At 53.4% G+C, this 69,994-nt stretch overlaps 1 protein-coding gene across 5 annotated transcripts; it reads right to left on the bottom strand.

The window, feature by feature from the left end:
- Window positions 1-10,443: 10,443 nt before the first annotated feature.
- On the bottom strand, window positions 10,444-63,867 carry KBTBD12 (kelch repeat and BTB domain containing 12). Of its 5 annotated transcripts, none has more exons than XM_052638977.1 (6): window positions 63,797-63,829; window positions 58,261-58,541; window positions 51,485-52,664; window positions 47,446-47,716; window positions 44,152-44,302; window positions 10,444-11,709 (listed from the first exon to the last, which is right to left on the bottom strand). In XM_052638977.1, exons 3-6 carry the CDS (start codon window positions 52,552-52,554, stop codon window positions 11,528-11,530), a joined length of 1,674 nt encoding a protein of 557 aa, XP_052494937.1. In that variant the 5' UTR covers window positions 52,555-52,664; window positions 58,261-58,541; window positions 63,797-63,829; the 3' UTR covers window positions 10,444-11,527. The 5 variants fall into 5 exon arrangements, with proteins under 5 accessions (XP_052494937.1, XP_052494857.1, XP_052494781.1 ...); XM_052638897.1 differs by lacking the exon at window positions 58,261-58,541 and adding an exon at window positions 24,962-25,159 and having other exon boundaries at window positions 10,445-11,709; window positions 63,797-63,867; XM_052638821.1 differs by lacking the exon at window positions 63,797-63,829 and adding an exon at window positions 24,962-25,159 and having other exon boundaries at window positions 10,445-11,709; window positions 58,261-58,532.
- Window positions 63,868-69,994: the final 6,127 nt, after the last annotated feature.

Raw genomic sequence — 69,994 nt, 5'->3', positions numbered from 1 at the left:
GGGCGTTAAAGGTGTTAGAGGACGCACAAACGAGTGGCGGGAGGTCTCCGCCACCTGCCCGTCGGGAAGGAAGGTCTGTCTGTTGTCTCTGCTCCGCACCTATCTGCAATGTGATCGCGGCCACATGTCTTCTTCTGTATTGTTTTATATCTTAAATCATTTTTGACTTTCGAGGTTTAATATTTAGATAAGTATTCTCAGTGTTACTGTGCACTATTTTCCTCGTATCAGTAACATTTTTTTCCCGTAAACTACATTTGAATATTCTACTCATGGGAGGTGCTTCCAGGAATATATAGCGGTGTTGTATCCACGGTGTTTCACATGCATATATATGGTAGGTAGGCAGAACAGGGGAAAGGAGTCCAAAATGGCAGTGGCTACAAGGCAAGGAAGGGAAAAGCCCGCGAAAATGAAACAAAAGATGGTCCGAGGACCGGAGTGAGGACCTCAGGGAAAACAAACAGCACTCCTGGCTGGCCCAGTTTACACAGGACAGGCCCGGGGAGAGAGGAGCATACACACGGAGGAGCCGGAGCCGGCTCGCTCGCTCCCCGCGCGCTGGGGCGCTCTTCTTCTCGTGTGTTTAGGTCGACGTGCCCTCACGCCTGGAAGATGGATTTTCCTGCTATCTTCTAAATGAAATAGAGCTGTAACACCGAGCTGTCTAAGAGCTGTAACGCGGTCTACCCAAGACCTGAGAGCTGTGACGCGCCGAGGGGGCTTGATGCCCGTCACTCCAAAGCTTCGCTGTGACGAGACGAAGAGCCGAGGAGCACAGGCTCGCGTGACAGCTGTGCAGCGACCGCCCTGGAGTTGGGGGTTTAGAGTCTGCACTGTTCGAACCACACTGGATGACTCCGCGTGACCGAGCTGTTGCCTCCGCGCCCTCTTGTCTCGGGAGCTCCTGGGCGGCTCGGCGGCAGCACGCTGTTTTCAAGGCCTTGGCGTGTGTTGCCATGTTTCTTGACGTTGAGCCGCACCTAGTCTGACTCTGAAGCAGGTGATAATAATTTTAAACACGAAAGGCCCGTGTTCTCAGCTGGAATGGAAGAGGGCTGTGTGCGGGCCTCTCGGGATCTGGCTGACGTGGCCTGCAGGACGGGCCATACCTTCTAGAATATTCCCACCGTCCCCTAGGCCTCCCCCCCACCCCCCGCCCCGTGCCTGGCGCCTGTGGTTTTCTGCAGGTGGTTGCCCTCACCTGGACGACGTTGCTCCCAACAGGTTCCAGCCCACCGAAGCCCATCCGCGTTCCCGACCCTTTCGCGCTGGCCCCGGGCCAGGGTCCTCCTGCCCGGGGTGGTTGGAGCCCGCAGAGCGCGCGCGAGTCAGCTCAGAAGCAGAGGAAGCCTCTGCCGTCAGAAGGGAGGGGTGTGGGCTCACGCCCCGGAGCGCGCGCTCCCTGCCTGCCTTTCTGGCGAGAGGGGTCGGCGCCCGCGTCTCTCGAGGCCCGAGGCGGCGCGGGGGCCGCGCAGGCCTTACACCGGGACCTCTGAGGTGACGGGCGCGCGGGCCCTGCATGCGGCTTCCTGCGGGCAGGTGGGCCTGGGCTAAGCACAAGGGAGTAAAGCTGGAGCCTTTAAATGACCAGATCCTACTGGTATTTGCTGGGAGCTGGGCGGCGGCAGCGGGCTGCGGCCCGGGGAGTCCCTGGCCCTCCGCGGACGCCCGAGCGCACGGCCTGCTCCCAGCACCTTCTGTGGGGACACTGGGCCGGCGTCTCAAGGGGTGGGGGCCGTCGGGGCTCCGCCGGCCTCCCGAGGGGAGAGGCGCCCCGAGGTGCGGGCTGGCTGAGCCTCCGGTCCGGGCGCTGCCCTGCCCCTGGGCTCCGAGCAGGGCGGCCCTGGCCCTTCTGCACTGGCTTCAAGCAACGGGCACCGGGGGCTTCGGGGCGCGTCTGCCGAGGGAGTCGGGCCCCCGGGAGCTGGAGGGCTGGGGCAGTCCAGCGTCCCGCGTGACCGGGCTCCGGGGGTCGGGTCGGGGGCCGTGGCAGCTGCTCTGCCTTGCCGTGTTTTCCCCAGCCCAGTTTCCTCCCGGGAGGAGGTGGGGCCACCGAGGGAAGTGGCTGAAGACCAGAGGGGGCGTCTGTTCTCCGGCGCAGGGGGGACTTGGACAGAAGGGGGCCTGACGCCAGGCGCCCCGCGGCGGGAAAGGGTTGCCAAGTGCCAGCGGCTCCCAGTGGGTAGATCCAGGCCCGTGGGGCGGGGGATCACCTTCCATCTTCGAGACCCGCCGGGTTCTCGGTGCTCAACCCAGCATGTGGGAAGAGCGCCGTCGTTGGGATTCCGAGCTCAGACTTCGGAGTCAGAAGGCGCGGCCTCAAGCTCAGGTCTCTGATGGGCCCCGGAACCAAGGGCGGTAGCCTAGCCCGAGCCGAGCTCGCCTGAGCTGTGTCTGGCACTGAGCACTCAAGGAGGGGAGGGGTGAAGTGCTCAGCACGCCGGCTGCTTCCTCAGGCGCCCGTCGGTCAGTCACTGCTGGCTCAGGAGTCGATGAAGGGGAATCAGGGTCACTGTCTTGCTTCACAAACCTTCTCCGCGTCTTGCTTCCTGCCGTGTTTGTACAGAGCCCTCACTTTCCTAATTCCTGGAAATCTGAACCCACCTCACCGCCCTGTTGTGGTCTTCATGTCCGCATCCACCGCGACCTCCGCAGTGCCTTCCAGCCCAGTGTCCACTGCCAGGACGCATCGCCAAGTAACTGCCCTCCTGCACTCCCAGGCAGCCCCATCCAGCCCACCTGCCACAGGCTTCTAGAGCTCACGTGTCCTTCCCCGTGTCTGTATCACTTAGGAGTAGGTCTGGCTGCTTGTTACAGAAAACCCTGAATAACAGCAGCTCGGACACTTGGTTTCTCTTGTCAGTTTCCAGGAGTCTGGAGGTAGTTGTCTTAGCGCGGCCGCCAGGCTCCGTGGTCTCAGAGGCCCAGGCTCCTTCTGTTACTGCCCCATCCCTGCGACACCTCATTGTCCAGCATAGCTGCTCAAGCTCCAGTCTTGCATCTACGTGCCAGCCAGCCAGCAGGACAGAGGAAGGGAGAGTTGCTTTCCTCCTTTTAAAGACCCTCTCCAGAAACTGCACACACAGGCCTTCCAGGCAGCTCTCGTAGGCTGGACTCCAGTCCCTCGTCACACAAGGGCGGCTGGGGCCTGCGTCGCTGAGCCTAAGTAAGATGCACGGCAGGAAAGCACTCACACGCATCGATACTGGGGTCACCATGTCCAGGGCCGAGGCGGGGACCGCGGTGCCTCCACAGGCTCCTTGTGTGGTCCCAGTTTCGAGACCTGCCCCAGGTACGCACTGTTCCGGCCTCTGCTGTCGCCGCTGACTGCTGCACATTCTGGAGCTCTGCGTGCACGGAAGCACTCAGCCTGGCCCCTCGTGCGTCTGGCTCCTTTCACTCAAGCACGACTGTGAGAGTCCGCGTTGCTTTGCGTGCGGTGATTTGCTCTTTTTAAACGTTTCGTTTATTTTTGGCCGTGCTGGGTCTCCGTTGCTGCGCGCCTCCTCTCGCTGCGGCAGGCGGGGGGTTACTGTGGTCGCTGCGCGGGCCTCTCGTTGCGGTGGCTGTGCTTGTCTCGGGTCCTGGGCCCTCGGGCACGGGCTCAACAGTTGTGGCCCACGGGCTCGGCTGCTCCGCCGCCTGTGGGATCGTCCCGGACCAGGGGTTGCACTCGTGCCCGCTGCACTGGCGGGTGGATTCTTTTACCGCTGAGCCACCAGGGGAGCCCCCAAAGTTCACCTTTCTTCCTGGACAGCTGTGCAACGAGTGACAAAAGCATGCCGTCCCTCAGCCACCACTGCAGCCAAGACGCAGAGGAGCTGGGTCCACGGTGCCTCTGTGGTCCGCGCCCCCCGCCCCCAGTCTCAGCTCCTGCCGACCACGGACGGGTCTTCTGTCCCCACGGTTTTACCTTCACGCCTCCATATGAACACAGCCGTGCAGTGTGTCGGCTCTGCGACTGGGTCCTCCGGCTCGGCTGGCACCCGACTCACCGAGTTGTCGGAGCCCTTCTGCAGAGCTTGCCTCTTCACAGCCTTGCAGACCCCCAGCCGCGTCCGAGGGTTCCAGCTGCTCTGCAGGCTGACCAGCAGTGGCTGGTGTCAGGCGGCTAAAGAACCGTCCGTCTCTCTCGTGTGGCGTCTTACTGTGTGTCTTACAAGGGGGATATCGCTGCACGCTGCCGTGCTAGCTTCTGCTTAGGACAACGGGAACCGGCTGTACGTATCCACAGGCCCCTGCCTCGTGGGCCTCCCTGCCCGCCCAGCCCAGGTCATCGCAGCACCGCAGTGAGGGCCCTGCGCTGCCCGGAGGCCTCCCACCGGCTGTCTGTCCCACGCACGACAGCGTGCACACATCACTGCTCCTCTCAGCTCGCCCCCCTTCCCTGCCCGTGTCCGCAGGTCCACTCCCCACGTCTGTGTGTCTGTCCCTGCCCTGCAGACGGTGCGTCGGCGCCGTTTCTCCAGATCCCGCGTAGATGTGTTACTATGTGGTACTTGCTTTTCTCTCTCTGACGTACTTCACTCTGTGTGTGTGTGTTAGGTGCCTAGTCATGTCCAACTCTTTATGACCCCACCAGGCTCCTCTGCCCACGGGATTCTCCAGGCAAGAGTACTGGAGTGGGTTGCCAGTTGCTTCTCCAGGGGATCTTCCCGACCCAGGGATCAAACCCGGGTCTTGCACACTGCAGGCAGATTCTTCACCATCTGAGCCGCCAGGGAAGCCCCTCACTGTGTGTAACAGGCTCTGAGTTCTTACTGTGCTTCTAAATTGTATTTTCCCACTGACTCGTTCTGTGGAGCCTCTTCTCATGCGCACACTTGCCATCTGTAGATTTTTTTTTTTTGGGGGGGGCGGTTATCCGGGAGTTGGTGATGGACAAGGAGGCCTGGCATGCTGCGATTCATGGGGTCGCAAAGAGTCAGACGTGACTGAGTGACTAAACTGACTGACTGACCATCTTTTCAGGCTTTTTGCCCATTAACAAGATGGATTGTTTGGGTTTTCTTATTATTGAGTTTTGACAATTCTTTGTAAGTTCTGGCTAAACATCCTTTATTAGAAAAAGCAAGAGAGTTCAGAAAATTATCTACTTTTGCTTTATTGACTACACCAAAGCCTTTGACGGTTTGGATCACAACAAACTGGAAAATTCTTCAAGAAATGGGAATACAAGACCACCTGACTTGTCTCCTGAGAAACCTGTATGCAGGTCAGGAAGCAACAGTTAGAACTGGACATGGAACAACAGACTGGTTCCAAATAGGAAAAGGAGAACGTCAAGGCTGTATATTGTCACCCTGCTTATTTAACTTCTATGCAGAGTACATCATGAGAAACGCTGGACTGGAAGAAACACAAGCTGGAATCAAGATTGCCGGGAGAAATATCAATAACCTCAGATATGCAGATGACACCACCCTTAAGGCAGAAAGTGAAGAGGAGCTAAAAAGCCTCTTGATGAAAGTGAAAGAGGAGAGCGAAAAGTTGCTCTAAAACAACATTCCGAAAACGAAGATCATGGCATCTGGGCCCATCACTTCATGGCAAATAGATGGGGAAACAGTGGAATCAGTGGCAGACTATTTTGGGGGCTCCAAAGTCACTGCAGACAGTGGCTGTAGCCATGGAATTAAACGACGCTTGCTCCTTGGCAGGAGAGCTGTGACCAACCTACCCAGTGCCCTGTCCAGGCCTCCTGGTCATTTCCCCAGGTGTAGGGCTGCCTACAGGCACACTCCTGGTTGAAACTTAAGACACTGTCAACACTTTGGAAAACACGTCCGGCTGTTCCTCAGTGACTAGATGACTAACGGTTAAATGTCAGAATTAAAGGAATGGCTTATGGCTTAACCGTTGAATGTTCTCCATGTGAGTTGTCCTGCACGCTTAATCACTCAGTCAAGTCCGACTCTCTGCAACCCTATGGACTGTATCCCGCCAGGCTCCTCTGTCCACGGGATTCTCCAGACAGGAATACTGGGGTGGGTTCCGTGCCCTCCTCCAGGGGAACCTTCTGACCCAGGGACTGAACCCACATCCCCTGTGTCTTCTGCATTGCAGGCCCGTTCTTTATCCGCTGACCCAGGAATTCCATGCTTAAGTATAAGCCCTGAAGAATTAAAAACAGATGTTCAAACAAAAGCTTGCACAGGAGTGTTCACAGCAGCATGATTCACAATAGTCCAAAAGTGGCGGCCGCCCAGCGAGTGAGGCGAGATAAATGAAAACAGGCACATAGGAAGCTCCCTGTGGTCCGGTGGTCCAGGTTCTGGGCTTCCACTCCAGAGGGCTCGGGCTTGATCTCTGGGCAGGGAACTTCCACATGCGCTGGTGTGACTGGAAAACACAAAGATAAAGGTGGTCCATTCTTTAGGCTGTAGCAGGAAGAAGTGAAGTGCCGACTCTTCCTCAGCGTAGCTGAGCCCTGGACGCGTGGTGCTCGGCGAAAGGAGCCAGTGCCCGGGGCCACGTGCTGTGCGAAGCGTCCAGAACAGGTGGCCAGTAGAGGCAGAGGTCAAGTCAGTGTTTGCCAGGGGCGGGGTGGGGATGGAGGAAGTGAAGGGGCGCCTGGAAAGTGTGGGGGGTCTCTTTTTTCTAACGAGCCTGAGTAGGCTGGTTTCAGCTGCTGTCTGTGTCAGAGCGCACAGGCGGAGCAGAGAGCTGTGGTCAGCAGTGAGGTCTGTCCACCCCAATGTCGCAGTCCCAAGTGTCTTCTCTCCGTTATGCCCTTCCCTCCGCGGGATTTCGTTTCAGGGTGATAAAAAATGTCCTACGCTTGGTTGTTGTGATGTTTGCACAGCCCTGAATACTCTGAATCACTGTGCATTGTCAGTGGGTGAGCGACGCGATGTGTGAATTTCATCTCAATAAAACCGCTGCAGAGCTGTGCTGGCCTGTTTCTCTCTTCTGCCGACGATCGCTCGACTCCTTAGCAGAGGCTTGCTTTTTTTCTTTGCTGGAAATTCCTCCTTTATGCCCACCGGCCTGGGCTCAGCGGAAGGTGCTTCTGGAAGCCAGGCGTACAGTTTTCCAGCTGCCGCAGCCTAGCGGTGTCTTCCGTCTCTGGACCCTGAACTCCGACTCCTCCACCCTGCCCCTACTCAGCTGTGCCCCCTGCTGGCCATCCCCGGAGCCGTTTGCGTGTCCCTGCGGCCTCCCTCCCCGAGCTGAGGGGTGATGGAAAGACACGGAGCAGACCGATCGGGGTCTTGGCCCTCTGCTTGCGTGGCTGAGATGTAGGAACAGAATAAAGCCTGCAGCATGAGGGTGGAAGAAGGAAAGGGAACCGCAGGCGGGTGATGGAGAGCCGAGCGGGGAGGCCAGCTGCCTGTACCGGGCAGGGCTGGGCTTTGTCCAGCAGAGCCACGGCCACACATCCCGTCCGGCTGCTGGCTGTAGGCCAGGCTGGCCAGGCCAGGGGCGCAGGGACCAGGTCTGCAGGGGACGCCAGGCCTGCATCTGGGTGCCTCGGGCCTGGTGGGCCTTCCTGGGGTCCTAGGGGATGGATGGGAGGGGCCAGGGGGACCCCCTCTCCCACAGGAGGGTCTGGGTAGGGGTGGGGTGAGCTGGAGGGAAGGGGCTGGGGTAGAGGGAGGCGGCTGCCCTGGAAAACGCGGTCTCGGGCCTTCTCCCGGACTTCCCAACACAGAGCATCTGGGCTGGGGCCTAGGTCCCTAGGGTGCACACCCCAAGTGATCTCTGTAAACTTACAGGCCTCGGTGCAAGAATTGCACTTTTAAAGGATGTGGAAAACACCTCCCCCCTCTAACAGAAACCAGCAAAGACTGGACTCAGACCATCTAGCCATTCGGCTCTTCACGCACAAAGTTTGCTTATTGCTGCTGTAAACCCTGAAGTGTGGGGACCACCGTGCCCACTGAGTGCTCCCTTAGGTTCCAGCCTCCTCTGTCTGATTGTCCGAGAAGGGCTGGCCTTTCAGGTGTAAAGGGAGGTGAGCTCAGGTTGGAGAAAAGGAAAGATGCATGTGCCCTGTGGGGACCTGTCCTGGACACAGACAGGAGGTTGTGTTTGCTGAAAAGGAGCCTCTGTGTCAGGGCGCACCTGTAGCTGCTGGCTGTCCTGGGAGGGGACCCATGTGGCGGGGGCATGGGTCAGCTGCCCCACTCGCCCCCCTGCCCCCAGCCTCGAAGCCCCTGTGTCCACCTTGCCCCCTGCCTGGCTCATCGCAGGCCCTGGATGACTCCCTGGAGGACTGACTCCCTCCCTTCTCTCAACAGGGTCGGTCGGAGCGTCTCCCCGACACCAGCATGAACAAGCGCAGCCAGCTGAATGACCGAGGCCACACGCTGGCCAGTGGGCGCCAGGCCAGGTTAGTCCAGGGAGCTCCTGCCGTGTGGGTCTCACTCCAAACGAGGTTGGAGAAATGCTGTAACCAACCGATTACAGAATGCGTCGTAAAAGTAAAGGAAAGAATAGAGACCAGGGTAAGAGATGCCGAGGACCCTGATGCTGGGAAAGACTGACGGCGGGAGGAGGAGGGACGACAGAGGGTGAGACGGCTGGATGGCATCACCGACGCGGCGGACAGGAGTTTGAGTGAACTCTGGGAGCTGGTGATGGACAGGGAGGCCTGGCGGGCTGCAGTCCATGGGTCTCAAAGAGTCAGACACAACTGAGCGACTGAACTGAACTGAAACACCCAGGACAGACAGACACTACCCCGCGTCGTGCGTGGCGTGGTTCAGAGCCACTGAGGCCCGGGAACGCTCGGAGGGCCCTGAGCCCGCCGAGCCGCCCCCTGCGTGGTGTACCCCTCCCTCCAGGCCGCCAGCCAGGTCCCAGAGTCCCCCACAGACTGTCACTCTTGTGCTTCACGCGGCCTCTGAGTCAATGCAGGGCGCTCCTGTGTGTTTCCAGCCCGACCGCGTGGTGCCGCGCCGTTTCTGGCTCGCGGCCTGTCTGCCCTCGGCGCTGTATTTCCGAGGTTCCCCCCGCGCAGACGCGTGCCTGCCCGGATCCGCTTCGCTTCTGTGGGGTTTGCAGGCAGGACCGTGCCTGGACTTTCGTGCCTTGTCCTGTGATGGGCGCTGGGCGCTGGGTCACCTCCTGACCCCACATCGCAGAAACCCTGCTGTCAGCGCGAGCTCAGGCCACGGGGGCTGCCCGGGCCCGCCTGCACGTCCACCACGAGGGGCCAGCCCGGCGCCCCCGGCGGCTGCCTCGCTCCGGCCCGCACGGGCGTGAAGCGGCCCCTCTTGCCGGGCGGACTCGCTGCTCCCCGAATCCAAGCGGATGAGCTCCTTTCCCCTCCAGGCCCCCTTTCTGTGAAGCCTGCGCATCCCTTTCCCTGTTCTCCCATCTCGATTTTATTTTTCTGCTCATCCCCGGTGCGGGCTGCCTCCCCGGGCGCCCGAGCTGCTCCTGAGCGCGGCCGTCCAGGCTGCGGCCGCGGCCTCGCCGTGGGAACGCGGCCCGGTGCCGCCGCCAGGGGGCGCAGCTGCTCCACTGACCGCGCGTCCTCGCCGCGCGCGGCTCCAGGACCCGCCAGCCCGGCCCGGGAGGGCGCGGGGCCGCCCGGAGAGCACGCGGAGCCGGCCCGTCCGGCCCGGCCAGGGTGGCCCCCTGCCCTCGCCCTGCCCGCCACGCCCTTCCCGAGCGGGGCCTGGGCACAGGCTGCCCCCTCTGTCCCCCTGTCCATGGGAGGAGCCCCCCAGGAGCCCCTACCGTTGGCTGCACCTCCCCACCCCCCACCCTGGGCTGCACACCCCACTGCCCCCGCAGTTAGGGTCACTTTGCTCCGGGAAGCGAGTCACTCACACAATGCCTCGGGGGGTAGTGCCAACCTCCTTCTTTGAGTCCTGGGGCCCTTGATAGAGCCAACTGGAGGTCGTCCCGCAGGCGAGGGGGCCTGTCCGTCACTGTCCCCACGACCTCATCCCCAGACTCCGAGGGTCCAGGCTGCACCCCCGCCCCCTCTGGGCACTGGCCGCAGCAGCTGCTCATCCCAGGGACGCACAGTCTCTGTAGCTCCTGTCTCTCTCTCTGCTCCTTGGGCGTCTTCTGTGACTGGTTCCACGTCCTCTGGGGCTTCGGCTGCCCTGGGGACGGGACCACACCCTGTCCTTGGCCACCCACCCATGTCCCAGCCTCTGGGCCTGTCTCCTGATGTCCCTGAAGACGGTCCTTCCTCCCTGACTCTGATTCCCGCCCGGGAAGTGCTGAGCACCCCGTCCTCAAATGAAAGCTACCCTAGATCGCAGTAGGAGAGACAAAATGAGCCCAACGTTTTATCAGTGAGGTCTTATTCAATGACTCATTTTACAGCACTTGCCCACTATAAAGCCAGTCAGGGAGAACGATGATGCTTCAGCGCCCGGTTCACTACCCCCAGCCCCACCCTGTGCCCCCTGCTCAGCCCCAAACCATCCTGTCTCACATGGAAGAGAACCAGCAACGGTCCCGGTTTTATGAGTCCCCCCCCCCCCCCAATACGCACTGGGACAGCCTTCAGCTCGGGCGAGAGCGGGGCAGACAGGGAAGCACTTGAGGCTGGGTCACTAACTCTATCAGCAAGAGGAGGCTGTCGCTGCTGTTCAGCCTCTAAGTCGGGTCGTCCCCCTCTCTGCGACCCCAGGCACTGCAGCGCGCCAGGCTCCTCCGCCCTCCACTGTCTCCCAGAGTTCAAAGTCACGTCTAGATCCCACCAGTCCATCCTAAAGGAAATCGACTGAATATTCAGTGGGAGGACTGATGCTGAAGCTGAAGCTCCAATCCTTTGGCCACCTGATGTGAAGAACCGACTCCTTGGAAAAGACCCTAGTGCTGGGAAAGAGTGCAGGCGGGAGAAGGGGATGACAGAGGATGAGATGGTTGGATGGCATCACCGACTCCATGGACATGAGCCTGAGCAAAGCCTGGGAGTTGGTGATGGACAGGGAGGCCTGGCGTGCTGCAGGCCACGGGCTCGCAAAGAGACACGACTGAGCGATTGAACACCGACAACACAGTCGCACGGCTCTGCTCCAAAGCTGTCTCTGTCTACTCCGGTCTCCCCTGGGGAAGTCAGAGGGGGTCCACTTAAGTAAGGGGTTCCTGCTTAAGAAGAGTCTTGTGCATGTGGAACCCTTGGGAAACCGGACAGCGACCGGACAGCGACCGGACAGCGATCGGACAGCGACCGGACAGCGACCGGAATGCGCTCTGCATGCAGCGGGCTTCCAGAAGCAGAGATGACGAGTGAAATAGACGGGTGTCCAAGGGCGGTTCGAACAACATTCCTAAATTGTATTTTGAGAGAAGGCTGTTTCCCGGTACTGCTCAACTGTGACTGAAGCGGGCAGCTCCGTCCTTACCCTCCGACCGTGGGGAAGACACTGCAAAGGCTGGGTCCCCTCTGTCTGCATAACCCACATCCCCTGCGGCGCCCAGCACGCGCTGCTCTGCTTGGGGGCCACTACTCATGCGAACCCACGTGTCCTGGGTGACGGATGTACGTGTGCACCCCCACGCCCAGTCCTCCGCCGCAGACACCACGGGAGGCCCCTGGGCGACGCTGACCTCAGCGCCCCCCGCCCTCCTCCACCAGATCCGATGGCGGGGGGATGAGGTCGCGGGGGTTCATCCTGGCCACCAGGCAGACGTCGTAGCTGTCGTGCATGAGGACGTCGACGGCCACAACGTTCCACTGGTTCTCCCAGGGGTCCAGCTCCAGGATCTCCTTGCAGATAACCTCGTGTCGATCTGAAAAGCAACAGAGAAGGGCGGCACTGAAGCCAGAGGCCGTCGTCGCCACTGCACAGCTTCCGCTAGAAGGCGCTGCGCTCCAAAAGTCAGCTAACAGCATGAACATCACACCTGACATTTCAGGAACGGAGAAAGGCTGCGTGGGACCTCACATTCAGGTGTTACTCAGGCGATGACTGAGTTGCACACGCGCTGTGGAGTGGTCTGCACAGTGAAGCTTTTCACACACCCTCCCCCACATGGTCCCTCTGTGTGCTGAGCACACTTGGCAGATCTCAGGGACACGATTCAGTGTTGTTTTCTGGGTTTGTTTGGTTTTTTTTTCGGCCAAACGGCTTCTAGGATCTTAGTCTCCTGACCAGAGATTGAACCTGGGCCGCAGCTGGGATATCCCAAGTCCTGACCACTGGACGGCCAGGGGGCTCCCAGTACCGTCAGCTGCAGTCCCCAGCCAGGCCTTAGATCCCAGAACGCCCTCAGCGTGGAGCTGGAGGTCTGGACCTTCTGACCAGCATCTCCCCATCTGCCCTGCCCCATCCCAAGTCCCCGGCACTCCCGTCTCCACTGCCTGCTGCTGTGAGTTTGGTTATTCTGGAGTCTGCGTCTCCCTGAGACCACACGGGGATGGCTTTCCGGTCTGGACTGTCCCGCTTAGCACCACGTCCCCCAGGTCACCCTTGTGTGGCTCTTTGTGACCCAGCGACTGTGGCCACCAGGCTGCTCTGGCCACGGGATTCTCCAGGCAAGAGTACCGGCTGCTGTTTCCTCCTCCGGGGGATCGTTCCAAGCCACTGAACTCATATTTCTACTCTGCTCTGTCTCCCCTTCTTATTTTTGGATTATTTGAATTTCTCTCTCTTTTTTGCTTCCCTGGGTTTCTCCTGTGGTGCGCAGGCTTGCCTCTTCTGGAGCACAGACTCCAGACCAGCAGGCTGAGCAGTTGCAGCTCCCGGGCTTAGCTGCTCTGAGGCATGTGGGATCTCAGTTCCCCAATCAGGGATCAAACCCACGTCCCCTGCACTGGAAGGCGGATTCTCAGCCACTGGACCGCCAGGGAAGTCCCTGGATTGCTTGAATATTTTAAATATCCCATTTTAATTTACCTTGAGATTTTAAGCCTCCTTTTTTTTTCTTTGTTAAAAAAATTTTTTTTTATTAAGCATGTTCTTTCTACAGCTATTTTTTAGTAGTTGTTCTAAGGATTGCAGTACCTTTGAACAGACTGTTTGCATTTATACCTCATCATGTAAGTGGAGGCGGGAGCTCCCCTCACCACATCTAGACTCTCAGCCTCCACCCTTTTCCACTTAATTGTCACCACAGGGAGACGGCCCTCTCTGCACAACAGTAACCACACTGAGAACAGGATCAGACAATGCTAATTTTTTCCCCTGTCAGCTGCCATTCTCGAGCGCAAGAACTGACAAGGAGGACGCGCTGCCCACTGCGTTTAGCCCGGCTCCACCGGGTTCCTCTGCGTCTCTCTCTCCTCCAGGACGTCTTCTCAGCGATCCGCTTGCCCTTCATTCAGAGGATTCTCCTTCTCTCTCTCTCTCTCTTTGAAGCAGGCTTGTTGGCAATGCATTCTCTTCGCTTTCCTCCGCCTGAGACAGTTTGATCGTCATTTTGCCCTCAATTCTGGGGGACGTTTGTGCTGGATTTGTGATTCCAGAGCTGGCAGTGTGTGCGTGCGTGCATGTGTGTGCGCGTGTGTGTGTGCGTGTGTGCGTGTGTGTCTGTGTGTGTGTGTGTCTGTGTGTGTCTCTGCGTGTGTGTGTGTGACTGTGTATGTCTCTGTGTGTGTCTCTGCATGTGTGTGTGTCTGTGGGTGTGTGTCTGTGTGTCTCTGCATGTGTGTGTCTGTGTGTCTCTGTGTGTGTGTGTCTGTGTGTGTGAGTCTGTGTGTGTGTCTGTCTGTGTCTCTGCGTGTATGTGTGTGTCTGTGTGTGTGTCTCTGTGTATCTCTGCGTGTGTGTCTGTGTCTGTGTGTATGTCTGTGTGTGTCTGTGTGTGTGTGTGTGTCTCTGTGTGTGTCTGTTTGTGTGTATCTCTGCGTGTGTGTCTGTGTCTGTGTGTATGTCTGCGTGTGTGTGTCTGTGTGTGTGTGTGTGTCTGTGTCTGTGTCTCTGTGTGTGTTCTGTGATTAGATTCTGCTCCACTGGCTTCTGGTCACTTTGGTTGGAGACACCTACAGTCATTCTAATAATTTTTCCTTATATGTTCTCTTATTTTTCTCTGGGTCTTAAGCATTCAGTTCAGTTCAGTCACTCAGTCGTCTCTAACTCCTTACGATCCCATGGACTGCAGCACGCCAGGCCTGCCTGTCCATCACCAACTCCCGGAGTTCACTCAAACTCACGTCCATCAAGTCAGTGAAGCCATCCAGCCATCTCATCCTCTGTCGTCCCCTTCTCCTCCCACCTTCAATCTTTCCCAGCATCAGGGTCTTTCAAATGAGTCAGTTCTTCACATCAGGTGGCCAAAGTATTGGAGTTTCAGCTTCAGCACCAGTCCTTCCAGTGAATATTCAGGACTGATTTCCTTTAGGATGGACTGGTTGGATCTGCTTGCAGTCCAAGGGACTCTCAGGAGTCTCCTCCAGCACCACAGTTCAAAAGCATCAATTCCTTGGCGCTCAGCCTTCCTCATGGTCCAGCTCTCACACTGTTGTCTCTTTTAAGGGAGTAATTCAGTGGTTTTAGTGTATTCACTGAACTGTCTCAGCCGTCACCACCATCTGGTTGGAGAGCATTTTCATCACCCTCAGAAAGCAACCCTGTCCCCATTAGCAGTAAGTTCCTGTTCACGCCTCCCCCAGCCCCTGACATCTGATCTCCACACACTTGCCTTTTCTGGACATTTTGTATGAATGGACTCATTTGGGGGGTTCTGTGACTGCCGTCTTTCCCCAAGCACAACGTTTTCAAGGTTGATTTACGCTGTAACCTCTGTCAGCCTTCATGCCTTTATCGCCAAGGAACCCTGTGTGGCTGGCCCGTGCTTGTTTATCCATCGTTGGCTGATAGACACTCCGGTTGGCCGCGTTTTGCCTGCTGCAAACCCTGCCGCTCTGAACACTTGTGCCTGTTTCGTGTGGACAGATGCCCTCATTTCTCTGGTGTATGTGCTTTGGAGGGGAATTGCTGCTGTCCATGGTGTTACAGAGAGTAACACACACACACACACACACACACACACACACACACACACACACACACACACACACACACGATGTGACTCCAAAACCTCAGGTTTCAAATTCCACAGAAGCTGCTCCATTTTACATTCCCACCAGCCAGGTATGAGGCTCCAATCTCTCCAATCCTTGTCAACACTTGTTATTATCTGTTTCTTTTCTTTACAATCACTCTAGTGGGTGTAAAGGATGACCTCACTGTGGTTTTGATTTGCATTTCCCTAGTGGCTGGTCGGAGAAGGCGGTGGCACCCACTCCAGTGTTCTTGCCTGGAGAATCCCAGGGACGGGGGAGCCTGGTGGGCTGCAGTCCATGGGGTCGCCAAGAGTCGGACACGACTGAATGACTTCACTTTCACTTTTCACTTTCCTGCATTGGAGAAGGAAATGGCAGCCCACTCCAGTGTTCTTGCCTGGAGAATCCCAGGGATGGGGGAGCCTGGTGGGCTGCCGTCTATGGGGTTGCAGAGAGTCGGACACGACTGAAGTGACTTAGGAACAGCAGCAGCAGTGGCTGGTCATGTGACTCCTTGCCACTTCTTATTTTCACTGGGTACGTATCTATTCAGGTCCTTCGCCAGTTTTTTAGAGTGTTACTAATCGTTTTCTTTGTGTTATTAAGTTGTAAGACTTTTAACAGATTCCAGATACAAGTTTCTCATTAGATGTGTGATGTTTTCTCCCATCCTGTGAGTGATACTTTCACTCTCTTGACATTGCCGTTTGGAGCACCGAAGTTAAAATTTGATGTACAATGCATCTATTTTTTTCTCAGTTGTGCTTTACGTTTATATAAGAAGGGAAGTGAATTCACTCAGTCGTGTCCGACTCTGTGCGACCCCGTGGACTGTAGCCTACCAGGCTCCTCCATCCATGGGATGCTCTAGGCAAGAATAGCTAGATTGGGTTGCCATTTCCTTCTCCAGAAGATCTTCCCAACCCAGGGGTCAAACCCGGGTCTCCTGCATTGCAGGCAGACGCTTTACCATCTGAGCCACCAGGGAAGCTCTTATATAAGAAACCATTGCCTAATTCAGGATCAAAAAGATTTACACCCATGTTTTCTTCTGAAAGTGTATAGTTTTTCCTCTTGGGATTAGGTTGTTGATCCATTTTGAGTTCATTTTTGTGCCTGTGTGAGGGCCAAACATCCTTCATTTGCACGTGAATGAATATCCAATTATTGCACGTGGATATCCAATTATTCCTGCATCATTTGCTGAAAAGGGGATCGTCTCCCCATTGACTTGTCTAGCACTGTTATTGAAAATAAATTGACCGTTAAAATAAGGGATCCTTTCTGGACTCTCACATACATTCCACTGATCTCCATGTCTACTGTGGGGCCCCTACCACACAGTCACTGATTGTTGTATGTGTGAAGGAAGTTTTGAGATTAGGAAATACGAATCTTCGTTGTTCTTTTACAAGATTGTTTTGAGTATTCTGCATCTCTTGCATTTCCATGTAAATTTTAGGATCAGTTTGTTAATTTGTGTGTGTGATGTCTTACCATTTATTTGGGTTTTCAATGTCTTTAATGACGTGCTGATCCCTAGAATGTCGACGTTCACCCTTGCCATCTCTTGTTTGACCACTTCCAATTTGCCTTGATTCATGGACCTGACATTCCAGGTTCCTATGCAATATTGCTCTTTACAGCATCGAATCTTGCTTCTGTCACCAGTCACATCCACAACTGGGTGAAAACGTTGGCTTAAAGCTCAACATTCAGAAAACGAAGATCATGGCATCTGGTCCCATCACTTCATGGCAAATAGATGGGGAAACAGTGGAAACAGTGTCAGACTTTATTTTTGGGGGCTCCCAAATCACTACAGATGGTGACTGCAGCCATGAAATTAAAAGACGCTTACTCCTTGGAAGGAAAGTTATGACCAACCTAGACAGCATATTCAAAAGCAGGGACATTACTTTGCCGACTAAGGTCCGTCTAGTCAAGGCTATGGTTTTTCCAGTGGTCATGTATGGATGTGAGAGTTGGACTATGAAGAAGGCTGAGGGCTGAAGAATTGATGCTTTTGAACTGTGGTGTTGGAGAAGACTCTTGAGAGTCCCTTGGACTGCAAGGAGATTCAACCAGTCCATCCTAAAGGAGATCAGCCCTGGGATTTCTTTGGAAGGAATGATGCTAAAGCTGAAACTCCAGTACTTTGGCCACCTCATGCGAAGAGTCGACTCATTGGAAAAGACTCTGATGCTGGGAGGGATTGGGGGCAGGAGGAGAAGGGGACGACCCAGGATGAGATGGCTGGATGGCATCACAGACTCGATGGATGTGAGTCTGAGTGAACTCTGGGATTTGGTGATGGACAGGGAGGCCTGGCGTGCTGCGATTCATGGGGTCGCAAAGAGTCGGACACGACTGAGCGGCTGAACTGAGCTGAGCTAACGACGTGCAGCTTTCATCGTACAAGTGCTGAGGTTTTTGGACTCACATTGTGTGCGTCTGTGTGTTGCTGTTTGCAACCCCAGGGACTGAGGCCCACCAGGCTCATCTGTCCACGGGGTTTTCCAGGCAAGAATACTGGAGGGGGTTGCCCTTCACTTCTCCAGGGTATCATCCCAACCCAGGGATCAGATCCTCGTCTCCTACGCTGCAGGCAGACTCGCTACTGTCTGAGCCACTAGAGAAGCCCCTTATTATTTCTGAAACTATTATAAATGGTTATAAATGGAATTTTTTCTTTTTAAAAGTCTATTCATTTAGTAATTATTTGGCTGTGCTTAGTTACAGCACTCAGGACCTTTAGCTGTGGTGCGTAGGATCGAGTTCCCTGACCGGAGATCGAACCCAGGCCTCCTGCGCTGGGAGCAGGGTCTGAGCCACCGGACCACCGGGGCCGTCCTGGAGTCGCTCTCTTGACGTTATTTCTGGAGGAGTCGTGAGCGTAGGGAGACACAGCTGATTCATGCACACTGGTCTCGTGTCCTACAGCCTTGGTGAACTCGTGTGAGCTCCGGTGGCTTTTTTCTTTTGTGAACATTTATCTGCTTTCCTGCCTCTGTTCTCAGCTGCAGCACAGGGGCCCTCTCTGCAGCAGGCTGGCCCCTCTGTGGTTGTGGCACGTGGCCGTCGTTGCCCCATTGCTTGTGGGATCTTGGTTCCCCGATGATCAGGTATCGAACCCGCGTCTCCTGCACCACAAGGTGAGTTCCCAAGCGATGGGGCACCGGCCAAGTCCCTCTCGGAGCTTTTCCGGTGGGTCCCTTCAGGTTTTCCAAAGAAAATACCATGTCCTGGGCAGTTACCTATCCTGTCCAATCTGGATGCCTTTTATTTTTTTTCTTTCCTAACTGCCCTGATTAGCACAATGTTGACTAGAAGTGATGGGGAGCGGGGGTGGTGGGCGTCTTTGTCTTGTTACTGATCTTGGGGGAGCACGTTTAGTCTGGCCATACATCTGATGCTACCTGTGGAGTTTCATAGACGCCCTTTGTTGGGTTCTATCCCCATGTTTAGGAGAAGGCAGTGGCACCCCACTCCAGTACTCTCGCCTGGAAAATCCCATGGACGGAGGAGCCTGGTGGGCTGCAGTCCATGGGGTCGCTGAGGGTTGGACACGACTGAGCGACTTCACTTTCACTTTTCACTTTCATGCATTGGAGAAGGAAATGGCAACCCACTCCAGTGTTCTTGCCTGGAGAATCCCAGGGACGGGGGTGCCTGATGGGCTGCCGTCTATGGGGTCGCACAGAGTCGGACACGACTGAAGTGACTTAGTAGTAGCATCCCCGTGTTTTGGGTGTCTATACCATGGACGGTGTTGGATTTTGTCAAATTCTTTTTCTGCATCTCTGGAGATGATCAACCTGGCTCTGTCCTTTCTTCTACAAATACACTGATGGCAGGTCGCGCTGGTTGCTCTTTGAGAGCCGACTTTTCGGGCCTGGGGCAGCTCCTGCTTGGTCGTGGCGCGTAGCTCTCTCTCCACACTGCTGCGTTCAGTTTGCCAGTCTTTTACGGAGAGCTTTGGCATCCGTGTTCATTCAGGGGTCGTGGCCTGTAGTCTTGCAATGTCTGGGCAGTTTTGGTGTCAGGGAAATACTGGCCCCATCAGAAGAGCTGGAAACGTTCCCTCGTCTCCTGTGCCTGGTGAGTGTGACGCACTGGTGCCATGAGCACTGATCTTTCTGAGATGTCGCCGTGGCCTCCTCAGCCTGTGCTGGCGGTGGGCAACAGAGGCTGTGAGTCTGTCTATTACCCGGGTGCGTCCCAGGGCTCTGGGCAAGCACTGTGAAGAGTCTGAGACTCTTCTAGCGAGCTTGCTGCAGGCCCACGGATACCGGCAGATGGCCTGAAACTCCCGGGTCTGGAGGAAGGACCGAGTGCACCTGCAGTTTTAAAGCTGCCAGTAGCTTGAGCCCCAAGCCCCACAGCAGCACGGAGAGTGCCAGGTGGCACCCGAACAGTCAGTGGGCTGCGCTGTAGGAGGGGAGCCCCAAGCGCAGCAACTGGGAGCTTTAACAAAGGCCAGTGAGCGTGACTGACTGCCCTTGCCGTGTTTAACTGTCTCCTGGCCCCCAGCTACGCTCTTTTTAAAGTATCTTGTTTCTGTGTGTTTGCTTGCCTGCGCTGGGCCTTGGCTGGGTGTGGCACGGAGCATCATCAGTCCCCATTGCAGCCTGCAGATTCTAGTTCCCTGACAAGGGGTCGAGCCTGGGCCCCCTGCGCTGAGCGCTCGGAGTCTTAGCCACCCAGGGAAGCCCCCACTTCCTACTCTTACTTGGCTCGGATGCTTGTTTTTGATGAAGGAAAACCTCATGAAAGGGAATGGGGGAGACAGATTTCGGGAGACACAGCGTGTCTCACGTCTGAAAACACGGCCCCCACTTGGCGGTTCGGCAGGCACGGTGGTGCGGGGAGAAGGTGGCTTTCCCGAAGGCGTTTGAAGGCACGGGCCTCTGCTTCTTCTGGCTGCCGGCATCCTGCTTCCTGAGGGTGGCCCCTCTGATTCCCGACCCTTTCCACGAGACGAGCCCTTTCTCTCCCGGACTCTCGGGGCCCTCCCGTGTCCCCGGGGTCCTGCGCTTCACTTCACGTCCGTTTCCTCCCGCTCCGCTGCGGTGGCTGGTACCTTTCATCGGGGACTTCAGTTCCAGGAAGCTTTCCTCATTTACCGCAGGGGTGTTTCATCCAACCATCGTCTCTCTTTCTTTCTTTTCTTTCTTTTTTACTAAACGCCTATTATTCAAATATTGGACATTGCAGACATACTCGCTTTCCCTCGTTTCCTCTCCAGTTGCTGAGATGTCCCTTCCACCCTGCAGCCTGGGTTCCCTGCTGTAGATTTCTTTCCCATCGTGCGCGTAACCTCCAGGAGCCCTCTGGCACCGACGCACGTTCTCTCTCTTCTCTCCAAGGACGCGTCTCCTCCTGGCATAGCCCGTTTCCTCTGGCCTGTTTCTTCATTTCTGTGTTTTCATTTCTCTCTGTTACATACACGCTTTCTGCAGAGGTCTGATGACTCCCAGCTGTTTGCTGTCTGTAACAGAGGGACACCACGGAAGCCTTTTCCGTGAGGTTCTTTAGGGGGTGAGTTTGCTTTCCCTTTCCGGGGAGGGGGGTTGCTGGTCGATCCCCAGGGTAGCGTCGTCCAGTCTCCTGACTAGAGGGTATAGCCTGGGAGCCAGAGAAGGAAGAAAGCTGATGCTCTCGGGGTCTGGGATGCAGCTGTTCTCTCCAGTTCCCTGTTTTTGTCACTGATGACCTCTCCCGCTCCGCCCCGTCCTCAGCATCTGTCTTTGTTGGGGTGCAGGAAGGGCTTTAGCTCTGTGTGGGAGGGCATGATGGAGTCTCCTTCCTGCCTCTGTCCCCACGTGATCAGCATCAGCCCACTCCCCTCCCGCAGTCGCGTGTCCGCTCCCGGGGGTCCATGGTTTCTGCTTCCTTTTCCTGTTACCAGGTGAGCGCTGAACTGCGTCTGGGCACTTACTCAGCCACCCACTTATGTGCTTCCAACACTGTGATGCCGTTGCCCCCGTCCCCTTCTGTCTGACTGTGTTCATTCCACGTACTGTCCTTTTCAGGGAGTGTGGGAGAAAACAGAGGTGTCCCCCCGCATTTCAGCCAAAACCCTACCACTGTGTTTACTGACTGCTCCGGTATCCATCGAGCTGAGCTTGGCTGCTCACTCATGTTCGAGCCTTGCGACCCCGCGGACTGCAGCCGCCACACTCCTCTGCCCGTGCCGCCCACAGTGGCAGGCGGGTTGTGCGCCACGGAGGCACCGAAGAAGCCAGAGGAATTTCTCGACTGGTTTTCTGAGTAAATAAGCGGGACGCGCGGGCTCGTGCTGCGTGAGAAGAGAAAAGTCAGCGCTTGCGTTCGGGTCCGACCCTGAGGTCCCTGGCTCATCACGAGCGTGCGATTGCGTTAATACCCTTGTTCTGCTTTCCATAAACCCTGTGACAACTCACTCATCCAGTCCCGGACAGTTACTGTCTTCGAAGCAAATAATTAAAATGGACTTTGAGAGCTTGCCTGGTAAACCCATTTCCCTCTGGCTGGAAGCATTATTAGTCCATTATTGTTCCAGGAGAAGAGGTTGGCTCAGTCTTGAAACACAGGATATAAATTCTCTAACTCAATATGATACAACGGGAGATAAGACGAGGAACGGGATGAAGCAGTGTGTCTTCTGGATCCTTAGACACTGATCACCGGCCACTGTCCCGGAGGTCCCGAGGCTGCCCTGCGTCTTGCCTTCTGCTCCAGAGAAAGCCAAGCCCGCAGCCAGAGGGCAGAGGGCAGAGGGCAGGGCCGCCACCAGCAGGGGTTCTGTGCTTCTTCTTCCTTTTCCTGTTGCCCGGGCAGCGCTGAGCTCCATCCCTGCTGGAGGGGAGCGCCAGGGGCGGGGGCGGGAGGCTGAGCTCCGTCCCTGCTGGAGGGGAGCGCCAGGGGCGGGGGCGGGAGGAGGTCAGGCGCCCGGGCTCCCTCCTGCCCCTCCCAGGCCCCGCTACACTTGGGGCTCCAACGAGGATCCTGACAAGATCTCCTTGTCCTGCCAGGGTTCTCGCTACTGTGACAGGAACCACCTTTACGTGAGCGTCTGATGGTTAATATAACAAAATATTTTGCTGTTCAGCCAGTAAGTCGTGTCTGACTCTGCGACCCCACGGACTGCGGCATGCCAGGCCTCTCTGTCCATCACCATCACCCAGAGCTTGCTCAAACTCCTGTCTGTTGAGGCAGTGATGCCATCCAGCCATCTCGTCCTCTGTCGACCCCTTCTCCTCTTGCCCTCAATCTTTCCCAGCATCAGGGTCTTTTCCAATGAGTCAGCTCTTCGCCGGGTGGCCAAAGTATAACAATGAAAGCTATTAGAACCATTAAAAGATACATTTTGGAAAATTCTGTGAAGAACAAATAGAGAGAGGAAAATTGAAGCTTCTTGTTACCGGGACTTTCGAGCATACAGAAGCGAGTAGACATGGGCTTTGGGCAGTCCCGCGGTTAGAGCAGGGGCCCAGGTTTGATCCCTGGTTGGGGAACTAAGATCCCACAGCCCGCGTGGCCAGAACGAAAGCAAAAAAGCAGTGAGTTAAGCCCTGCAGCCACTACCCAGCTGCAGAGTGGCCCGCACTCTGCCGGTGCTGCGGAGTCTGTCCTCGCCGTCCCCAGCGCCCAGTCCCCATCCAGTTAAAAAAGAAAATTGCTAGTGGAGAAGGCAATGGCACCCCACCCCAGCACTCTTGCCTGGAGAATCCCAGGGACGGGGGAGCCTGGTGGGCTGCAGTCCATGGGGTCGCACAGAGTCGGACACGACTGTGACTTCACTTTCACTTTTCACTTTCCTGCATTGGAGAAGGAAATGGCACCCCACTCCAGCGTTCTTGCCTGGAGAATCCCAGGGACGGGGGAGCCTGGTGGGCTGCCGTCCATGGGGTCGCACAGAGTCGGACACGACTGAAGCGACTCAGCAGCAGCAGCAGGGTAGATTAACACAAATTTCAGAGAGCGAGTCGTTCTCATCTATAAAAACTTCTACAGTCTCTACCCATCCATGACCTTTTCCCTTTCTCCTCCTCTCTTACGTAAAGCCACAGTGAAAAAAGGGAAAGCGTTAGGCCCGTGGTTGTGTCCAACTCTTGGCGAACTCCTGGACTGTATTCCACCAGGCTTCTCTGTTCATGGGATTTCCCAGGCCAGAACACTGGAGTGGGTTGCCATGCCTTCCTCCTGGGGCCCAAACTTGGGTCTCCTGCATTGCGGGCAGATTCTTTACTGTCTGAACCACCAGGGAAGTGCCTACAACAGCCTTATCATCATAACCTAACAAAATTACCAGTTCCTTAACACCATGTAGTATTAGATGGTATTAATACTCCGGTCTATTTAACACTCTAGCCCACGTTCAGATTCCCCAGATTATCTGAAAAAAATATCTTTCTGCAGATTTGTTTGAATCAAGAGCCTAATAAGGCACACTTGTTGTGTCAGGCTCACAGATCTCCAAAGCCTCTTAGTTGCTAATGGAAACTTTAGTCTTTAACTTAAACATATTTATGTGCTTCAACACAAGGGCAGGCGTGCCGCGGGCTCGGCTTTCTTCAGGGGCTGTGCCATTTTTATCTGGCGTGCGTCCAAAGTTGTGAGTGCTCCGGAGGCATGTTTTTCCTAGACCTGTCCTGGCCTCGAGGTCCATTAGGGAGGTTCGAGTGAGACTCCTCGTCGTTTTCAGTGTGAGTGCTTTCCACCTTAGTTACCAGGGCAACTAATCAAACTCTGGAGACAGCTGTTTATTAGGTTTATGCCTATTTAAGATTCTCCCTGTTGCATTAAAAATTATAAATCCATACCGCAGATTGCAACAACGGAAGCAATTAGATTTCTGGAGACAGGCTGGTGATGAATGCGTGGATTAGGTATTATCTTAGAAGCGCTTCCCAGCGACCTGTCGCGAGTGGCCACAGTGCAGGAGTGAGAGTTTTCTTCGGAGGACAGGTCACTCCTGTTCTGTGGGCTCCTCGTGTGTTTAAGCTCTACAATCGGGCATCAGCCTTCCCTCCCCCATTCCTCGTCCCCTCGTGTTCAACTCCTTCTGATTTCGAGGCCACCGTGTGCCAGGCACGTTACAGACCCGACCCCACCCACCGAGGAGGGGGCAGCCCCCGCCTCCGAGGGTGTGAAGGCCCAAGGTCAGAGGTCACCGACTTTGAGTCAGTCTCCTGAGAGGGTGACAGGCAGGAAGGCTGGGGGTCTCCAAACAGAGGAAACAGGCTGCGAGCGTCAGACGCTTTTTCTCTTTTTCTCTCTCTGAGGCGGCAGGAGGAAATGAAGGACAAGGGTCAAGATTTTTCCCTTCTCGAGATTTTTCCCTTCTCGAGATTTTTCCCTTCTCGAGATTTTTCCCTTCTCGACACAAATTTAGAAAGAGGCTTCTCTTAAAGTTCTGTGTCTCCACCTGAACTTAACTGTTCTCAAACCTTGAGCTGACCAATGCGTTTTCCTTATGGAAATGTTTGTCTTAAACTATGTCAGGGGACTATACTTTTACCCTAGACTGCAAGTCGGTTCCGCCCAAGACTCAGAACCGACTGGACAAACCAGGATGTTTCACTCACACATTGTTCTCCTAATCTGTGCTAATAAAACTGTGTCTGCTTGGAAATCTGCCTTAAAGATCTCACGTCAATCGTTCGATGGCCGGGGAAGACTCACCTGGTGCCAAGGTTATCTCAATGCATCATGTGTGGGTGAGTGGCCCGGTGCCAGCCCCTGAGTTTTGAGACATTCCCTTCCTCTAATTAGCAGTCTGCTAGTAGCTGTATAACATCCAGCTAAAGACTAGCAGGGGGCCACGCTTTCTGCCCTTTTCTGATGTCTGTGTCAGAGCGTTCTCTATCTCTTTTATACTGTAATAAAACTAATACACAAAAGCTCTGGGCGATCGAGCCGCGTCACTGGCCCCGGATTGAATTCCTGTCCTCCGGGGCCAGGAACCCCGGCGTCTTTCACTGCTCAGCAGCACCTTTCAGCCCACACCCCTCTCGGGACTGTCGGTCGAGGCATCTCCGGCCCCGTGGGTACCTGCTCCGTGGAAGCCCCCGCAGACGTAGAGCTTCCCATCCACGGCGCCCGCGCTGGTGGAGTTGGAGCGCAGCCCAAGCAGGGGCGTGGGCATCGGGGGCCCCTCTCTCCAGAAGTCCCCGTCCGGGTTGTAGATCTCCACCACGTCCAGGCACTTCCGGACCTGGCCCCTGTCCCGGCCGACGCAGCCGATCCCACCTGCGGAGGCACACAGGACAGAGTGACCGGGGCGGCGCGTCCCCGTAGGCACGCCCCCACCCGGCCCACACCCCAGGCTCGCGGCCTGGGCGGTCTCCTGCACCTGGCGCCTTTCCCGGGATGCTTTCTTTCTTTTTTAATTAACTATTTTAATGGAAGGATCATTGCTTTGCAGACATTTGCTGTTTTCTGTCAAACCTCAACCTGAGTCAGCCATAGGTCTACACACGTCCCCTCCCTGTTGAGCCTCCCGCCTCCCTCCCACCCCACCCCTCCAGGTTGATGGAGCCCCTGTTGGGGTCCCGGAGACACACAGCAAATCCCGGTTGGCTACCTACTTTTACACGTGGTGATGGAAGTCTCCACGTTACTCCCTCCACACATCTGTCCCGAGATGCTTGCTAAGCAGTGGTGAGGCCTGCTGCGCACCCAGCCAAGCTCGACCCCGTTGACCCCCAGCGCCGTCGGTCTGTGCTCACATGCGGGGCAGACGCACACTGGCTGTCTCAGGGGCCCTCCCTTGAGAGGAGGATTTTGTGATCTGAGTGTGAGGGCGGCCCAGTTCCGACATCCGCCGTCCTGCAGTCGGTAGGGTCCCAGGGACCTGGCTATCGAGCGAGCGTCCTTTCCCCTCCCCAGGGTCACCAGCCCATTTCTCCGTCTCCTCCTGTTTTTATTTTATTTCTGGCAGCACCGACTCCTAGCTTACGGGATCTTACCTCCCTGATGAGGGATCGAACCTGTCCCCGGTGCAATGCTAGGGCAGAGTCCGAACCACTGGGTCCCCTCTCCCTCTCTTCTCAAGGGGCAGGAATCTTCCCTCCTCAGGGCAGGGCCAGCCTTTGGTAAATTTTAGCTTTAGGTTCAAAGGGAGGCCCCAAACCCGAACGCCCGCTGCGTCTTCCATTTTCGGCGACACGGTGCGTTCAACAGGTGCTCTCGGCCGCGCTCGGGACGAGCTGGGAAAGGACTGGGGCGTGTTTCCTGCCGTTAGGAAGCTAATGGGGTGGAAAGCCACACGGACGAATAAACAGAGAGCAGACTCAGAGGTTAAAGCATCTGCCTGCGATGCGGGAGGCCCGGGTTCGATCCCAGGGTCGGGAAGATCCCCTGGAGAAGGAAATGGTAACCCACTCCAGTATTCTTGCCTGGGAAGTCCCATGGATGGAGAAGCCTGGTAGGCTACAGTCCACAGGGTCGCAAAGAGTCGGACTCGACTGAGCGACTTCACTTTCACTTTTCACTTTCAGGCATCATGACAGGCACCTCATAGGAGACACGGGTTATGCTCGGAAGTCCAGAGACTGCAACAAGTTAGCAGAAACACCACGTACATAATTATGACTCTAAGTCCCACCCTCCGCTGGGGCAGTGATGGCATAAGGATTTCCAGTCCACTGTAATAAGGAACAGGAGCTTGCCCCACAAGGAAAGGCTGCGAACGTCGGGCTGTCTCTCCTTGTCTGAAGCGTGGCTCCTGGGAAGCAGGCGAGGCTCCTGGAGGGGAAGGCAGCCCTCTCATTGGTGACCTCACTGTGCGCAGACCCCGTCAGACCACCTGCTCTGCACGGCCCATCAGAGTCGGGACAGTGCCGGCCTCGGCTACCCGGGAGGGTCCCGGAAGGGTCGCGGCAGCGGGGGGACTTGGCTCTGGAGTTCACAGTAACACCAAGACCAGCGTTGAGAGCTCTGGGCTCGCGCAGCCTCTGCCCAGCGTGTCGTGCCAGTTAGAGACTAATGCCAGGACGCCCGGGGGCGTTTCTTCCATCGTTTAACCCCGTGCCCGCCCACGTGCGGCCGGCGGCCCTCCCCGCCGCCCTCCTCCCATGTACGGCCCCTCCTCCCGTGTGCGGCTGGCGGGCCTCCTGCCTCCCGTCCGTCGAGCTGGTGATGCCATCCAACCATCTCATCCTCTGTCGTCCCCTTCTCCTCCCGCCTTCAATCTTGCCCAGCATCGGGGTCTTTTCCAATGAGTCAGTTCTTTGCATCAGGTGGCCAAAGGACTGGAGCTTCCGTATCAGTCCTTCCAATGACTCTTCAGGGTTGATTTCCTTTAGGATGGCCTGGCTGGATCTCCTTGCAGTCCAAGGGGCTCTCAAGAGTCTTCTCCAGCACCACAGTGTGAAAGCACCAATTCTTCGGCGCTCAGCCTTCCTCATGGTCCAGCTCTCACATCCGTACTCGTGTTACAGTGCGTGACGCTCGGCCCTGAGTGACCGCAAGAGGACAGAGGGGATGGCTTGTTCTCACCCAGGTCGGGCCCACCCAGAGGAGAGGCGATGGAGAGCGTGCGGGAGGAAGCTTTTTCTCCCCCCCTTTTGCTGATGGAGCCCGGCCCGTTTCCTGTCTCAGGACACATCCAGGGGTGAAGGCTGTAAGCACAGGAAGCTCTTAGCGCCTTCTCTCTTCTCCGCCTGGATAAATAATTTAGCCCATTACTGTGCCAAGTCTGAGTGGCTGCGCTTCCAAGGAGGGGCCATGTGGGCCTCAGTCAACTGCGCTCTCTGATGCTCACAGACCCACTTCCCTGCTGGCGCTGGGGTGGCCAGAGGCTGCTTCGTCCAACAGATCGGGGAGTCTCTGTCCGAGGGGCAGGACGGCCTTAAGAAAGAGGCTTTGTCCGTAGCCGTTGACCCTGGCAACCACCCATCAGGTAAGAATGAGATCACTTAGCTCCATGCTCCCTGAGATGGGGAGGGCGGTTACCGGGCTGGTTTCTGTTGTTAATACGAGCACTTGGGACGACCAGTCAGTGGAGGCGAGCAGAGGGCGTGTGGGGCGCTCGTCATCAGGCTGGCACAGCCAGCAGCCAGCGCCCTGGGTGTGATCAGAAGTTCACATAAAGCCCATCAGGGAAGCTCTCCCAGCGTAATGTACAAGAAGCGCGGCTTGTGCTGGAGGCTGCTGGGATAATTAGAGGGCCTGTCACTTCCGTCTGCCGCTAAGTGCCTTTAATGGTGCCGTGCTGCTGCCTGGCTGGCGGAGTTCACGGGCTCCACCCGCGCCACCCGGGCTCTGCCTTTGCTTCTGACCGCCGCCCCCGAATGCACCCCGTCTCCCCTGGGTGTAGTTCCAGCACCAAGCACGCTCCAGGGGCCCTCTAGTCCCAGCAGCTTAGTGAGCCTAACCTGAAAGTGGGGGCTGATTAGACAAACCTTCCCACGAAAGCGCGGTCTGTATTAATAAGTCAGCACCGGCACCATGAGAGAAGGCTTTTGATTCTGCAATGGGACAGAGCAGCTTTAGAATTTCAGTGCGCCGCCCCGGATCTCTCACTTCTGTGCCACCAGAGCCTGACTTGCCCATATTCAGAAGCAGGCGCGCAGAGTTCCTCTTTGCAAGTCCTGTGTCAGCAGACCTCTGGGACAATATACAAACTTTAGTTCTTTTGGGGTGGGGTGGGGTGGGAGGGGGTGATTACAGAAGAGGGTGCCTCTCTCTCCTCTTTTATTTCTGCCAAGATGAAGAGCTGCTCTTCGTGTGTTTGGTCGTCGTGGTCTTTCCCTGTTCAGAGATGATTGTGTCCCCACACAGAGCCTCAGCCAGGTGCTGGAGACGGCAGGGCGTGGTCCTTCCCTGACTTCCGCCAGGACCTGCTGTCCACGGGGCCTTGACCGCAGCGCGGGGGTTGCTCCTGTGTCCCTCCCCCCAAGGCTGCCATCAGGAGCTTATTCTGCCCTGCTCTGGGCTGGACCCCAAAGGAGGGGTGATTCTGGAGCACTTCTGACAAGCTCCCAGAGTTGCTTCTGAGGCTGAACAAGCTCTTTTTTTTTTTTTTTTTTTTAAATATTTATTTATTTGGTTGTTTTAGCTCTCAGTTGCAGCATGTGAGACTGTGTCCCCTGATCAAGCATTGAACCCATGTCCCCTGCATTGGGAGCTAGGAGTCTTAGCCCCCGGACCCCCAGGGAAGTCCCTTAGCAAGCTTTAATAAATGTATTCACTGCTGCCGGCTCCTATGGGCCTTGGAAAAAATCTGTGGGCTTTTGGAAACAGAAAGTGAAAGGGAAAGCGTTGCTCGCTCAGCCGTGTCCGACTCTCTGCGACCCCATAGACCGTAGCCGCCAGGCTCCTCTGTCCGTGGGAGTCTCCAGGCGGGAATCTGGGAGTGGGCCGCCACGCCCTCCTCCAGGGCATCTTCCCCCCAGGGACGGAACCCAGGCCCCCCATGGCAGACAGTTCACTGTCTGAGCCACCAGGACAGCTTCGCGCAGTGAAATCTGTCTAAGTCTCAAATTGCTCACCTGTGAGTTCTGCGTAAGAATTTCAGTTTCGTGTTGCGAAGATTAACTTACACGTGAAGGAGGAGGGTGGCGAGGGGGAGCAGATGAGCGTTGCAGGCCCAAGCATCACCGCTAGGACAGGAGCTTGATTTCTTCCCACGCACCCGCGAGAGCGAGCGGCCAGCATGCGGCAGGTCCGGGGGGGTGGCCATCTCTCCTCCTCCGTGGTCCAGGACGCTGTGTTAGTAAGCCGGTGCTCGCGGGAGCTGCTGACGCCTTTGGTTTGCTTGGTCACAACTTAATTATCTGTGTGTCTGTGATTAAGGGCTTACTGACTGAAGGGGCGAATCTCAAATGCTTCGTTCGAGGTTGGATGGAGGCGATTGGAGGCTGAAGGGCTGAGCGATAAGCTGAACCTCTGGGCGGGGAGACGGGCTCCCTGACACGGTGCAACAGGTCAAGCGTTTTGGGGGGCGGGAGTGGTCAGGTGGCCCCACGGGAGACAGGCGGGAGGATCCTGTTTGGTGGGGGGGCGTCCGGGAGTGGGGCCGCCTCGGGTCGGGGTGGCGGGGCGCTCTGACTCTTGTGGGTGCAGCCTCTTCCCGACAATATAACGCCCGGGCGGCGTCACTCTCACTCAGGCTGCCTGCTGTCTCTCTCTCTTCTAAATCACATTTATTTGTGTATGGCTGTGCTGGGTCTTCATTGCTGGGCATGGGTTTTTCTCCAGCTGCGTGCAGGGGCTTCTCATCGCGGTGGCGTCTCTTGGCGCAGGGCACCGGCTCTTGGGTGTGCGGGATTCAGTACCTGTGGCCCGCGGGCTTCGTGGCCCTGTGGCTTATGGCACCTTCCCGGGTCAGGAAGCAAACCCGTCTGCCCCGCCCTGCATTGGCAGACGGATTCGTTGCCGTTGAGCCTCCAGGGAAGGGCTCTGCTTCTCTTCTGCTCTCGTTCAGGAGCTCCAGACGTGAAGCCTGAACCCCAGAAGGCACGACCTCGCTGCTCGTCCCTCGTTAGTTAGTGCCAGGCTTTAATGGGTATTTTCAGAAAAGGAAAAAAGCTCCTCAGCACAGGGTGAGAGGCAGGGCCACCTGCCTTCACAAACTCCCGGCCGCGCCCAGGACTGTCCGGCCCACCACCAGGGCGGCGGCGCCCTCTGTGCTCACCCGCTGACCCTGCCCGTCCATCAGCAGCCTGCTTGCTCTTCTCAACAGATGATCGGAAAAATCGAATAAAAGAGCTGAAAGGAAAGACCGAGTTCCACTGGTCAGCGCTTGACTCTGCTTGATTTTGGAGGGAAACTCAAGTGCGTGAAGTGCCTGACAGTTACCGAGTGGGCATGCAGACGGTTGACAGAAGTTCTCGCTCCAAGTCCCGGGCACCAAAGAAGCCGCAGCCGTATCTGTGGCTGATTCCGGACAGCCGCTGGGCTTCCCTCCGGCCCAGTCCCGGGCGTCTGTGGGCCTCAGCGCGCTCGCCCCTCTGCTCTTCCACACTCTGAGCTATCTCTGCGTCCTTTCTGCCCTGACCGTCCTCCCCAGCGCGTCCTGCAGGTCCCAGCAGGCCCAGGAGCCGAGCCCGCAGGGGCCGAAGGGAGCGCCTGCAGAGGTCAGAGCCTCGGGGCCGGCCTCGCGTCAGCTCGCCACCCTCGGGCAGGAGCCCCCAGCCGCCCCGGGCCTGCCCGCCTCCCGGAGGCGTGCCTGGTTTGCAGCCACCCCTCTGCCCACTCCTCCCCTCCCTGCCTGCCTCCCGGCCACCCTGTTCGCAGCACCCCGTGCTCCAGGCTGGCTCGGCCTGGGCCCCAACAGTGAGGCAGCTCCCCTCTAGGCCTCTGTAGAGGCTGGTCTCTGCCTGGATGGGTCCCTCCTCCCCACGAGGACAAATCCCTGCTCCGAGGCTCAGCTCAGCCATCACCCCGAAGAAAGGCGCTGTGTCTCTGCAAGCGGCCATCCCCTCCCTCGGGCGCCTGCTGCTCTCGGAACAGAGATCAAGGTTTTGCTATAAAGACACTGCTCCCGTGTGTCTTCCTGGGCTGCACGCCACTGGACAGCAGAAGGGTGCCTCGTTCCCATCCGCGCGCCCCACGCTCCTCGCTGGGGCAGACGGTCGGGAAACAAAGCTTAGCTGAGTGCGTGCGTGGCCCAGCCCTTCCCACGCCGCAGGCACCGCTGTCCTCTTCCACTCTCCTGTCAGAACACAAAGTGACGACTAGCTTTCTAGAGCTGGTCAAGCCCCGAGTCCAAACAGGGAACGCTCACTTCCTGTCAGATTATAAACACGGCCTGCTTAAGGACACAGGACTCCCGGCGCAGACGGGGACCTTGTCGGTGTCTGTTGTTGGGCTCATCTTTGCCCCCAGGTCTGCCTGCCTGGAAAGTCACTGACCTCCCCTCACTCTGGCTGGACATAACCTAACAGGACCCAGGCTGAGTTTATACTAATACTTCTGTCGGCGACCAAGCAAAGATGCATTAATCAGATGTACTCCACAGCTTGCAAACGTAGACACACAGGATGTAGAGAGTGAAGGGAGGCTACGCATCATTCTGTTCCCTGAGGTTCTTCTAAAGGGGGCTTGACAGCGTGTGGTGAATAATTACTGCAGAGAAAAGATCTCGGGGCCCCTCTGGTAGCAACTCTAGCGCTTTCATAGCTGGGGCCCAGGTTTGCTCCCCGGTCAGCGAACTAACATCCCACAAGCTACCCAGAACAGCAAGAAAAAAAAAAAGTCTTAACAAATCTGGCATATTGCCCGTGTGTAAATAAAATCATTATGGAAAGTGATAATTTGTGCTCATCCCTATATCTACCCAAGAAAGGGGAAAGGAAGGGAGTATCTAAAAAATGATCACAAACATGAATCAGGACAAACTGGGGGAAGATAATGCATTGTACTCAAAAACGACAGGATTTTAAAATAGATATCTTCTTCTTTAAAGCATTACAATTTTCCCATTTCAACTCTTCACGCTGTTTTAAAACATACATTACATTCTCTCTGCCTTAGTGAACTGATGATACCAGTGTCAAGGTTTTCTTAAGGTCTGGGAAGTAGCTAACACCCTGCTTCCCCAGCATCCCACAGACATAGACAGTTCTGTACACCAGGCTGCGTGAAAACACACCTGGATTTGCTTTGCTGGCCGAATCCTCGTTTTCGGTGCGGCTTTGAGCAACTTCCCTCTTCTCATGAGAGCAAAGCATAGAAAGTGTATTTGCCCACCGGTTTGGCTCCATCCTTACGCTCCTCTGCAAACACAAACAAGTCAGAGACCCAGACAGCATCTGCCAGACGTTCCTTGTCTGTTCTTGGTAACGGTCTCATTCCTGTCCATCCGGGGCTTTCACACCGTAGCACCTTCTGACAGTCTCTGCTTTCGGTGTCAGAATTGCTGTGAACTTCTAGCTAGTTTTATGTGTATATAATCTTACGTGTTTATTTTCGGCTGTGCTGGTCTTCGTTGCGGGGCAGGCTTTTCTCTGTTGCGATTTCTCTCGTTGCGGAGCGCGGGCTCCAGGGTGTGTGAGCTTCAGCAGTTGTGGCCCACGGGCTCAGTTGCTCCGAGGCCTGTGGGGTCTTCCCAGACCGGGGATCAGAGCTGTGTCTCCTGCACGGGCAGGCAGACTCTTCACCTCTGGGCCACGAGGGAAGCCCTCCAGCTATTTTTGAGCAATCTGTATGTATATTTCGGATATTTACTTCCTGTCTCTCCTACGTGCTAGAGAACAAGTTTAAGGCTTTTGTTTATTTGTGTGTTTTGTGGGTTTTTTTGTGTGCATAAAACCCAGTCTTGGGAAATTGAAGGCAAATCAGAAGCCATTATAAAACAGCATTGCAATTATGTATCGGTCCGACAGAGCACAAGTTCCCACTAACCGCCGCACTGAAGCGTGGGGCTGCCGGCTCTGGGTCTGCAGGATATCAGTGATGAAAGTGAGACACGTTGTGACGTGAGTTCAGCGCTCAGTCACGTGGACTCTGCGGTCACGTGGGCTGCGGCACGCCTGTGAGCACCCCAGGCAGACCCTGGCCTCTGGGAGCCCGTGATTCTGGGTCCCCCAGTGAGGGGGCCAGGTCATCAAGGCGAAAACCCTTCACAGGCTTCCCTGGAAGGATGTCTCACGGGTACCGACGGTAAAAACACGGCGAGCCTTCTCTCTGGTTCAAAGCCACTTCAGCTGTCGTGTCTCTGAACTCAAGTCTGCTCCCAGAATAAAGCGGGCGCGGGGACCCCCCGCTGAACTGCTTTGGCCGTTGAAATGGCACCTTCTTTCCTTGTCCAGCATGAGATTAAGGAGCTATCTCTAGGCTCAGAAGACTCCCGGGAGGAGATCAGAGCACACCCAGAGCCCGCCCTGAGGACATGCAGACACGGGGAGCTCCGAGCAGTGCCCGACCTGCGTTCCTGGGGCACTGCTCTGCCGGGGGGTCCCCTGTCCCTTCACCTCTGGTCTCTCCTAAACACCAGCCAGGGCAGCTCATGCACCAGGGGCTGGGTCAGTGTTGTGAGCATATAAAAACACCCTCCTTGAACGCGGCGTCCCGTCTTCCCTTCCTCACCCAGCATCTGAACTTTGCCACCTGCATCCCTGCGGGCATTCTTACCCGAGTCGCCCAGCGCTTCCCACAAACCAGACCCCAGGCCCCACTTCAGACCTGCCAGCCCAGAATTCGCCACAGGTCAGGGCCAGGAATCTGCCATTCTATTGAACAGCCTGGGTGATGTGAGACATGTTTCTATTTTTAAAAAACTGCTTCAAGGGGACTTCCCCAGCGGTTAAGACTCTGTGCTTCCAATGCAGGCGGCACAACAGGGTCAACCCTGGTGTGGAAACAAAGATTTCACATGCCGCTTGCTGCAGCAAAAAAAAAAGTAAAAAAAAACCCAAAAAACAACCTTAAGCTTACTTTGCAAAACATTAAAAAAAATACTGCCTCAAATTTTATCAAAAGACATAAAAAGGCAAAATCAGAACAATGATGAAGCTTGGTCCTCTCATAATGTAATTCACCTTTGGACTGCTCATGGACACGAATTTACTGCAGTAGCTGGAACCTTCTGTGTAACTAGCCCCATCAAGGGGCACCATCACCCAGTGAAAACGACCCCTGGGGTCATGTGGGGAGACTTGGTATTACCTGGCTCCCTGGACAGGGAAGTGAAAAATCTGTGCTTTGCAAAATCCCCTACAACGCCTGGAACTCTGACACTGTTTGAGGTTTTTTGCCCTGGTGGAGTAGCAGGAGAGAAAGGTCAGTTCCATCAACTGATGTCTGTGAGCGCTGGTCACGTGGAGCAGCCAGGCCGGAGGTCAGAACAGACACAGCCAGACAAGCAGGGCAGCTCTCTGCCCCTGGGTGTCCGGGGAGCCTGGCTAGAATCCTGCTGAGAGTCGCGCCCCCGATTCACACAAACCACCTCGGGGGGTGGCGTCCTGCCGGACCCTGAAGGGTGCACTGGTCTAGACGCGGAGGCTTAAAAGCAGAGGGAAGAGAGGAAACCCAGCCGCAGAAGGGAGGCTTGTTCGGGGGTGACCCCCAGGGCCCACGGTGGGCGGGCAGGGACGTGGCTGCCGGGGCCAGCCCGGGACAGGTCTCAGCATTTCCACAAATAGAACTAGTGGCTCACTTTCTATATTTGACTTCGCCTGACCCATCAAGTTAAAGGAACTTCGGCATCCGTTTTGGCTTTTTAAAAACACTTGAGGAAAACCCCAGGTATATTTATAAGTGCACTGTCATTGCAGAAGCAAGCATACTGCACTCAAAGGTGTAACTGATGCTATGAAATCTGAATTTTGTCTCACAGAAACCGCTTTCAGAGAGAGAGCCCTTGGTGTCCCATTCTGTCAGCATTTTATGGCAGAGCATCAGGAGCTGGATTTAATGAGGTGGAGCCCAGAGGGTTTTATCTTTCTCAAAACTTTACTAAAAAGAGGGTGCAGAGGACTTCTCTGGTAGTCCAGGGGTCAAGACGTCACCTTCCAACGCAGGGGGTGCAGGTTTGATCCCTGGTCGGGGAGCTAAGATCATGGCATCTGGTCCCATCACTTCATGGAAGTATAAGGGTAAAAAGTGGAAACAGTGACAGATTTTACTTTCTTGGGCTCCAAAATCACCGCAGATGGTGACTGCAGCCATGAAATTAAAAGACACTTGCTCCTTGGAAGGAAAGCCATGACCAACCTAGACAGCATATTAAAAAGCTGAGACATTATTCTGCTGACGAAGGTCCGTCTCGTCAAAGCTGTCGTTTTCCCAGTGGTCATGTATGGACGTGAGAGTTGGACCATAAAGAAAGCTGAGCACTGAAGAACTGATGCTTTTGAACTGTGGTGCTGGAGAAGACTCTTGAGAGTCCCTTGGACGGCAAGGAGCTCCAGCCCGTCCTTCCTGAACCCTGAATATTCACTGGAAGGACTGATGCTGAAGCTCTAATACTTTGGCCCCCTGATGTGAAGAGCCGACTCACTGGAAGAGACCCTGATGCTGGGGAAGATTGAGGGCAGGAGGAGAAGGGGACGACAGAGGATGAGATGGCTGGATGGCATCACCAGCTCAAAGGACATGAATCTGACCGAGCTCAGGGAGATAGTGATGGACAGGGAAGCCTGGTGTGCTGCAGTCCATGGGGTCACGAGGTTGGACACAGCAACTGAGCAGTAATGGGGGCTAAGATCCGACATGCCTCGCAGCCAAAAAATCAGAACATGAAACAGAGGCAGTATTGTATCACATTCAGCAAAGAGTTTAAAAGTGGTTCACATTAAAAAAAAAAAAAAAACAACTTTACAAAAGAGTCTTCATGTAATTTCTTTCCTACTTTATTCTTCACAAAAGTAGGATTGAAAGCCTTGAAAACAGGAATTAATAACATTTTCTCCTAGCAATAGGATCTTAACCTAAAATTACTGGGCTGACAACTGTTTTAGAGGATCACAGTCGCACTTTTGAATACAGTTTGCTTGCTTCTGAAATGACAGTGCACACTGACACCTTTTTTAGAGGATTAAGCCATATTTTGGATTAAAGTAGCTTAACTGTCTCTTATAATGAATTCTCACAGTACAAATGACAAAAGAGTTTTCTTAAAAAAAAAAAAAAAGCACCTTAAAATGCATGGCCTCAAGCAGCACCCTTCCAGGAGCCTCCTCTCAGAGGGTTTCAAAGGGTTCTGTTAAGACACAGCGCCTCTTCCCTGCTCTTTCTGAGAACGAGCTGCCCGAGGCAGCTCTCAGGAAAAAGTCAGCGTGGAAATCAGCTCATTTCAAATACCTGGAGATTTTAACAAGGGCATCATTGGCTCAGTGGTAAAGAATCTGCCCGCAATGCAGGAGATTCGCGTTTGATCCCTGGGTTGGGAAGATTCCCTGGAGGAGAAAAAGGCAACCCACTCAATATTCTTGCCTGGAGAATCCCGTGGACAGAGGAGCCAGGAGGGCTACCATCCCTGGGGTTGCAAAGAGCCGGACACGACTGAGCATGCACGCCCTTTACTCATAAGGCTCCATGGAGACTATTTAAGTGTTCCAGAAAGTCACCCCCCAAAAGAGCCAGTTACCATGTAGGGAAGCCGCTAAAATACACGTGTAAATGCATGAACAGTGGAATCACTTTAGCAACGACCTAGACAGATGCTTTCCTGAATTTTTATTTTATTTTTAAACATTTATTTATTTATTTGGCTATGTCAGGTCTTAGTTGCAGCATACAGAATCTAGTTCCTGGAGTAGAGCTCGAACCCAGACCGCCTGCATTGGAGGTGCAGAGTCTTAGCCACTGGACTAAGTGCCTGTATTGTATGTTGAGAAGGAAATGTATAGTTTTCCAGGAGCAATCACCCAGTAGCTTGCTAATGCACCCTTTGCTAGTCTGTCGTAACTTCTGGGGTCCTTTTCACGAAAATTCAAATTATTCACGGCGTCTGTGATGATGTGGTCTTCCCGTATAGGCATTTTCACAATAAACATTTAGTGCAGATTTTAACTTAAATCTTTACAATGCGAATCAAACCTCCAGGGGCAGCATTAGCCAGGGAGAGCACCCGGCTGTCTGATGTGTGCAGCTTTGGTTCCTACAGGAGGAAGACGTCCTGGCTAGTATTCCCCCCACGCAGGGGCAGGCTGTGTGAATGGGCACCGGGCCAGTGCGCGTGTCCGCGAGGGGAGGAGCGAGGAGGGCGCGTGTCCGCGAGGGGAGGAGCGAGGAGGGCGCGTGTCCGCGAGGGGAGGAGGGAGGAGGGCGCGAGTCCGTGAGGGGAGGAGGGAGGAGGGCGCGTGTCCGCGAGGGGAGGGCGGGAGGAGAGTAGAAAGACGGGGTCCTTTGACTCCAAAGGCCTGGGGACGGGCGGTCCCAGCCCCAGGACCCCCGCTCCAGGCTGCGAGGCCAGCGCAGAGACCTGCCGGGCAGGAGCTGGAACACCGCAGGCTTCTGAAGATAGGAAAGAATCTGGGGCCGTGTTAGGACACTACGGTGTAAGGACACCCCCTGCCACTTTTCCTAAAACACGTTTTTAAATTGGTGGCTCAGAGAGGCAGGAATCCGCCTGCGATGCAGAAGACCCGGGCTCCGTCCCTGGGTCGGGAAGATGCCCTGGAGAAGGGAATGGCGACCCGCTCCAGCATTCCCGCCTGGAGAGCCCCGTGGAGAGGGGAGCCGGGCGGGCTACCGTCCACGGGGTCGCAGAGTCAGACCCGACGGAGCGACCAGCGCTGGCACACACACCTCTCTTGTTGTTTTGCTGGGTTTGTTTTGGTTGCGCTGTGAGGCTCTTGGATGTTAGTTCCCGCCACCTGCATGGGAAGCGAGAAGCCTTACCCGGCGGACGGCCGCGGGAGCCCTCCCTCCGCCCGTGGTGATACCATCTCTGCTGTTTATTGGGCACCTGAACACACAGCCCAGTGCTCATCTCTCTTAAGCGCCTCGGTTTACGAACGAAGAAAACAGACTCGGAGAAGTGACCCACTTGCTGGAAATCATGAAGTGAAGCCGCTCAGTCGTCGACTCTGCGACCCCACGGACTGCTGCCCACCAGCCTCCTCTGTCCATGGGATTCTCCAGGCAGGGATACTGGAGTGGGTTGCCATTCCCTTCTCCAGGGGATCTTCCAGATGCAAGGATCGAACCCGGGTCTCCTGCATTGCAGGCAGACGCTTTGCTATCTGAGCCACCAGGGAAATCATAGGGTGTTCATAACTTACAGGGTAGGGTCTGTCTGCAGAAGGAACTTTGTTTCAGCCAAGAAGACTCTTGGGGAGTCTTTGTACAGATGGGATGAACTCGGAAGACTTATAAAATCATAATACGGTGAAGGTGAGGCCGTTCATCACAGAGCCCAGACTGCCCCTGCTGACTGCCTCTCTCCCTGCGGTAGTCACATCCGAGGTTTCCCAGTCCCTGTGGCTCCAGCTGTGTAACGGTCCGCCTCATGTAACAGAGGCCAGACTGCACGCCCAGAACACGGGTGCAAAGCCGGAACAGAGGCAGCAGCGGGGCCGTGATGGGCGTCGGAACTTTCCTCTGCAAAGCCTGGAGCCTGTGCTAAAAGCGCCTGGCCTACCGGCCCCAGGAAGCGCACCCGTGCGGCCTGTGCGTCTGCACCACGGCCGGCGCGGGCAGTGCAGGTGAGCCGTTTGCACAGTCTTGTATGGACGGGCGTGACAGCGGTGGGAAGTGAAGAGAGCATAGCAGCAGCGAAAGGGAAAGGAAGGACCATCAAGACGCGGCAGACGCCGTCCTTCGTGCCCGGGGGCGGCTCGCACACGCAGGGAGCGTGATTTTGGGGCTCATGATGACCAATCACTTTTAAAAGTTATTTTAGTGTTGAAATGGGACAGATTTGGGTCTGAATCCGGATTTAATCACACTGTTCCGGTAATAAAAGGAAACAAAGGCCTTGCCTTCTAGGCGATTGTGGAAACAGGCTGTGCATGGAAATGGCACCTAGCATTCAGTAATTCTTCAGTAATTATTACTTTCCCTCCAAGCAATTTCTCACGAGATAGGGAAGAACATGATAACTTAAAAAATGTTTTTTCTAGTTAGAAATGTTGGCCAAAATTTGACACTCAAAGGTGCTGGCATTGAGACGTCTCGGGTGCTCCAGTGGACACACGTGTACCCGGGAGTGATTCGTGTTGATGGAGGGCAGAAACCACTACAAAGGAACCAAGATTTCTCAGAGAATCTTACCAAGTTTTGCATAAATGTTATCTGAAAAATGAAATGGAAAACTTACATAAATACCACAGAATCACACATGAAGGAGAATAAGTTTGAAAACTCTGAAAAACAAACAAAGAATCCAGCGTGCACTGCAGGGGAATGCCGGTTCCATCCCTGGTCGGGGAACTAGAGTCCCACCCGTCATGGGACAGCTAAGTCCATGGGTTGTAACTGCTGAGCCCGAGGGCCGCCACTGGCGAGTCCACACACCTTGACGAGAGAGCCCAACTAAGACCCAACACAGCAAACGAGTAAAATGGTAAAGACGTTGGCATCAACTATCTGGAAAACGTAACTGTCCAGACTGCCTCAGTTTCCAACGCCAGGAATAGTTTCTGCACTACTGTGAACTCGGACTGCAAAGCTGGACTGCCCGCCCACTCAAAGGCAGTTTATCCTGTAAGTAAGACGATGACCCTTTTCCAGACAAAGACCTTGTACATGTGGTCATCTAAGTGGTGCTGGTCGAGTGATAACAATGCAAAGATTCAAATGCAAACGCCCACAAAGGTGAATCAGTAGGAGACTCTGCACACAGGCTCTAGGAAGCTTTCCGCTTTCGTGGATGCACCCAAGAGTTAAGGCACAGAAAACCTCGTCCTCTTTTTTTGTACTATACCCTGGTGGCCCAGCGGCCAAGAATCTGCCTGCCAACGCAAGAGACCCGGGTTCGGTCCTTGGGTCAGGAAGATCCCCTAGAGAAGGAAATGGCAACCCGCTCCAATATTCTTGCTGTGATGATACCGTGGACAGGGGAGTCTGGCGAACGACAGTCCGTGGAACTGCAAAGAGTCAGACACGACTTAGCGGCTGAAGAACAAACGGCAATTCCTTTTGTAAATGGGCTCTAACTGAAAACGAGCCTCAGAGAAAAGACCCTGGAATGGAAGATTGCTGGTTTAGACCTAACGTGGGATGAACATTTTCAGAGCTTCAGAAAGTAAACAGAACTGGACACATACCCATTACGGATCTTAAACTGAGCTTCTCCAGATGGCCCCCAGAAGCATCTGGTCCATGGACAAGCCTTGAACTAAGAGTGTGTGTCCAGTTGCTAAGTCATGTCTGGCCCTTTGTGACCCCGTGGACCGCAGCACATCCGGCTTCCCTGTCCTTCACTGTCTCCTGGAGCTCACCCAAACTCACGTCCATTGAGTCGGTGATGCCATCCATCTCATTCTCTGCCGTCCCCTCCTCCTCCCGCCTTCAATCTTTCCCAGCATCAGGGTCTTTTCCAGTGAGTCAGTTCTTCACATCAGGTGGCCAAAGGATTGGAGCTTCAGCATCCATCCTTCCACTGAATATTCAGGATTGATTTCCTTTAGAATTGACTGGCTGGATCTCCTTGTTGTCCAAGGGACTCTCAAGAGTCTTCTTCAGCACCACAGTTCGAAAGCATCAATTCTTCGGTGCTCAGCCTTCTTTACGGTCCAACTCTCACGTCCGTACATGATTACTGGAAAAACCATAGCTTTGACTAGATGGACCTTTGTTGGCAAGGTGATATCTCTGCTTTGTTATACGCTGTCTAGGTTTGTCATAGCTTTTCTTCCCAGGAGCAAACGTCTTTTAATTTCATGGCTGCAGTCACTGTCTGCAGTGAGTTTGGAGCCCAGGAAAATAAAATCTGTCACTGCTTCTGTTTCTCCCCCTCATGTGTTTGCTATGAAGTGATGGGACTGGATGCCATGATCTCACGTTTTTTAAATGTTGAGTTTTAAGCCAGCTTTTTCACTCTCCTCTTTCACCTTCATCAAAAGGCTCTTTAGTTCCTCTTCTCTTTCTGCCATCAGAGTGGTGTCATCTGCATATCTGAGACTGTTGATATTTCTCCCAGCAATCTTGATTCCGGCTTGTGATTCATCTGGCCTGGCATTTCACATGATGTGCTCTGCATAGAAGTTAAATAAGCAGGGTGACAATATACAGAAGACGTACTCTGTTCCCAATTTTGAACGAGCCTGTTGTTCCATGTCTGGTTCTAACTGTCGCTTTTTTCCTAACTGTTGCATACAGGTTTCTCAGGAGGCAGGTACAGTGGTCTGGTATTTCCATCTCTAAGAATTTTCCACAGTTCGTTGTGATCCACATGGTCAAAAGCTTTAGCGTAGTCAATGAAGCAGAAGTAGATGTTTTTCTGGAGCTCTCTTGCTTTTTCTATGATCCAATGGATGTTGGCAATTTGATCTCTGGTTCCTCTGCCTTTTCAAAATCCTGTTTGTACATCTGAAAGTTCTTGCTTCACATACTGTTGAAGCCTAGCTTGAAGGATGTTGAGGATTACCTTGCTAGCATGTGAAATGAGCGCAATTGTGCAGTAGTTTGAACATTCTTTGGCATTGCTTTTCTTTGGGTTTGGAATGAAAACTGCCCTTTTCCAGTCCGAGTTTTCCACATTCGCTGGCATACTGAGTGCAGCACTTTAACAGCGTCTTCTTTTAGGATTTGAAGTAGCTCAAATGGAATTCCATCACCTCCACTAGCTTTGTTCGTAGTGATGCTTCCTAAGGCCCAGTTGATTTCACACTCCAGGATGTCTGGCCCTAGGTGAGTGACCACACCATCATGGTTATCCGGGTCATGAAGACCCTTTTTGTACAGTTCTGTGTATTCTTGGCATCTCTTCTTAATCGTGTCTGCTTCTTTAGGTCCTTGCCATTTCTGTCCTTTATCGAGCCCATCTTGCGTGAAACGTTCCCTTGGTATCTCTAATTTTCTTGAAGAGGTCTCTAGTCTTTCCCATTCTGTTATTTTCCTCTGTTTCTTTGCACTGATCACTGAGGAAGCTTTCTTATCTCTCCTTGCTATTCTTTGGAACTCTGCATTCAGTTGGGTATAGCTTTCCCTTTCTCCTCTGCCTTTTGCTTCTCTTCTTTCCTCAGCTGTTTATAAAAACTCCTCAGATAACCATTTTGCCCTCTTGCACTTCTTTTTCTTTGGGATAGTTTTGATCACCGCCTCCTGTACAGCGTTAGCAACTTCTGTCCATGGTTCTCCAGGCTCTCTATCAGATCTAATCCCTAGAATCTATTAATCACTTTCACTGTATAATCGTAAGGGATGTGATTTAGGTCCTACTTGATTTGCCTGGTGGTTTTCCCTGCTTTCTTCAATTTAAGTCTGAATTTTGCAATAAGGAGTCCATGATCTGAGCCGCAGTCAGCTCCAGGTCTCGTTTTTGCTGACTGTATACAACTTCTCCATCTTTAGCTGCAAAGAATATGATCAATCTGATTTCTGTATTGACCATCTGGTCCTTTCCATACAATTTGCAAAAATGACACTGTCGGTTTTAGTTCACATTTAGCCCGGTTTTGTTTTCACACTGGGGTGGGGCTGGGAATCTCATTGCGCTTCCATCGACAATCACTTCTACCCCACTTTTGACTGCCTCCAACGTTAATACAATCAGTAGATCGGCCCTGTGCTCCTCGAGTTCCATATACATCAATCCCAGGAGACTGATCCTAGCATAGATGTTATCTCTACTGGGCGATGGCTCTGCGCATGGTTATAACAAAAGCAACAAACGTCTACCCAGAGGAAAAACTTAATTATAACCTCAAGCGAGTCTCCTAACTGAGGCGGTCATACAGCATGTGGCGCAATGTTCTTGTTCTTAAAATCACACAACTATTAATGTTGCAGCACGTTAATTATTCTGCTTCATGCTGTGCATGCAGCCAAGAGATAATGGCTTCCATTTAGCTTTAAAAAAAAAAAAGAAGCTACTCAAAGACTTGGTTTGCTTTCAGCCCATATTTCTTTCTTTCTTCTTTTTTTTTTTTTTGCCATTTCTCTGTTACCCATTATTTTTGCCAGTTGGCCAGCATTGCAGAAGGGGTTGAAATTAAGAATCGGCATCATTTTACCAGTGCGCTCAGCCTGTCTCAGCCCCTGTCTGCCCATGCTCATGGGAGGGGAAGGCAGGCTGGCAGAGGGTGACGTTAGGAGGAAGTAAGCAGCTTAGGCAAGGACTGGGAAGGACAGGGAGGCACCAAGGATGCTCTGGAGTCACTCAGACCCACCTCAGTGGGAAGGAACCAGCCTCTCACCAACCCCTATTGGCCAGCACAAGACCACACACGCTTATTCCAGAGATAAGGGACAAATGCATTCAGATAAAACATCATTTGATGCCACCTTAGTGGAATTCTGGTGAGTGAGGCAAGTGAAGAGGACTGGCATAACCTGTTTCTTTAATTAGTGGAGAGAACCATTGGTTATTAAAGCCTATGTTTGGATCCACGTAGGTGGCCAAAGGCTTACTGCCTTTTCACAGCATTTTAGCTGGTGGGTATACAATGATGTATCACTGCTGATCTTGGATTCCAGATGACTGAAAAATTCGATAAAAGTAACTTTGCCTTCAACATGTCAGTGGACTTTCATGTAATCTTATCTGACTGTCCTCTAGAAAATAAAAGAACACTGGAGGCTAGTGGTGTGTGTAGTTGAACTGGGATGTGAGAAGGAAGAATATTTCATTTTCATGGAGGCAAACGGCTGAGAAAAATAAAAGGAGCCATTTAGCTTCTCCTTACCCAAAACATAAATCTCACTGTTGACCACAGCTGTGCTGAACCGGTACTTGGAGTACTTCATGGGCGCCCGCTCCGTCCATTGGTCTTGGCTGGGGTCGTATCTCAACAGCTTGTTGCTCAATCGATCAGGTTCTTCATCAGGAAGATCCATCTATATGAAATATGACAGCCAATATAATAACAGCCCATTTAGAGATCGTTGTGAGCACATGAGTGCAATTAATCAAAGCAGACAGCCAAGATAAATAGAGGTTAATGCAGTGACTTATATTCACAGACACACCAAATCCCAAGGCTTGGGATTGTAAGGACACTGTCAATAGTGGAGGGATTTATACTCTGTGCTAATGGCGCTAAGGTGTTGGTTTTAGCAAAGAACCTGTGATTTTAGCAGGGAGACAATACCACTTTTTTTTTTTTTTAATGAAGCATTGCAAAGCCTTAAAAATCAAGCCAAGGTTTATTGAACACTATTTAAAGTGTAGTTTCATTTTACCAAGCTTCATAGTGGTTGGTTAAATAATACTTGTGAGAAACTAACTTTAATAATTTATAAAGCGTTTTTCTTTATAACATTTTTATAATCGAAATAGAGCAAAGCTAAAAACCAACTGAGTGTTTTAGGAATGAGAGCATTTTTATACCAAAGTATAGGAGTGGTTTGAATTTAATTTTAAAGACACACGGATTGATGGAAAGTATCTGCAGTTATTTTTATGTATTTATTTTACATTTGCTGTTCAGTTGCCGAGTCGTGTCCAATTCTTTGCGACCCCATGGGCTACTGTAGCGCACCAGGCTCCTCTGCCCGTGGGATTCTCCAGGCAGGAATACTGCGGTGGGTTGCCATTTCCTTCTCCAGGGGATCTTCCCAACCCGGGGATTGAACTGGGTCTCCTGCATTGCAGGCAGATTCCTTACCACTGAGCCACCAGGGAAGCCCATTTATTATATAGATAAAATAAATGTATATAAATATATATAATATATAAGAAATGTATATAAATATATACAATAAATGTATATAAATATATAATAAATGTATATAAATATATAATAAATGTATATAAATATGTAATAAATGTATATAAATATGTAATAAATGTATATATAATTATATATAATAAATGTATATAAATATATACAATGAATGTATATAAATATAATAAATGTATATAAATATGTAATAAATGTATATAAATATATAATAAATGTATATAAATGTGTATATATAATAAATGTATATAAATATATACAATAAATGTATATATATAATAAATGTATATCCATATATCATGAGTAGAAACATTACAAGCTAAATACACGTAGATGTATGTGGCTTTCCCTACTCCTAAATTTCCAGCAACAACAGTAACAAACTTCAGGTAAAGCAATATTTTCTGTCTGCAACGTGTTAGGAACTTCTAAGACGTCAAGCTAAAGATGACTCGGTATCTTTCGCTTTTGTTTTCGGGCCAAAGCTAAAGATGAGTCGGTATCTTTCGCTTTTGTTTTCGGGCCGGTGTTCAACACAGGAACAGTCTCCTTGCTTATGAAGGTCATGGAACGAGTTTCGGCTCAGGGTTATAAACACTTTACTGCAATCACAGCCCCAGGCTTCCCTGTAACGTAATGCTCTGTATTCTGCACAGGTTAGCAAAGGCTTTCATTATCCAGGAAACAGTCACATGTTCAAAGACATTATAAATTAGGAAATACTGACTTTATTGTTTTAATTTTCCTTATAATTTAAGTATTTAATCTCTACTTTACTGCTAAAAAAATCAAAGGAAAGCTTTTCTTTGGAGCATATTCATGCAAAATTAACTACGTCGTGAATAGCTCTGAAAAAGCTTAATTACAAAAACTCTGTCAGGTTTCAGCTACTAGCTGTGATTAAATCTAAGTTAATTTTCAATGCATAGCATGAGTTTACAACATGTATTAAACGTGAAGTTTAAAATTTTAAAAACAAGTATGATACCTCCTAAAAGGCAAAATGGAAGCTCATGAAATGACTGCAAAAAGATGTATCAGACAGCTGATGTATCAGGAAGCAGATCTGGAGAACGGAGAACTCAGACAGGCAAAAATAGAACTAGTATACGTCGTGGGAAGCTCCAGTCCTCTGGCCACTCGATGCAAAGAGCCGACTCATTGGGAAAGACCCTGATGCTGGGAAAGACTGAGGGCAGGAGGAGAAGGAGGAGGCAGAGGGTGAGATGGCTGGACGGCATCACCGACCTGATGGACCCGAGTTTGAGCAAGCTCCGGGAGACGGTGTAGGACAGGGAAGCCTGGCGTGCTGCAGTCCTTGGGGTCACAAAGACTCAGACACGACTCAGCCGCTGAACAACGACGACAACGCCGTGGGGACGGACAGTGAGCAGTGAGACTGATCTTTCCACAAACACTGGGCGGCCGGGGCAGAAGGCAGCTGCGTGAGGCTCCTGTGACAGCCCCAGGCGCTGGCAGGGCCTGCAAAGCGCAGAGAAGCGGCCCCTGTGGCCCCGGCCCGCGGGCTCCTCCGTCCTGCAGCCCTGCCGCCGAGCTTCAGCCTGGCCTCCGTCTCTCCCTCTGACGCCCAGCAGAGACAGAGGGAGCACCCTCTTGTGAAAATGGCTGTGAAATCACAGATAAGCATTTCAACTTCCTGCTTCGAGTGAGAAGCTTTATATGAAAAAGACCAGAGAGTTACACGCAGACAGAACCGGGCTGGGGGTCCCACTTCTCTGCCTCCAGCTGAGATGTTTCCCACACAGAAGCCCTCCGCACAGGCCTCCTTCATCGTCCGCAAGAATGGGTGGGTTTTGAGGGACACAGCAAAATACTGAGTGAAGTCAGGTCTAGAATAACGCACTTTAAAAGCCATTCCCCTAAAAAAAAAAAATAAAATTCATTCCCCTAAACTGCTTTATCAGGCTTCCCAAGCGGCTCAGTGGCGAAGAACCCGCCTGCTAATGCAGGAGATGAGATCTGAATCCTGATCCAGGAAGACCCCCTGGAGGAGGGAATGGCAGCCCACTCCAGCGTTCTCGCCTGGGAAACCCCGTGGACAGAGGAGCCTGGTGGGCTGCGGTCCACGGGGTCACAAAGCGTTGGACACGACTTGGTGATTAAACAGCAGAGCTGCTCTCACACTTTAAAATCTTCTGTTTAATATTCTATAAAATAAAAAGCATGCTACCAAAAACAGGAGCCACCCTCTTTTAGTATTCAACAACTGCACGATTTTCAGCAGAGCGGCCAGGCTCAGCGCAGCGGTGCCACGTAGCACACAGGAGCTCTCTTAACCTGAGGGGTCCAGCCTCCAATCACGTAGAGTTTATTGTCCACTGTGGCAACCGCATGGCACGCCAGCTGCAGAGGAAGCGGAGACACCCTTTTCCAGGTGTCCCGTTCCACAGAGTACTTGTCAACACAGTTTGTGATAAGATACTGGTTTTTAACTTTCATCTGTCCTCCTATCACATAGAGGTCGTTACGGACGGCGCCCAGAGCGTAGAGCTCTCGAAATTCTGCCGTGCATAACTTCTCCCAAAACTGGTTTCCTCTATCGTGGTACCTGTGAATTAACAGAGAGAACCAGGATTAGATTCAATGTGAAAACAAGCTGCCAGAGAAACACAAGTTTCTTTTCCAAAAACAACGTGATTTGGTTCTTCTAACTGGGGAGGAAGAAACATCAATATAAGACAGTGACACGTGGTGGCGTTCGATCGCTAAGTCGTGCCTGGAAAACCCCAGGAAAAATATGGCAAATAAGAAAAAGAAAGGTTCTGTTTGGAAACAGGTGAAAAAATTATGTGTGTTCTATACAGAGTACAGCTTCTATGTATAGGTTACTTATCGTGCATCAAACATTTGACAGTTAAACCTATTACAGGCATTTTCCCCCAACTGTTCTAGACCAACCCTTACATTCTTCCCCAGGATGACGTTTTACTTCAGGTTGGACAGGGAAGTTGGAAGATTGTTCTTTTCAACCCAAAGATTGCTCTTTTCCTTCAGGTTTGTCTGGCTGGTCACAAACTGAAGGCCAGCATTTATCAACCCTCAGGACAGCTGTCTTCTCAGTGATTTTAGGCAGGAAACCAGAGTTCCTAGCAGCACAGACAACATTTTCACCACTGCTTTGAACTGTAGGGGATTTTAGAGAAGGGAGGATCGCGCGTCTACAGGCGAGGGCTCCTGGAACAGACGGTGAGCCTGTCAATAGGATGGAAAATGGGTTTGGGGGTCTGGGGGACCTCCCTGGTGGCCCAGTGGTTAGGGTTTCACCTTCCAACGCAGGGAGTGGGGGTTCCACCCCTGGTGGGGGAGCTAAGACCCCACACACATTACCCCAAAAGAGAAAACAGAAACAACGTTGTCCCAAACTCAATAAAGACCTTAAGAAGAGTCCACGTTAAAAAAAAAATCTTCAAAAGCTGAGTTTTTGTTTTTCTGAGACATGGTTTAAGAGGCCAAGAACAAAAATATATCCCTTGAAGGTTGGGAATACATGTTTGCCGGGCAGCTTGGTAATTGATTTAGCATTTTGCACAAAGGATGAGGAGCTAAAACGCCCAGATGAAGCTGTGGAAGCTCACTGTCTCGGATGCATCACAAAGAAGGCAACGACCGTGGGGAAGCACGCGGCGTCCTTTCAGAGGCCGTCGGTCGAAAGGCGACTGTCCTCAGCTGCTTGTCTACCGAAGTGTGAGGGACGAAGGGGATGGTGAGGCGTGCTTTTAAAACAGAAAGAACCGACTGCAGGGCACAGTCCCCTCCCTCTGTTAAGTCGAGAAGAAGGGCATCTGCGTGGAGACCCGTGACCTACAGGGTGCAGGCAAGCTGGAGAGCGTCTGGGGAAAGGGCAGCTGCCGACGCGGGCACGGCCGCGGAAACGCAGGCAGAGGCGCTCGCGCCCACCACAGGCCTCTGCCGGGTCCGCTCGGCTTCTGCCCTCTGTTGTGGCTGTCTTTGCAAGAGATGTTCCCTTGGTGAGGTGGGAACACCAGACCACCTGACCTGCCTCCTGAGAAGCCTGTATGCAGGTCAGGAAGCAGCAATTAGAACTGGACATGGAACAACAGACTGGTTCCAAATCGGGAAAGAAGTACGTCAAGGCTGTATATTGTCACCCTGCTTATTTAACTTCTATGCAGAGGACATCATGAGAAACGCTGGGCTGGAAGAAGCACAAGCTGGAATCAAGATTGCCGGGAGAAATATCAGTCACCTCAGATATGCAGATGACACCACCCTTATGGCAGAAAGTGAAGAGGAATTAAACAGCCTCTTGATGAAAGTGAAAGAGGAGAGTGAAAAAGCTGGCTTAAAGCTCAACATTCAGAAAACAAAGATCATGGCATCTGGTCCCATCACTTCATGGCAAATAGATGGGGAAACAATGGAAACAGTGAGAGAGTTTATTTTCTTGGCCTCAAAATCACTGTGAACAGTGACTGCAGCCATGAAATTAAAAGACATTTGCTCCTTAGAAGAAAAGCTATGACAAACCTAGACAGTATATTAAAAAGCAGATACAGTTACTTTGCCAACAAAGATCCATATAGTCAAAGCTATGGTTTTTCCAGTAGTCATGTATGGATGTGAGAGTCGGACCATAAAGAAGGCTGAGCACCAAAGAACTGATGCTTTTGAACTGTGGTGTTGGAGAAGACTCTTGAGAGTCCCTTGGATGGCAAGGCGATCCAACCAGTCCATCCTGAAGGAAATCAGTCCTGAATATTCACTGGAAGGACTGATGTTGAAGCTCCAGTACTTTGGCCACCTGATGCAAAGAACTGACCCACTGGAAAAGATCCTGATGCTGGGAGAGATTGAGGGTGGGAGGAGAAGGGGATGAGGTAGGATGGGATGGCTGGACGGCATCACCGACTCAATGGACATGAGTGTGAGCAAGCTCCGGGAGTTGGCGATGGACAGGGAGGCCTGGCGTGCTGCAGTCCACGGGGTTGCAGGTTTGGACACCACTGATCGACTAAACAGAAACGACAAATCGCAAGCCTGGCACTGAGGGGCCCTCAGGAAGTACTGTGAGACCTTAACTATGTGCACAGCAGAGGAACCTCATTCGAGCCCCAAGCAGCGCTTCTCACAACGGCAAAGGGCCGTCCAGTCAGAGCCACGGCTTCTCCAGTAGGCGGGCACGGGTGTAAGAGTCGGACCATAAAGAAAGCTCAGCACCGAAGAATCAGTGCTCTCGAAGTGTGGTGTTAGAGAAGACTCGGGAGTCCCTGGACTACAAGGGGATCCGCCCAGTCAATCCTAAAAGAAATCAATCCTGAATATGCAGCTGAAGGACTGATGCTGAAGCTGAAGCTCAAATCCTTTGGCCACCTGATGAAGAGCTGACTCATTAGAAAAGACCCTGTTGCTGCGAAAGATTGAAGGCTTTTCCCCCTGAGGCTCCAAGGGGAAAAGCAACAGGAAGCGAGTGTCAGGGGCCCAGAAACTCCCCCCAGGAGACCCAGGCCCCCTTCCCCCGGGGACCTGGGGTCCGAACCCGCACCCGCTCTGTCGCCGTGGGCAGAGACCAGAGGGGCAGGCACTGCCCGGGGTTTCCATGCCCGCCCCCACTGCTGGGCAGAAGCGACGTGCCTTCAGCGTGTGCGGGTGAGGGGCGCCCGCTGGAGCCTGAAGCGGTCCTGCGATGCGAGGAGGTGACAGCTAGAGAGAGACCTCTCCTTCTCTCTCTGTCCCCACTTTGCTGTCAAGAAGCACTTCCCGAGCGAAAACTCTGAGAAAGTCTGGCTCAAGGGCCCCGAGAGGGGCTGGTGTGTAAGGAGGGCTTCAGGGCCTACCTGCACGGTTCTTACTCACCCAGGCCCGTCTCAGGGCTGCGTTCCTGCTGTCTCCACGTACAAGACCTGGACAGACGCGACTGCTAAGCAGACACTGCTCTCCTACAGCTCTAGGTTGAAGCATTCTTTGGCTGCCAACGTTCTACACTATGAGAGGTTTAGGAAGCGGGTGTTAGTCGCTCCGTCGTGTCCGACTCTTGGCGACCCCATGGACCACACAGTCCATGGGATTCTCCAGGCCAGAATACTGGAGTGGGGAGCCTTTCCCTTCTCCAGGGGATCTTCCCAACCTGGGGATTGAACCCAGGTCTCCCGCATCACAGGCAGATTCTTAACAACGAAAGGGAGAGGGAAAATAATGTGGATGCTTTCATTATGAATTTTACCTCGATGTCAGATACATGATCGCGGGGTAATTCAGAACACATGTGATTTAAAGCATGATCTCTCAGCAGTGACTTCTGCCAGGGTCAAAGCCAGATAATGGAAACAAACTTCCAAGCACATCGCTGGGTACAAACCTGTAGATTTCAACGTTCTTGCTCCTCTGTCTGGAGAGTTTAGAGGCGCTGGCTTCCCCAGCCACGACGATAGTGTTGTCTTCCATGACGACGCCAGCACACACGGTGCCCAAACCCTCCCCGTACTTGGGAGAGGAGATGAAATAGGTCTTCCGCGATGCAGGGTCATAGCAAAAGCTGGCGTCCCCGTAGTTCCTGTGTCTCGACCTGATTCCGGAAGCATTGGTGCCGACGCACAGCAGGAGGCTGGTGGTCTCCATGCCGTAACGAAGGTTCTGGGCGTGCGGCCGGGCCGTCTTGATGGCTTTGAACGCGTTCTGAATGAGGTCGATGCAGCTCGCGTCGCACAGGAGCGCTGTGTTCCTCCTCAGGGCTTGTCTCAGGAAGGCAGGGCTGACCAGCTGCAACCTCACCTGCTTCAGAAGCTCCACGAGGTGCTGCGTGCGGTGGTCCGGGCGATGATTGACCCACCTCAGGACGAGGTCCAGAATGCTCTCCTCTCGGGACACGTTCAGGTCGTCCGACTGAATCAGCGTCAGGAGCTGGTGCACCTCCACTTCTAGGATCTCTTCGTGGAAGCTCACCTCGGCAAAGTGCTGGTACAAATATTTCCTCGATCGATCGGCTAAGTCTTCAGCTCCAATCTGCTTTGCAAAATAATAGATGCCGACACAGTTGGAGGCATCCATGTGGGCCATCATGTGCTTCTGACACACCTGGAAGACATCCTCCATCTGCATGAAGTAGGCTGCCACGGCCACCGTCTGCACGTTGGCGTTGCTGACCTCCAGGGCCGCGTGGTACATGTAACGCAGTATCACCGCCACGCTTTCCGCCGTGATGTCGTGAAGCACCACCTCTCTCTGGGTGCACTCGAGCAGCCCGCAGGTAAACATGGCTTTGAAATACGGACTAAAGGCAGCCAGGACCAGTCTGTGGCAGGGGAACGCCTCCCCTTCCGCGATGATCACAACGTCGATCATCTCCCCTAACTCTTTCATGCTGTTAATTCTGTTCAGCAAGTTCAGGCTGTGCTGGTATTTCTCTTTCCCCTCGGACTTGCACTCCATGGCGCCCTCTCCGGTGCCCAAGAAGGTCTTCTTTAAATGTAGCTTGATTCTCGAGGGCCTGTTTTCATGTCTGATTACTCACCAAGCAACAGAGATGTCACGAAGCACTCCTGAGGGGAAGGAAAGAGGCAGGTTTCTTCTAAGAAAAAGATTCTCTGAAATTTACACGTGCAGCATTACTTCTGAGAGGTATTTTTAAGTAAACATGCATTCCAAGCAGAGACTTTTTATATTAAGACCACCACTAGGGCCCCTCCCTGGTGGCTGAGCAGTGAAGAACCCGGCTGCCAAGCGGGAGGCTCGGGTTCAGTCCCTGGGTCGGGAAGATCCCCTGGAGAAGGAAATGGCAACCCGCTCCAGGATTCTTGCCCAGGAAATCCCACAGACAGAGGAGCCTGGCGGGCTACAGTCCACAGGGCTGCAAAGAGTCAGACACGACCTAGTGAGTAAACAGCAACAGGAGACATCGGCTGTAAAAAAAGAAGAAGAAGAAAAAGAAAAACCAATAAATTATTAACCACGAACAATATTTCCCTAACTAATGGCAGAGGTTTTTCTAGGAGGGCTGGGAAGACCTTCCTGCCAAGGTGAATGAAGAGAGAACAGACGGACACCCTTAGAAACACTAATCTTACTTGTTTACCTGTGGCGCTGGCTCTCAGATGCTGGGTGGCTCTCTCGGCTGCGGGGTGCAGGCTTCCCAGGGCAGGGGTCTCCCGCGCTGCACAGGCTCTAGGCCGTGCGGGCTTCGTCCCCCACCCCCCACCCCGAGGCGTGTGGAATCTTCCCAGACCGGGGATCCAGCCTGTGTCCCCCGCACTGGCAGGCAGGCTCTCAACCACTGGACCAGCAGGGAGTCGAGACGGGCACCTTCTGCGTGTCCACTTCTTGTTACCAAATTCAGCTGACCCTCAGGTGGCGGACCGGGGCCATTAGGAGACAGTCTCTCTGTGGAGACGCAACCCCACCACCCCCAAGTTTACACGCGCCATCCCCCAGAACGCACCCAGATGCGATCACGGCCGGTCTGCAAAATCACAAGGGGCCATGCAGGCTGGCTGGAAAAGCAGTCCACTAAAATTCTGCTCAGACTTTGCCGTGGAGTAAATACTTCAAAACAGGGCTTGGGAAAGCAAAGCACAGCCAAGCGTCTGTCTGTCAATGTGGGAACTCAGAGCACTTGAAACTTACAACCAAATCGTCCTAAACTCACAAAGCCCACAGGAGTCCCCCACCTTCCTCTGACCCTCCCTTGGCTCTTCTCTACCTCCCAGAGGCAGAGGAAGCGGCGGAGTTACTTCCTGCCTGAAAAGGCACACGTCTAACTAAAAATTCCTTTAAGCTTGTCTCAGCTTCCCCTTTCCCAGGGGAACGGAAGCTAATTAGCCACTTTGCTCTAAAGAACGACATTCCCAGAGTCGGAAGCCCTGGATGGGAGGAGTGGATCTCAAGCCTCTGTCACCTCGTCCAGGTGTAACGTGGCCGAAGTTGTACACAGCAAGAATCAACATCGATGGCAGAAACGTCAGCAGACGAGCTGAGAAACAAGGGTGGTGACAACTTCAACACCGTGAAAGCAGAGTCTGCCAGCTGTAAAGGTTATCAGTTCAGTTCAGTTCAGTCGCTCAGTCGTGTCCGACTCTTTGCGACCCCATGAATCGCAGCACTCCAGGCCTCCCTGTCCATCACCATCTCCTGGAATTCACTCAGACTCACGTCCATCGAGTCAGTGATGCCATCCAGCCATCTCATCCTCGGTCGTCCCCTTCTCCTCCTGCCCCCAATCCCTCCCAGCATCAGAGTCTTTTCCAGTGAGTCAACTCTTCGCATGAGGTGGCCAAAGTACTGGAGTTTCAGCCTTAGCATCATTCCTTCCAAAGAAGTCCCAGGGCTGATCTTCAGAATGGACTGGTTGGATCTCCTTGCAGTCCAAGGGACTCTCAAGAGTCTTCTCCAGCACCACAGTTCAAAAGCATCAATTCTTCGGCACTCAGCTTTCTTCACAGTCCAACTCTCACATCCATACATGACCACTGGAAAAACCATAGCCTTGACTACACAGACCTTTGTTGGGAAAATAATGTCTCTGCTTTTGAATATGCTGTCTAGGTTGGTCATAACTTTCCTTCCAAGGAGTAAGCGTCTTTTAATTTCATGGCTGCAGTCACCATCTGCAGTGATTTTGGAGCCCCCAAAATAAACTCTGACGCTGTTTCCACTGTTTCCCCATCTATTTGCCATGAAGTGATGGGATCAGATGCCATGATCTTTGTTTTCTGAATGTTGAGCTTTAAGCCAACTTTTTCACTCTCCTCTTTCATCAAGAGGCTCTTTAGCTCCTCTTCACTTTCTGCCATAAGGGTGGTGTCATCTGCATATCTGAGGGTTATTGATATTTCTCCCAGCAGTCTTGATTCCAGCTTGTGCTTCTTCCAGTCCAGCGTTTCTCATGATGTACTCTGCATAGAAGTTAAATAAGCAGGGTGACAATATACAGCCTTGACGTACTCCTTTTCCTATTTGGAACCAGTCTGTTGTTCCATGTCCAGTTCTAACGGTTGCTTCCTGACCTGCATATAGGTTTCTCAAGAGGCAGGTCAGGTGGTCTGGTATTCCCATCTCTTTCAGAATTTCCCACAGTTTATTGTGATCCACAGAGTCAAAGGCTTTGGCATAGTCAATCAAGCAGAAATAGATGTTTTTCTGGAACTCTCTTGCTTTTTCCATGATCCAGCGGATGTTAGCAATTTGATCTCTGGTTCCTGTGCCTTTTCTAAAACCAGCTTGAACATCTGGAAGTTCATGGTTCACGTATTGCTGAAGTCTGGCTTGGAGAATTTTGAGCATTACTTTACTAGCATGTGAGATGAGTGCAATTGTGCAGTAGGTTGAGTATTTTTTGGCATTGCCTTTCTTTGGGATTGGAATGAAAACTGACCTTTTCCAGTCCTGTGGCCACTGCTGAGTTTTCCAAATTTGCTGGCATATTGAGTGCAGCACTTTCATAGCATCATCTTTCAGGATTTGAAAGAGCTCCACTGGAATTCCATCACCTCCACTAGCTTTGTTCGTAGTGATGCTTCCTAAGGCCCACTTGACTTCACATTCCAGGATGTCTGGCTCTAGGTGAGTGATCACACCATTGTGATTATCTGGGTCGTGAAGCTCTTTTTTGTACAGTTCTTCCGTGTATTCTTGCCACTTCTTCTTAATATCTTCTGCTTCTGTTAGGTCCATACTATTTCTGTCCTTTATCGAGCCCATCTTTGCATGAAATGTTCCCTTGGTATCTCTAATTTTCTTGAAGAGATCTCTAGTCTTTCCCATTCTGTTGTTTTGCTCTATTTTTTTGCATTGATCGCTGAGGAAGGCTTTCTTATCTCTTCTTGCTATTCTTTGGAACTCTGCATTCGGATGCTTATATCTTTCCTTTTCTCCTTTGCTTTTCGCTTATAACCTTGTAAAGGTTATAAGCTTTCTAAATTTCTGTAATCCGGTAAAGTGTTAGAAATCTCATCTGTCTCAATGAGACATGGCACGTTTTCAATGTTGAATTAAAGTTCATTTCAGGAAAGAAGTGTTAAGCATGAAAGGGATGTTTAATGATATGATAGCAACTGTAAGACCTAAAAAAATGACTGCTCAAGGGTGTGGAATCATAGTGACTAGTCAGTCCCAGAAGCCTACACTTGAGATGAGAATGCAGCCCTCCTCGACGGACTTTCCGGCAGTAAGCGGCTCAGCTGGCTTCCGTAATGGCTCGGTGGTAAAGAGCCTCCCTGCCGAGACACGAGACCCAGGTTCGATCCCTAGGTCTGGAAGATCCCCTGGAGGAGAAAATGGCAACCCACTCCAGTCTTCTTGCCTGGGAAATCCCATGGACGGAGGAGCCTGGTGGGCTACAGCCCATGGGAGTCGCAGAGTCAGCTATGACTTAGCGGCTAAGCAGCAATAGGAATGGGACAGTGGCTCAGCTGCTCTCCAGTAAGAGGGTGAAGCTCACGTGTGAGAGTTTTCCGGCTGAAGGTGAACCTTTGCTTTTTGCTTTGTTGTAGACTTTTACAAAGAGAATCCAACTATGGGTAATTAGGCGGTCATTATCTTTCTGAGCTCTCCTGCAACACATTACGAGTGGTCCGAAGCATATTATGTGGCCTTCTTTATACAGAAACACACCAGTCAGCTTTGCAGATGACAGCTGTTTCCTCACCCTAAAAAGTGTAAAACCGCTCTTCTAAGGAAGTACATGTTTGAAGACTTCCATTCCGTTTGCTGATATATAAGACTTTCAGAGGGCACCCACCCCCACAGTGCTAGAAGGCCGCGAGCAAGCTTCCCGGTGGCGTTGCAGGATCTAACACGATCCAGGCAGTTCAGCCTTGCTAATTCCTAAAGCTTATCTGGATGGCGCTGGAGGGAAACGAGGCCCTGGGGACCCAAGCGTTATGGCTGCAGCCTAGGACTTCGTATCTTTCAGGCAGGAACCAAGCCACCCTAGTTGAAACTTTTGGCTTAGGACTAGTTTCATAAAAACAGAAGTGGCATTCGTTTCAAAGAGGTTAAAAACGGAATCCTTGGTCCCTGATGGACGGGTTTTCTGTTTTTAAACCTCCATCTTGTTTATTTACGCATTTGGCTGCGCCGCTGCGGAACGTGGGTGCTTTGATCTCTGGGTGGCATGCGAGCCCTTAGTTGCGACGTGTGGGATCCAGTTCGTTGCCTAGGGGTGAAACCGGGGCCACCGCCAGACCACCAGGGAAGGCCCGGGGCCAGTTTTCTTGGTAAACACGTCACAGGTAACATCTTACATGCAGCTCTGTACACACAGTGCCAGCGTTCCCTTAGCACCCAGCCTCCCTCCTTTGGGGCAGGGTGGGTGGGACTCCCCCCCACACCCCTCGCCCTGAGGCTGCTTCAGGGGCCGGTGGGAGCCTGATTCTGGCCCGACTGCGGTGACGCGCTGGTGCAGTGGTCGGGGGCAGCCGTGCGCTACACAGATCGGGGTCTGACCCTCCGCACCGTGTGCCCACAGCTGGCGCGAGGACGGAGCCAGGACAGGAAAGGCGGCGGCACTTCAGACATGCCTCATGTCGGTACGTTTCAGTTCAGAGGGAGATGCCCGTCCCTTCGAAGTCTGAGCAAGCTTGCGTTGGTGGGTGCTGTTGCTGGCACGCAGGAGGCCTCACTGGCACGAGCGGCATGTGCGTGAGCGCGGGGCAGCGCAGCACGAGGCACTGCGGATGCATATCGTAGTTTCTCCCGGTGTATGCTTACGGTCTCTGTTACTGCACTGTGGAGCAAAAGAACTGCGGCAATTTCCAGCGTTGCTCACTTCTCCTTGATGGAAGGCGGGAAGCACGGAGTCAACTCTTCTGAATTTACCTCTTCACGTTCAGTGACCAGAGCATCTTAGAACCAGAGGGACTGAGTCCTGAACCCAGACTCCAGAGCCTGCCTTCTTAATCAGCCCCTAACGCAAGCACCCGACTACAGCCAGAGAGGAAGCCTCAGGCTCCGTGGGATTTCTGTCTGAGTTCAGCGCTGCCACTGCAATGCAGGGCTTCAGTTCAGTTCAGTTCAGTCGCTCAGTCGTGTCCGACCCTTTGTGACCCCATGAACCACAGCACACCAGGCCTCCCTGTCCAACTCCCGGAGTTTACCCAAACCCATGTCCATCGAGTCGGTGATGCCATCCAGCCATCTCACCCTCTGTGGTCCCCTTCTCCTCCTGCCCTCAATCTTTCCCAGCATCAGGGTCTTTCCAAATGAGTCAGCTCTTCACATCAGGTGGCCAAAGTATTGGAGTTTCAGCTTCAAAATCATTCCTTCCAATGAACACCCAGGACTGATCTTTAGGATGGACTGGTTGGACCTCCTTGCAGTCCAAGGGACTCTCAGGAGTCTTCTCCAACACCACAGTTCAAAAGCATCAATTCTTCGGCGCTCAGCTTTCTTTATAGTCCAACTCTCACATCCATACATGACCACTGGAAAAACCATAGCCTTGATTAGACGGACCTTTGTTGACAAAGTAATGTCTCTGCTTTTTAATATGCTATCTAGGTTGGTCATAACTTCCTTCTAAGGAGTACTGCTGCTGCTGCTGCTAAGTCACTTCAGTCGTGTCCAACTCTGTGCGACCCCATAGACAGCAGCCCACCAGGCTCCCCCATCCCTGGGATTCTCCAGGCAAGAACACTGGAGTGGGTTGCCATTTCCTTCTCCAATGTATGAAAGTGAAAAGTGAAAGTGAAGTCGCTCAGTCGTGTCCAACCCTTAGCGACCCCCTGGACTGCAGCCCACCAGGCTCCTCCGTCCATGGGACTTTCCAGGCAAGAGTTCTATGGAGTAAGCGTCTTTTAATTTCATGGCTGCGATCACCATCTGATTTTGGAGCCCAGAAAAATAAAGTCAGCCAGTTTCCACTGTTTCCCCATCTATTTGCCATGAACCGATGGGACCAGATGCCGTGGTCTTAGTTTTCTGAACGGTGAGCTTTGGGCCAGCTTTTCCACGCTCCTCTTTCACCTTCATCACGAGGCGCGTTAGCTCCTCGTCGCTTTCCGCTGTAAGGGTGGGGTCGTCTGCGTGTCTGAGGCTGATGCAGGGGCAGCCACAGGCAGTGTGCAACAGGCGAGCACCGCTCTGTGCCAGAAATAGATGTTTTACAGGCACAGAAACTTGCATTTCATACATTTTCACATCATGAAATATTGTTCTTCTTTTGGCTTTAAAAAGCTATTTAAAATGATGAAATTCATTCTGAGCTCGCGGCCTATACAAAACAAGCAGCAGGACAACAAGCCTGCACTGCTGTCGGAGGAAGCCCGCCGTCCAGACCCTGCCTGGCTGCCGGTCTGCAAGCCTGTGCTGCAGTCCAGCTGGAGAGTCTGAGACGGGGAAGGCTCAGAGTCCTGTTTTAAAAAGATCATCTGGTTGTCTCCCCGAGATTCCCAAAGATAAATCAATTTTCTAAATAAATGTTTGGATGGTTTCTCTGCCCCAAACACTGGCTTCAACAACAACAGCAACAAATAATACTTTTCACATTTGGAAGAGCATTCATGACTGTTTTAGGTGAGAGCATATATTTAAGCATCTGTTCCTTCTAACCACGGGGCTTCCCTGCTGGCTCAGGCAGTAAAGCGTCCGCCTGCAGTGTGGGGGACCCGGGCTCTGTCCCTGGGTCGGGAAGATCCCCTGGAGAAGGAAATGGCAACCCACTCCAGTGTTCTGGCCTGGAGAATCCCATGGATGGAGGAGCCTGGTGGGCTACCTCCATGGGGTCACAGAGAGTCAGACATGACTGAGCGACTTCACTGGTTCACTTTCCTGCTATCCACCTTTTCTACCACTCCTGAAAGCTACTCTAATTGCTATGGATTTACAGACCAAATGACTTTCCTGGTGAAACTCTGGAAAATGCTCGGGCAGTTGTATGTTTCAATAAGTGTTCCCAGAATTGCTTCTTGTACGCAAGATCTGCATAGAAGACACTGGTATTGCAGACGGGGGCTTTAAAGTGAGGCGGTCCTGGGTCTGGGATTCCCTGGTGGCTCAGACAGTAAAGAATCTGCCTGCAGTGTGGGAGACCTGGGTTCGATCCTTGGGTCGGGAAGAACCCCTGGAGAAGGGAATGGCAACCCACTCCAGTGTTCTTGCCTGGCGACTTCCATGGACAGAGGAGCCTGGTGGGCTACAGTTCAGGGGGTCGCAAAGTGTTGGACATGACTGAGCAACTCACACACACACCCCACAATCCTAGGTCTGAGTTGAGCCATCTACTTGCTGTCATCCTAGAACATGGAACCTTTCTGCACGTCGGGTTCTGCATCAGGAAGATGTGGGTGCTGTATATAAGTAAAGTATTCAGAGCTGGATCAGTCCTTTGGGCCAAGGTGCTCATGGGGGGTAGCAGTGTGGCTCAGAGGTGAGGGACATGGGCTTTCTCTTGGGTCCCTGAGGCCTGGGTTCAGCGACCTGGCTGTGCCATTCACAACACGAGCAAGTTTCTCAGCCTCTTTCTGATTCCTGGCGTGAGACTAGTGTCGAGAATTATATGAGAATAGTTGGGAGAATTGAACAGGGCCATGCGTGTCCAACGCGTAATTTGCTTGGTGAAGCTGAATACACCTGGGCAAATAATTTATGAACAAAAAAAGTTTGGGCTCCTAGACAAACTGCTTGCGGGCACAGACACGGCTCACCAGTGCAAGAATCGACAGCAACTTTTCCCTGGGGGTTGGGGCACAGAGGGCATTCTCCCTTCATCAGCAAAATAAAGCTGCACAAATGTTCCCAGTGATATCAATGGGGAGTTATTCTCTGCTCCGATTTATAGAAGACTGAATTGGTGCACTCGTGTTAACAGTGCCCATAACAATGGGGAAAAATGAGTAGCAAAGATAAATATGTCACAAGAATAAAGCCTAATTACTCTGCAAATCCAACATGCAGTTTCACCCACGTCCAGAATACTTAGTTTTAAGAAGTGGATTGCTATAAAGTTTAACGGGACATAAGAATGTTAATTTACTTAAACTGCCAGTGTTGTGCTTTTTACGATGTTTAGTTTCATAATCTTTATATTATCTTTAAAGTTGTTCCGTTCAGTCGCTCAGTCATGTCCAACTCTTTGCGACCCCGTGGACCGCAGCACGCCAGGTCTCCCTGCCCATCACCAACTCCCGGAGTTTAATCTGACTCATGTCCACTGAGTCGGTGATGTCATCCAACCCTCTCTGAATAATGATTCATACGTGACTGTGCCTCTATATTTTGCTGAAGTCAAAAGTAGTTTAAATTCACAGCAGCACTGTTTGAATTATCAAAACTTTGGAAAGAGCCTAAATAGCCAATAACGGCTGAACAGATAGACTAGAGCATATTCATTCAAGAGAATATTGTCCAGTATTTAAAAAGAGCTTGTAGAAGCTTAAGAAAACAGTGAACTAGGGCTACGTGTATCAACATGGATCACAAACCTTAGTGTGTGAAAAGACTGTGAAGAACAGGGGCTGCGTGGCATTGACGTCTTGTTTAAAATATGCAAAGCAATATTACACACTCTAACAGAGTAAACACGGAGGGTATCTTATGACAAAGGAAACGTAAACATTTGGAGAAAGTGGTAAAGGGCTTTAGGGAGCTTTTTGTGCTACTATTAGATCCGTCCTGTGAGCCTGACATTGTATTAAAATAAGAAGTCATGGGACGTCCCTGGCTGTCCAGTGGTTAGAACTCTGTGTTCCCAGCGCAGAGGCCGCAGGTTCAACCCCTGGTCGGGGAAATAAGGTCCCACCTGCCACACAGAGCAACCAGAAAATAAACAAATAAAGAAGAAAGTTAGAAGAATTGTATATTCTTTAAGGATACATGCAAGTTTAGTGGAATATAAAGAAATGAAAGGTAACTATAAACACCGCCTTCAGGGCAGCGCCTGCCCTCAGAAGGCACGGCAGGAAGGGGACACAGCTGGAGAAGGGCCCAAGGAGCTCTGACTGAATAATCCACGCTTAATTTCATGGTTGCATGGTGGCCACACGACGCACTTTATTATTATTCCTTATGCCTTTTTGCATGTCTTAAATATTGTATAAACTAAGTTTAAAATTAAAATGTGTATTAACATTAGAGAAACTTACAAACTTTGAAAATGTAACCTACATTGTAAACCACATTAGTGTGTGTATATATATAGAGAGAGACAGATAGGATATATGGATACATTATGACTCTCCTTTCAAACCTGTCACAGTGTAGGCAACCTAACTTATGAGTCACTGGAAAATCCAAAAGCTTACACCCTACTTCTCCAGTCTGAATGAGAACTGCCTTGGGAGAAAGGCAGGAACAATGTCTTCCTACATCTGCTTTGGTGGGAAAAGAAGTTACTGGATTCCTGAATTAGTATTTTTCCCCCATAGACATGTTCAGTATGTGCGGATGTTATAATCTGAAATGATAGAGTTGGTCAACAGCAAAGCCTTGAATTTTGTTGATGAAAAAGACTGACGACCTAAGAAATTACGCGGTTAGGGTCCCAAATTTCAGCCTAAAACCCCTTTGACACATTCTGACATCCAGGCCTCTGGCCCTCAAAATCAGTCCCCAGTCACCGTGTGGTCAGGAATTTGGCCCCGGCCCCTGTTCTTAGGGGCCTGAAGCCAGAGATAGCAAATTGGCAGCGCAAAGACTTTTTTTGGTAACTTGTCAACATGCAAAGCTGACATATTCCAGCACCCATTGAAAAAAAAAAAAAAGGAAGACAGGGCGACAGGGGGTTTTTGATTTGCGCGGCGAGGCCACTGGCAGGCCTTGGCAACCCCACCTTCCCTGGTGGCTCAGTGGGGAAGAGTCTGCCTGCAATGCATGAGACCCGGGTTCGATCCCTGGGTCGGGAAAATCCCCTGGAGAAGGGGATGGCGACCCACTCCAGTATTCTTGCCCGGAGAATCCCATGGACAGAGGAGCCTGGTGGGCTGCCGTCCGCGGTCGCAAAGAGCCGGACACGACTGAGCGACTAACACACACGCCCACCTCGCAGACCAGCGGCAGCCCTCGAGTGGCCCCGCTCTCAGAGCGGACACGCCTCCCCCACTCCCCACGCCCCCATCCGGGCCTGACCCCGCCCCCATCTCTAACTGCTCCGGGGCTGCGCTCTTCTCGCCCCTACAGCCGTTACCTTGGGGGCCCCTGGCTTCCCCACCAGTCTCCGGCCTTACTGCCTTTCAGCATCGCCGCCTTGTTCAGAGCCTGGCAGAAATGGCTCCGGACCGGCCTGCGTGCCCCGAGACTCGCGGGGTACTGACAACCCTGGGTTTACTGCATGGAAATGAACCACACCCGCGCCTCGACCGGGAGGGCGAGACGCTAAAGACGCGGCTCCTTCGCTGCTGCCTTTGCGGCCTCTTTGCATTCTCCCCGGAGCCTTTAACCGGCACAGAGCTCCTCAAGAATCCCCCCGGGGTCCGGGCGGGAGGGAGACGCAGGGCGGTTAGAATCTTCCATCTGCAGTGAGGACTCTGGACCGTGTGCTGTGCCGGGCACTGTCCTCGGGTTCCAGGAGGACCCCCGGACCGGCAGGCGCCCCCGCCCCAGCGCTCGCGGGCCGGCGAGGAGGGCGCCCCGGGGCCGGGCGGGTCCCAGCGCGGGGCTGCGCGCGCGCGGCGGAGGCGCAGGGCCGAGGGACCCGGGACGCGCGGGTGGGCCCCCCGCCCCCAGGAGGGTCGCCGCTACTTACGGGGCTGCCCGGCTGGAGGCGCGGCCGCACTCGCTCCGCTGGGGCCGCCGCGATGGCGCCTGACCGGCCGGGCGCCTGACCAATGTGGGCCGAGCCGGGGCGCATATAAATAGACGCCGCGGGGAGGGCGCGCGCGTCCCGCGGGCAGGGAACCGACCTGGCAGCTCCGCGCGGACAGCTGCTCGCCCTCCGCGCCCGCCGCGGGCGCAGGCACCGCGCGCCGTCGAGCCTGCGTGCGTGCGCGTGTGTGTGTACACGCGTGTTGCAGGGGCCTCGTGCCCGAGCCTCGTGGTGAGCACGGGAGCTCCCAGCCGTCGCCACGCAGTCGTTTCTTGGTCCTTTGCGGCTGTTCCGGCCTGACGCGCTGGGAGCCCCGCGGTGCGGCCGGGCACGGGGCTCACCCCCCCACTGCAGCCAGGTGCCAACGCCTCCCCAGAGGCCACGAGCTCCGCCCTGTCCGCCTGGGCATGCTGGCCCTGCAGAGAGCTCAGGGTCAGGGAGCGGGCACTGACGGGGTGGTGGTGGGCAGAGCTGGGAGAGGCAGGAGGCAGGCGTCCTTGCTGGCCTCCAAGGGACTTCCCTGGTGGTCCAGTGGTTAAGAGTCTGCACCTCAGATATAGGGGGTACAGGTTCAATCCCTAGTCAAGCAACTAAGATCCCACATGCTGTGTGATGTAACCTGAAAAAAAAACAACACTTGGTTCAGGGAATAATATAAAAATACATAGAAGGGCCATATGTCAAAGGATCAAGGCAATTAGGTTAAAAAAAATTTAAACTAGCTGGCCTCCACTCCTGGAGGCCCTGTAAGCTGCTGCGAGAGCTCAGACTCTTGGGGACAGCAGTTGTAGCCGTTCAGCCGCCCATTCCTCCCGACTCTTTGCGACCCCCTTGACTGCAGCCGGCCAGGCTTCTCTGTCTGTGGGATTTTCCCAGGCCCTCCTCCAGGGGCTTTTCCGACCGAGGGAGGGGTCGGACCTGCAGCCTCCTGCATGGCAGGGAGGTTCGTTACCGTTTGAGCCACCAGGAAAGCCCCAGGGACGCCCCGGGGACAGCAGGCTGGCCTCTAACGCAGCCAGCTCACACCCACGTTATTGGAGAGCTGATGCTTGCAAGGTGCTGTGATAGCCACCCTGTCCCCAAGCGGTGTTCTCCTGAGGAGGCAGGCGGCCTTAAAGGAGAGGGTGCGAGGATGTGAGAGAATAGGACTGAAACCTATGTGAGACCATATGTAAAACAGATGACCAGCGTGACCTCAAAGAAGCACGAAGCAAGGCACCCAGAGTCGGTGCTCTGGGACAAGCTAGAGGGGCGGGTGGGGAGGGAAGTCCAGAGGGGGCTGAGGATGGGATGGGGGGGACCTATGTATATCTGTGGCCAATTCATGTTGATGTATGGCAAAAACCATCACAATATTGTAACTGTCCTCCAATTAAAATTAATAAACATTTTTTAAAAATGCAGACTCCTCTCCCCACAGGTCTTGAAATCGGGCCACGGTCACCTCTCACTGCTGATACTGATTGTGTCGTGTCCTAAGCCAGAGGCAGGAACCACGTGTCTTTCGGAGGCTCTCCCGCTGCAAGAACCTGTCACGGGGAAGCGTGGAGAAGGGAGTGCCGTCTGTCTGCTAAGCTTTGTCTTCCCATTCCTGGGGTGACGAGCCCCTTAGACAGCCCGGCCTGGGGGTGGCCGGGGCTGCACACAGCTTAATCTAATAGATTTGAGGGGGTTTGGAAAGGTCACAAGCCTTCTAGAAGCCAAACTTCTCTCCACATCCTGAGATGATCTCATTTCCCCAGCAATGAGTTCCTCAGACCCTGGGCACACGAATAATTAAATCTCTCTTGAGGCAGAGTCCAGCTCGTTTCTCAACAGGCCTGACTAATTGTTACTGTCTGTGGGATTATTAAGTGAACGTTCGGTTCAGTTCAGTTCAGTCGCTCAGTTGTGTCTCTTTGCAACCACAGGAACGGCAGCACGCCAGGCCTCCCTGTCCATCACCAACTCCCGGAGTTCACTCAAACCCATGTCCATCGAGTTGGTGATGCCATCCAGCCATCTCATCCTCTGTCGTCCCCTTCTCCTCTTGCCCTCAATCTTTCCCAGCATCAGGGTCTTTTCCAATGAGTCAACTCTTCGCATCAGGTGGCCAAAGTATTGGAGTTTCAGCTTTATCACCAGTCCTTCCAATGAACATTCAGGACTGATTTCCTTTAGGATTGACTGGGTGGATCTCCTTGCAGTCTCAAGAGTCTTCTCCAACACCACAGTTCAAAAGCATCAATTCTTCAGCAAAAGAAAGGTAAGCAACCATATCTTTCAGATGTGTGCGTTAAGAAGTATTAGTTCGGGGACTTCCTGGGCGCTCTGGTGGTTAAGAATCTGGAGACATGGGTTCGATCCTTGGTCGGGGAACTGAAATCCCACATGTGTACCAAGTCGCTTCAGTCGTGTCTGACTCTGTGCGACCCCATGGACTGTAGCCCGTCAGGCTCCTCTAGGCGAGAATGCTGGAGTGGGTTGCCGTGCCCTCCTGCAGGGGATCTTCCTGACCCAGGCATCGAACCCGTGTCTCTTGTGTCTCCTGCACTGGCCGGCGGGCTCTTTACCACTCGCCGAGGGGCAGCTAAGCCCACACATCGCAGTTGCTGAGTCCGCGCGCCACATCTAGAGTCTGTGTGGCATGAAGAGAATCTCTCCTGATGCAATGAGGAGTCTGTCTGCTGCGACTAAGACTTGACCCAGACACACAAATAAGGCTCATTCAAAAAAAAAAAAAAAGATGAGTGTAGTTGCTCCCACAAAGCACTCCAGTCACAGTTCCCTAAGAAGGGAGAAGTCCATTTCTCTTTCACACGCCTGCCTGGGGAGGCTTCCCAGGCTCCGAAGGCAGCTCCAGCATCAGTGCCCTGGGGCCCCTCACCTCCAGCTTCTGGAGCTTCGCCGTGGTCCATAGGCTCCAAGACGACTCACCCCTACCTCCAGCGGGGGAGGAAGGTGAAAAAAGGGAGGGGAAAGAAGTCCCTCCTTTAGGGACGCACTCAGGAATCACACCCCAGATACTGTTGCCCATGACTTGGTCAAACCTCGCCCCCGAGGGTGGACCTGGGCAGTCTGGGCTCCTTGGGCGGCCGGCAGCTCTGTTATTTACACTCTGGTCCAGCCCGCAGTCTCTGCCCTCCACGTTCTCCATAGATCCGTCCGTGCACACAGGTTTGTCTCTCCTCCGGGAGGGCCTGGCACCGCTCTGACTTTGCCTTGGTTTCAGATTTAGGTTGTACGTTTGCTGGCCTGATTGTGGAGCTGATGGCACTTCTCCCCGGGGAAGAGGGCAGGGCTGTGTCTGTTTGTGCCCACCCTCGTGGCCCAGAGCCTGGCACAGGGTCAGAGCTCAGTACCAGTTGCAGAGTGAACGGATGCCCTTAAGAGGGGGATTTTCTCCCAGGAGGAGCCCAGGCGTCGATCTTCTGTGTGTCTGTCCCAGTGCGCGTCCCCGGCAGGGTGATGGGCACCGCCCTCTGTGCCCAGGCCCCCCGCTCTGCTGCTGGCAGGTGGCGTTTGGCGCGTGGCCTCACGGCCGTGGTTTGGGTCCGACGTGCTGCTGGGCGGTGGGCTTCTCCGGGCACAGTGCCCACTCTCAGCCGTGCGTCCCCAGAGCGCCGCAGTGGCTGGCATGTAGCGGACCCTCCGGTGCAAGGAGGCCCAGACGTGGAATTTTTCAGAGGCAGTCGGCTTCTGCAGAGAACAGGGCCTCTGCTTCCGGTTCTGTGTCCTCGCTCACTGCTCACGTGGCTCCTCTCCTGAAACGTTCTGCCATGCTTGCGCCCCAGCCCCTTCCTTCCCCCGCTGGTGCCCGCTGGCGGCAGAGGCCCGCACACCACATTACACGAGAAAGGGCTGTCGCGCAGCACCCTGACTCCCCAGTGACACCCCGAGATCTCGATTCCTCTCCAAACTCCCCGCTGAGCTCTGGATTTTGTCCTTCCCCATCACGGGGGCTAACTGGGCTTTGACACCAGAAAAGTAACGCCTCCCTTTACGTCTGACCATTTGTCTAGCCGAGCTTCCCAGGTGGCGCTCGTGGTAAAGAACCCGCCTGCCCATGCAGGGGCCTCAAGGGACGCAGCTGTGATCCCTGGGGCGGGAAGATGCCCTCGAGCAGGGAATGGCAGCCCACCTAAGTATTCTTGCGTGAAGAATCCCAAGGACAGAGGAGACCGGCAGGGTAGAGTCCATAGGGCCAACATTTGTCTGCTCATTTAACAGACACTGGACTTCCCTGGTGCTGCAGCGAGCAGGGACCCACCTGCCAGTGCAGAGGACGCGAGTTCCATCCCTGGTCCCGGAAGATCCCACCTGTGGAGCAACTAAGCCCGGGGGCCACAGCTGCTGAAGCCCGCACGCCCAGAGCCTGTGCTCCACAGAGAGGCCACTGCAACCAGGAGAAACTCCCGCTCGCTGCAGCTAGAGGCAGCCCCGGGCAGCAACGAAGACCCCGCACACCATAAATAAATATAAATACATAAAAAAAGAAAAACGAATGATGTGCATGGAGCATCTATTCTGTGCCAGGCATAACTAGAGGCTAACAAACAGCTGTGAACAAAACAAGCTTCTTTCCTGGAAGAATATGCCCTGGTGAGGGGACAGTTACGTTATCCTTCCTGCCTCTGTTTCCTTGGATGAGATGGTAGACACCGCGGGATCAGAGATGAAGCCACGCCAGAGAGAAGCCGAGGACGGGGTCACACCCAAGGTGGGGGTGGAGATGGAGGGACAGGAGAAAAATATTCCGAGGATCGAAGCGATGGAAACGGAATTCGGCTGCGGACGCCAGCCAGGAGGAAGTGCTGGGAGGAGGGTCGGGTTACGGGAAGAACTGAGAACCCAGATCGGACCCCAGGACCTGGCGGAAACATCGCGGGCACGTCGTGGTCGTCTCGTGGCAGGTGGGGAGCGGAGGCGGGATAACAGGACGATGAGGTCGCGCGGCGTGCGGGCTGGGCGGCGGCGAGAACCGGCCGCAGCAGCCCGGGGCTCGGCACGGACGGGCACGCGCGCCTCGCGTTTCTGCGGCGGCCCGGCAGGCGTGTGCACCGTCCAGGGGCTCCTCCGCCCGTTGGCTGTTCAGACACCCGCCCTGTGGCGGCGGTGCTGAGCCGCGTCCGCTGGGGGTCCTCCTCTGCGAGCGAGCACACAGCAGGTGTGGGGGTCGGGGCTGGAGGAGGCACACCTCTTGCTGGGAAGGTGGAGGCCACGCGGTCACAGCTCGCTGAGAGGGGGGCTGGGAAACCGAGTCCAGCGCTGTGACCAAGAGGAAGGGAAGAGGATTTGCTGGACAGGCGGCCGCGTCCGTCCCAGACCAGCTGGACGCAGAGACACTGCGTGCTGACCAGCACTCGTGAAAGCTGACGTTCGCCCCTCCAGACGTTCCAAAAGATGAAGTTCTGAACCTATGTTAGAACAGCGTGGGGAGCCCTGCGTTTCAGACCCATTTTTTTGGAGAATTAAAGGCTCTGATGATTCCTGCAGGAAAGAGATGAAGCATTTCCTAACCACACTTGACTTTGCGACCCTGGGCCTGTGGCGTGACTATGGTCCCTGTGACACACACCTGGGAAATGCTGATGGGCAGAAGGGGACCTCAGGGTAAATGAGGATGTGTTAGGATAGAAGCTTTATGTCTGTATAAACGCACGAGCCGAGACACCCTTGGAAAGGGGAGGATCCCCGAGTTAGAGGGGAGAGAGGCCCGCAGGATCAGGCATGCAGACAGGAGCCCGGCCGTCTATGCCGGCCGCAGAGAGAGTGGCTCTTCCTGGGAAGTAAGTGTGAGGCTGAGTGAGGGGTAGCTGGGGTCTGCGAGGACACGCTCTAGCAGGAGGCCGTGGAGAGCCTCTTTAAGGACTGCATGGCTCCACTTCTCTGGAAGTGCGTGGAAACCTCCTACGTATGTTTACTAAATTAGCACACGGTTGGGTTTGTACATGAGTAGCCCCCGTCTCCGAAAGTGATTAAGATGACTGTGAAGAAGTGACGTTGGATCTTGCCTGCAGACCCTGACTCCACCCCGCCAGCCCCAGCTCATGGGCCACGTCTTGTTTAAAATATGCAAAGCAGTATTATATATTCTAATAGGGCAAATGAAGAGGGTGTGTCATGACAAAGTTAATACAGACAGTGAGTCTGGAAAAG

This window comes from Budorcas taxicolor, chromosome 1 (assembly GCF_023091745.1).
Source record: "Budorcas taxicolor isolate Tak-1 chromosome 1, Takin1.1, whole genome shotgun sequence".
Lineage (NCBI taxonomy): Eukaryota > Metazoa > Chordata > Mammalia > Artiodactyla > Bovidae > Budorcas > Budorcas taxicolor.
The sequence above is the reverse complement of the archived record's forward strand: the minus strand, read 5'-3'. Positions and strand labels throughout refer to the sequence as shown.

What these genes read in the sequence shown, in the direction of transcription:
- KBTBD12 (XM_052638897.1), bottom strand. Translation starts at nt 52,554, where the DNA reads ATGGAGTGCAAGTCCGAGGGGAAAGAGAAATACCAGCACAGCCTGAAC. An exon ending in AAGAACGTTGAAATCTACAG is followed by an intron (nt 47,717 to 51,484) that starts GTTTGTACCCAG and finishes GTTAATTCACAG; the next exon opens with GTACCACGATAGAGGAAACC. An exon ending in TTGGAGGCTGGACCCCTCAG is followed by an intron (nt 44,303 to 47,445) that starts GTTAAGAGAGCT and finishes TATTTCATATAG; the next exon opens with ATGGATCTTCCTGATGAAGA.